Source organism: Sinohyriopsis cumingii, chromosome 10 (genome assembly GCF_028554795.1).
Source record: "Sinohyriopsis cumingii isolate HCF-2022 chromosome 10, ASM2855479v2, whole genome shotgun sequence".
NCBI lineage: Eukaryota > Metazoa > Mollusca > Bivalvia > Unionida > Unionidae > Sinohyriopsis > Sinohyriopsis cumingii.
Window position 1 is genome coordinate 45,837,611 of NC_142970.1, and position 60,948 is coordinate 45,898,558.

The 60,948-nt window shown below is 37.7% G+C and overlaps 1 long non-coding RNA gene across 1 annotated transcript; it reads left to right on the plus strand.

The window, feature by feature from the left end:
- The first annotated feature begins 44,444 nt into the window (after positions 1–44,444).
- Positions 44,445–59,889, plus strand: LOC149789971 (uncharacterized). The gene is made up of 2 exons (XR_016423780.1): positions 44,445–44,552; positions 57,172–59,889. It is a non-coding gene; the product is annotated as an uncharacterized LOC149789971 (long non-coding RNA).
- Positions 59,890–60,948: the final 1,059 nt, after the last annotated feature.

Genomic DNA, 60,948 nt, shown 5'->3' on the forward strand with positions numbered 1-60,948 from the left:
ATTAATACTGGCGGCCATGTATAGCCTATCGTGTGCTGAAAAATGGAGTTAAACAATACAACAACAACAAAATCAGGCCGTGCGCTTCCATTCCCTGAACTGATATTTTGCCATAACTCAACTTTTCACCGATTTTTTTTAGGGTCTGAACAGAACCATTAAAGTCGCAGGGGTGGGACGGTTTCATATTTCGGTCAAACTTAACAAATACCTGTTTGTGCATTCATACAATGCCCTAGTTATCAGTATGCATCATATAGAAAGGAAATGTTTCCAATGTCTTTTTGGCTGAAATTGAAAAGTAAAATATTTATTTCTTAGACTTTACGATTGGAACATAATTCGTAATTAGAATAAGGCAACATGTGAGCCGATTATCAAGTACTGAACAAATTCAGATCTGCGATGCAGTATTGCCTTATGGGTGTTTATCACGAGTCTGTAAATTTGCATAAATCTATAAACATCGTACACTAAAACTGGTCAGCAACTTGCATATACGGTAGTGTTTAGACGTAATCAGCCGCTGTTGGCAAAAGTGACAACCTACGATCGGCTCTGGTCGCATTACAACAATTACCGTATGTGCTGGCTTCTAAGACGAGTCCAAGTACAAACTGCACACACCCAGATCTGCCGTCGCATGATGCGTTGACAGATTTGGGTCTGTGCAGCTCTTTGGGATTGATCAGTAGAAGACACAGCATAGACCCTAATCTGGAGGCGCATTATGCTACGACAGATCAGGATCTTAGTTGTTTGCAATTTGACTTGTCTTATAAGCGAGTGCATACCGTAATTTGCTTGTATGCGTAATGTATCGCGTGACGAAACCGCAGTAGTTACTTGTGAGATTTTGTACGGTGGAGTAGTTGGATATATCAAATGAAAACATACGTTTATAGATGCAGCTGTATCAGTTTGAACCGGCAGCTGCCGCCGCTGACAAATAACTGGAAGAAAGTGTAATATCTGAGACGGAAAAATACGTATATACAAAAGTTGACGAAGGTGAATGGAGAGTAAAATATTTATACATTTGTGCCTTTTCCAATAACAAAGCAAAGATGTGTGTGTATGTGTGTGTGTGTGTGTGATTTAGATTTTTAACATAGATATATAATTTTCCAGTCATATCGCTACAATATCTTCAGAGTGGCAGTTTAATGAATAAGAATACATGCTTGGATTACTATTCATTTCGGTCGTTTTAAAAGATGACCGATGAGAGAGAGAGAGAGAGAGAGAGAGAGAGAGAGAATATGCAGATAATACAATCAATACATTCCTTGTTGTATTCTATATCACTCGCTTATTCCTGGCAAGTCAAAAACTGAAGAAGTTCCATAATTTAAAAAAAAATACGAGTATCATATATATATATATATATATATATATATATATATATATATATATATATATATATATATATATATATATATAGTCAAAACATTCATTTAAGTTGAGATTACGTCTCCATGTATGTTCTGCCTTTGGATATAAAATATTTTTATTCTTTAAAATGTTGATAAATACTTTCATAACCATTAGTTTAGTGAGTACTCTACTAAAAAATTATCACCTATAAAACGCACACATTGTAAAAAAAAAATGCATGTGGATAAATTGATAAAAAAAATAATTAAAACTAATAAAATGGTTTCTGCCTGTGAAATCCCCGTACATTTATTTCACAATTGTACATATTTGTATGAAAATGTTCTGATTTCCCATTTTAATGCGAGCATTGAACCACGCTTGCTCAGTTAGAAACGATTGCCATGATTTTTTTTATTTAAAAAAGTAGTTATAACTAACTAACTAAATCACTCTTCCAAAAATGCTCTTTAGGTCAACTTATCCAGGTTGCTACTTACGATATTTTAATGTTAATCATTTTCTGTCCGCCTGTAGAATATTTTTGAGTCTTTATTTTATCATTCGATTTTATTTTGAAGAAAATGCACCAAATCAAAGTAAAAAATAAACAACAAACAAACAACAAACAAAAAACAACAACAACAACAAAAAAACAAAAAAAAAAAAAACAACACAACAACCAATCAACAAAAGGAAAAACCAAAGTCAAACAAAAATTAAAAACAACAAATTAAAATCCCACAAACGACCATTCAAGGGATTTATCTTGGATACAGCTCTTTATATCAGTAATTGGTTTCACAAGGTGTCATAACTCTCTTAAACCACTGCGATTACGTACATGTGATTTTTCAATTTTGTCTTGATAATTTAATTCTATTCATTCTCTTAAATTTGTTCGGAATTTAATGCCGAGCAGTGTGATAAACATACGTTCCCCAGTCTAAGTTTTTATCTGTTACTTTAAAAAAAAAAAAAAACTGGCTTAAGCTTCCCCTCCCATCTTAATGTTAAGGCCGAAGTTTTAAAAAAAAAGCAACCCATCAATATATCTAATGTAGCATCTGAAATAATAGAGGCATCATCTGTATAATGGTATAAGACATTATAGATTATCAATTTGGATGCCACTGATTTAACCTAATCATATGTCCTGTAATCTTAGCATATATAATGAAAATATATGGCGATAAGGGATCACCTTGCCTGAAGCTTCGTTCAACATAAAACCACCGCGAAGCTTGACTGTCCACGGTGGCACATGATTTAATATCCTTGAAAACATTTCAATCCATTTTTGATGCCATAACCAAAATTTTAAAAATGAAGACTTTTATCTGTAAATATCCATCAAACCAAATAAAAATATTTTTTTTTAAAAAGCTGACAAGGGGACGAACACAAGGCTTCTACATACTGCATTGTATCATACATAGTTATTTCCATTTATATCGACCAGAAATTAATTTCGATTGATCTGGTTGCATCAGATTTAGTAAAATTGTATTCAATCGGTTGGCAATAGTTGCTGAGGCAAAGTTTATAAAACGTATTTAACAAAGACATAAGTGTCCAATTCTTTTGTAATGATATATCTTTGTTGCCTCTATTGGAATACAAGTTATAATTCCATCTTTTGAGGAAGTGATATTTGCCCTTACAAAAACAAGAATTGTGCATCTTAGAAATACCTAATTCCTTCCAAAATAGTTTTACAAATTATGCATTAAAGCTATTTAATCTTGTAGGTTGTTTAATGTTTTATTTAATAAGTAATTTCTCATTTTTTTTTCTCCATTAAAGTCTATTTAGGTAATTCAACTTGCGGGTTAATTTGATAGTTCGTGATCATTTAATAACGAAATAGTGAGTCAACACTTATTAACGAAATAGCTCATGATCGTTTTTTAAAGAATAATCTTCTTTCCTCATATGTGGTAGAAGTTTTGAAGAAGAAATCTTATTTCCTAACTTAGATTAGTATTATATTGACTCTACTAGCTCCTCTATTTAAATTGCTTTGGCTCTACATTTAGTCCTCTGAAATATTGTATTTCTAATTCCTTACACTAATTTCAACCCTATCTAACATTTCATCTCTAATCCCTTTACGTTTATATTTATATTAGTCTAATTGATTTGAGGTGCAACCATGGTCTTCCTCAAATTTATTTATTTCATCATTATTTTTTTCCCCTCTTCTTTTGGCTTCTTTTAGTCGGATGCATAAGAAGTTGTAATTCTTCGTTCCATCAAAATAACAGTAAGAAAGTTGGTCATCAGTTATTAAACGTTTTTTCTGATCTAGGTATGTTTCAAATTTTTGTCAGAAGATAATAGATCAAAAGTGTCCGTACATCCATCAGTATTAAAGTGTAATATCATGCTTAATTACTGACTTTGTTCACGTCACATATCAGTAAGTGATCAAAAATAAAGAACACACCTAATCTTGCCTGCTTAAGTGAATTAATGTGTCTCTGAGTAAACCCCTCCCCTATATTTAGTTATCTCTAGACATCGATTGATTCTTATCCAAGTGTCTTTCTTACATTAGCTCTCTAGCCTGATTATTAATTGTGTAACATAATTTATATATCTTTATGATGGTTCATAACTATGTTTAATTTGCCTCCCATAATTACATAAGCAATTGATTGATTTTTTAAATATACTTCTTTCATTTAACATTTGTATTCGCTATTATTACCGCGTAAATAAACATAATTCCATTTGCATCGTTTATCAGTTATAAAATGTTTATTTAAAAGTATTGTTGAATAAAATTACAATACCCATTGACTAACCAGTAAAGGAGTCAAGAAACTTTCGTATTTCCATATGGCAAAAAAATTTCTCTTCTTTTGTCTAGAAATGTGTATCCTTTAAAATGTATGTGGAATGCATTATTACCTTAAGAGACCGCTCCGATGTCCTAGGTGGTTAGAGCATCCACCTCGGATGCAGGATGCCGCGGATCGAACCCCGGCCGAGTCATTCCAAAGACTTATAAAAATGGTACTAACAGCTACCTCGCTTGGCGCTTAGCATTAAGAGGTTAGTGTTAGGACCTGTTCTATTTATTCTAGGATTACTTGGATTTAAATCACAATATCGTTCACTTTGTATTCTTGCGAAATAAATTAAATACGGAGACGATTTGGTAACATCAAAAAAATAAATTCTCGCCACAGGTTATGTCCCTTTTTCGACATTACACAAAGTATACTGGCCAAGTGACTTCAAACGAGCATAGTAGAAACCATACATAGCAATTAATCATAACTTTGAAAAAATATAGGAAACTCTTTATCCATTGAACATTTACCTCTGAAGTTTGAACAGAACTGATCACGGAGAAATGAATTGTTATGTTGAAACTAACATAGTTTTGGTGCCTGTGACCTTGACCATGTACTTTTTGACCTCCATATGACGTGATGTCTACCAAATAATATTGCTTGTGATCAAATAATGCAGCAAACTTAATTTATAATAGAGATACCACAGTAGATATTAGATATCAAGAGGAAAACATGCTTATTCATCTATCGATCTATAATAAAGAAGTTACCTTTTTGTGGCGAAGGGATACACGGAGAAAAACCAATTGCTCTTTCAGTGAAAACAACTTCCTTATAAACAACAATATAATCTCAGTTGATCAAATACTGCTCACATGATTGATATCAAACGATCCAATGAATCATCCCAGAAATTTTATGCCAAAGAAAATTAAAAGCAAACATAAAATACTAGATATAAATCGTACTATTTTTTCAAAATAGTTATATATATATATACAGAGAGAGAAAGAGAGAGAGAGAGAGAGAGAGAGAGAGGAGAAAGAAAGAGAGAGAGAGATAACTATAAATATACACCGGACAGTACGGAGAGTGCTATCACTGGATACTATTATACAGGTTAGACAATTTTAATGCGTACTCTCCGGAGATTCTCTAACCTGTATGATAGTATTCTTTGTATTAAAATATTAATTCTGCCTACTATTATCAAGCATTCACCTATATAATCCAGGAATAGCACTTTCCGTTCTGTGTGGTGTATATTTATAATTCTCTGTAATTAATCGTATATACCTTGATTTCATTCATAGGAATGCGGAATGACTGTGTAAAAAGATGAAAATTAATGACTAGGTCGTCACTCAAGCGTGTCTGCTACACACGAGTGCATATCGCACCGACTACGTTACATCATTTTTGGTGATGTGTGCTTAGACCAATTAAAGAAAGATGAAGAAAGGTAATGTTGTTGTTGTTGTTGTTGTGGGGTTTAACGCCATTTTTCAGCACGATAGGCTATACATGGCGGCCAGTATTAATGGTGGAGGAAGAACCCGGAAAACCCCGGAAAGAACCACCGACCCACGAGAAGCTACTGGCAAGCTTTCTCACATGCCCACATTGACTGAATCTTAGACTCGAACCAAGAAAGGTAATGAAAGAGGAGTTGATGAAGATGAAAAATAACTTATCAAAGAAGAGAAAGGACAAAGAAGACAGAAAGGACGAAGAAAAAAGGACTTTGAAAGACTGGATCAAACCTGGATTAACTTTCAGGAAAAGTTTAGATCAATAGGACATCCTGACTGGATGCCGGAGAAGGAAAAGAAGGGAATAAAAGAGAAAGTGAGAAAATGGTGGAAGAAGTGGATACAATAGAAGAAGAAGAACCCAAAGGCCCTTTTGAGGGCCACTCATATGCCTCGAAGAGATTTGCTTTCTTGCCTAAACACTTTTTTAGTCGGTTGTATAGTTTTTTGTGTGATAGATTAAAATTCATCCATCTATGTCTGTATGCTGTATGTGCACATGTGTACATTAAAACTTTTGGTCACTATTAGGTTAAAAGTGGTTTAAATGTTGAACGGTGGAGAAAAAGATCATATCAGAGCAATGGTTTTATCGAATTGGGATTCCAAGCTAAATTGGTATTCCTGGATATGAGGCATTTTGTGTCGTAGCCCTAAAATGGACTGTTTGAGGCAGCCGGTTAGAATGTATTTCGGCTTTTTTCCTGCTTAAATAACTCTTCAGCCTGACTGACTGTTTCAATTAACGTGATTTTCGTACTACTGTACATGTATCACGGTTTTATTTCTGCACTGCATGATATTTAATTACTCCTGGGGGAAAGAATTAGTGCCTCATTCCCCAGGCATTTGGTGCTCGTAGAACACTATTTGGATTAGCCTCAGGTCGTGTGAATAAATGTCCCCAACGAACTGAATGAAGGGCTGTCCATCAGTGGGAATGAACCTAACGGGCACTCATGTTAAGATAAACGAATTTCAGTCTGCCATCACTGAGATGGGTGTCAACCAAAGCAGTATGTGAAGCCAGTAGTGATTGGTCGCCACTATGACGTCACATCGAGACACCTATGCTCGAGACGGGTGGAAATAGTTCCACATTTCCGTCGTGGTACAATAGTTCGGAAGAGGCAAGGAAGGAAAGGTACCCGGAAACAGGCAAAACCGACACAGGGGCCTCAAATTTCAGCCCGTACTTAACCAAATCTGGTCCATTTATTCTAATGGACATAAAATACCAATAATGTGTAAGCTACCTACGTAATTAATCCAATAAACTAAGGCTGAAATTTTCAAAAATGATTCATAGTTAAAGTTGGAATTTGTGTACAAAGTGTACATCGTAACACTGAAATATATCAATCGGTTAAGTCAAAATGACTGCAATATATTTTGAATCACGCATAAGCAATAAAACAGTAATGACATTTTGATGGCGGTATCGAAATGATCAAAGTAGGTTCTAAGATAGAGATTTTATCTAAAGCAGTTTCCAGGCAAATGGAAACTGCTTGATTTTCTAAGGCAATTCTGGTAGGTTGCTCGACCTTTTCAGTATCGAGCATGCCCGCGGTCTTCAGAAGGCAACACTTTGTTCACGGTGAGCTATCGTCCAGTCCCACATTCATCGCTGGTCAAACTCTTGAAAAGGCATCACCTGAAGGTCCATATCGATGACCGGACCGCTAACTTCCCAGCTGGTATGTACTTGCTTGTGTACTGCAGAGTAAGGTTCATTTTGCTAACAATAGTATACTCCAATATTATTCAATAGTAGAGACCCGTTGTCATGTAGGTACTGACGGCAACTATCTTTCTTCTGCCACAATTCTGCGGGTACCTTGTCCACTCGTGCAGCATGCTTTCCATGCCCCCGTCATGCAACTTCGTCACAGTACCAGCTGTGGCTCTGTAATAACCACTCAATGGCGCCTTAGAAAACCATGGTTCAGCAAAGGCAGCTTTCCAGCGAAGTAATCATGCGCTACTCCTTGCTGTCCAGGGCAAACATTACAGTCCGTGTTTGGCTGGTGGCTCATCATTTCTTCGTTCTTCATGATTAATTCATAGCCGCCCGTGGACGCTCTGATGTAGTGCTCCACGATTTTTGCTGGTCAACGTCCTCTTGCTGAATGAACTCTTTAGTAATCAATCAATCAATCAATACAAATTATAGTCGCTTTCGCAAACTAAGTGCTTTTGCGACTTGTTAGTTCCTGAAGGTCAGGATTATTAATTGGTCGGGGTTATAGGAATAGTGCCGCTATAACCCCGCATTTATGTATGAATGTCACACTTTGTATTTATGCTGTCTGGAAGAGGCAAGGTGGAAAGGTACCCAGCAAAAGGCGCAAACTTTACCCAAAGATAATAAAAGCGTTATTTTTTCCCCCATAGAAATCACACAGTTCTCCCGAATATCCAGCTCTCAATCAGAATTAACCCCACAAAACCTTTTCAACTTCATTATAGAACGAACCAAAGAATTCAACTCCAAAACAAATTTGACCTTACATAACTGACACGAACAAGTTAGAAAACTACCAAAGAATTCAACTCCCAATCAGATTTGGCTTTACATAACTGACACAAACAAGCGTTTAACTTAAATCGACCAAAATATTCAACTACCAACAAGAACCAACCTTGTATAACTGGATTTTCACTACACGTAACAGCCCCAAAACGCCAGCTCGTACTTTTGAAATCAAATCAAGTCCATTTGTACTTATGGACAGTAAATATATCCAATATTGTGCATGCCACCTGTGCAATTTGTTCAAATCAAACGAGATATACAATTTTCCTATTTCATATCTGATCTAATAATTCTAGAACATAGTGTACCTTTAAAATGTCGTATAATTTTCTGTGAATGAAAATGTCTAAGCGACGTAGAAAAAAGATTTTCTTTTGGGTCACCATTAAGTATTTGGTGTTTAATTTTGAAGCGGTGGATGAAAGGATCAAGACAGTGCAGTGGTTGTGTCGAATCGGGATTGCAAGTCAAAATGTAATCCTTTACAATAAGAAAGCAATTGGGTGCCCTTAGAAGGGCTGTTTTGTTTATGGCCAGAAGGTGCCACGGCGGTCTTTGCAGTCTTACACTTGAATGCGCAGCGTCAGTCGTGTCCGGTGATATTGGGGAATGCATATCTATGACCTTCAGACAAATAATCAGCAGCTTGAACGAGTCGCCAGAACGGATATTAATTGTAGGCGTGTTGGTATAATGTAGAGAGAATTCTGACTCCATAATGCCTCTGTGATGGTCTAGGTTTGTGGGTCTCTAGGGATTGTCAGGCGAGGTATTTTACAGCGTTGATAAAGTGGCATGCTTTCTTTTTACATTATCCATCGCCGGTCCTAGTCCCATTTCCTTATACCTTTTGATCTTGAGGTCAATTTCCTCTTCCTCCACCTCCACTCATATTTCTTCTTCTTCACTTTCCTCGTCTTTTGTTTCGACTGTTTCTTGCTCTTTTTGACTTTCATTGGAAGACGTTGACATTTCCAAATCTCCTGCAACTGTTTTTGTGTGACTGCTATCCTTCTGCGTTGGCGAGATTGCCTTACTGACAGGAACGTGTGCCGCTACTCTCGCAAATGTTTCCTGCGTTATGTGTTGTTGAGTGGCAGTCACGACTTTAGGCCTGGCCCCATGTTGTTCTGCTAGACGTTGGGGTGGTGTAGTTTCTTTTATTGGTTCTGGCGTCTGTTGGTAGCTGTTTGTTTGTTGTAGACTTGTAACCGGTGGGCTCCTTACTAACTGCAAGGTATGTTCCCTCCGTTGTCGCACTTTTCCCCTTGTACGATGACTCTTGTGCCATTTTTCTGTTTCTTCTTTTCTCTCCCAAATTAAGAGCAGCGTAGTTCGGCTTTTTTAAGCTCCAGCCTTATGCAATTAGAAAACCTGTGGCCTTTTTTTGCATTCAGTGCTTGGGCGGGAATCAGTTGTTCCATCGCTAGATCCATTAGTGTGTGCTTGTTGTCTCTTCGCTGCGACTGAATGATGAACTCTTCAGCCTGATTAGATTTCTTAAATTATAGAGGCGTTCGTACATGGTGTATGTGCCTCTGGTTAATTGTTGCACAGCAGGATGTTAATTGTTCCTGGGGGAAGGAATCAGAGCCACATCCCCCATGATGTTTCATGCTATCTGAGTGATAGGCTATCGTAAGTGGGAAAGGACCCAGCACTCACGCATGTATTAGTCAGTCTGTACCAATCGCGTGGTTGAGTGGGAATGGAGCCAGCACTCACTCATGTTTTTGATGGAGAGGAATTTATTCGCGCACTGCACGCTGATAATAGTTGTGCGGCCGAGGCATGAGAGGAAGTGGGCGGGAGGGCAGGCACCCATCCACAGGAAGGCGTCCGTTGACGAATCCAGGGTGTTAGTCTACATATACCGTCCTGTACGATTTTGAATAAAAGATATTTAGATCTTTATTTAAGAAAGGTTCAAATAATTTGCTGAATTTGGGAGAGACTCTGTGCTATTTTATTGTTAGTGTGTAGTTAGCGTGAAAGTTATTTGAGAGTATTAGAAGTAGGGTAGATGAGAGAGAGAGAGAGAGAGAGAGAGAGAATTAAGGAGTTAAGAGATGCAGCGTGCTTCTCTCCGTTGGTGTGTCCGAGTTCGTGCACAGGCGATAACCATGTCCTAGTGGCATGCATCCATCGTCCCTCTCCAGTAGAGTCGCACTCTGCCCCCCACTTACAGGTTCTTCCGTGTTTTTTTTTAAAGGGGGTATAGTTATTGATACCTTGAGAAGACAGATCACATTTGCTGGCATATTCAGGTCCCGACTGACATATCAAAGGCGCCCGTCTTCTGGATCGAGACCTAGTTTAGGGCAGTTGGATTTAGTGGTGGTAACATATTTTTATTTTTATTGTCTATTTGAGGAGACGGGTCACCTTTGCTGTGTATTCAGGTTCCGATTGACATTTCACGGGCGCCCGTCTTCTGGATTGAGCCCTAGTTATGAAAAAAGGGTGTGTGTGCTAGGTTTAGTCGTTGTTTAGTTTGTGGTTTGAAATGCTAGATGCCTGACAGGAATGGATGAGGGGGGTATATTTTATCTTTGAGCCCTGTTGTTTCTAGGCAGGTTTGGATGTTACAGAAAATTAAATTTAAATTGGGATTGTTAGTGTCTAGAATTTCTGGGTAGGTATAAAGTGTTCCAATTGCTTTTTGAGCTTTTATAAATTTTGCTCTTGCTAGTTTATATTTAGTGCTATTATTGGATACGCGTTGCAGGTCTTCAGTAGCATGACAATGATAATAGTTTATGTTGAGTGGCTTGGGATCTAGGTATTGACCAAAACTGGCTGATAATTTGGGTTTACCTGTCATTATACAATTAATGAATGTTTGGTCACATTGTTACTTTGGGTGGTTTAATATACATGTTAAATGTTTTTAGGATGGATTGAAGTTTTCTACCTTTGGTAGTGGACTTTCAGTGTTCCTGTCATTTTTATAAATATAACATTTAGTGAAGATTTGTGCTTCTGTGATGCTATGCTTAAGTGGGGCAGGATTTGGGTCACCATACTTGCTTTTGGTGACTTTATCAGCTTGTATGTTATCAGGAATTCCTATATGCGATGGTACCCACATGAATACGACTATCTGATCCCTTGTGGATAATATTTTAAGCATATGGTAGGTCCTGGCAAGGAACAGATCTCTTGATTTAGTGTCATGAGTATTGATTGAATTTATCACACTAAGTGAGTCGCTGATTATTACGGCTTTTTGAATGTTATTTTCTTTACTCGATTGTAACGATTCAATAATTGCCCAGACCTTTGTAGTGAACATAGAGCAGTGGTCTGGTAGTTTTGTTCCCATTTGGATACTGTGTTCGGGGATAACTACTGCAGCTGCCGTTCTGGGTGACTCAGCTGTTTTTGACCCATCTGTGTATATTTTTACGAAACCAGGGTAGATGTCCTGTATTTCCTTTGCTATGATGGTTTTTAGTATAATCTCTTGTTCCAATTTGTTCCCATATTCGGTGGCTTTGGTGTTTATCCTTGGTTTGGATTAAATCTAAGGGGTCGGGTCAGGGGCTTTGGTGAATTCCTCCTGTTGTTCTAGGATTGACAGTGCTTTTTTTAGTTCTAGGATTTGTTTGCCACCTGGAACTAGTTTGCGGCGAAAAGTAGTGTTACATTTGCAAATGAGAAGTTTTGTGGGATGCTTATTGGGGCGTTTAGCTAATCGAACTGAGTATCAGAGGAGCATTTCTTGCCTTCTCAGTTTTAGCGGCAGCTATCCAGTGTGGATCTGGAGTTCGTCCAATGAGGTTGAGGAGAGGGTGCTGGTGTAGACTATTAAAGCTTTCCTTTGGATAGCATCTAGTTTGTTCAGGAATGGTTTATTCGCTGAGTTATAGACTTGGAAACCATAGTCTAGTTTCGATCTAATGAGTGCTCTATATATTGTGAGCATAGTTTGGATCCCCATGTGCTCCATTTGAGGTTTCTTAAGAGATTGATGTCTTTGCTACAAATTCGTAATAGGAGATCGATATGGTGTTTCCAGGACAGGTGGTTATCAAAATAAATTCCTAAGAACCTTACCACTTAAACATTTTTGATGATTTGATTTTGAATATAGAGATTAGGTAAAATTGGTTATTTTTGTTTCGTTTCGGGGCGAAAATAATTGCTACTGATGTTTCGTGAGAACTTTTACAATCCCATTTATATGCCCATCTCCGTATGTTATCTAAACTATGCTAACAAACAAGCATTTTTCAAATAACAAACTATTTGTTGACACGGTTGACAACGTTGTGAAGTGAAGTCAGACTTCAAATGATGGAAGTCATTGGGCCATTGATGTACACTACGTTTCCTAGCTAAAGACAAAATATAACCATAAAGGTCACAAAGCCATTGATCTACTTTCTCATCGTTTCTAGAAGAGTGACGATCAAAACAAGTCACTAAATGTTCTAAAGAATATCCAAAACTGTGTTGATGAAGCAAATACACACAATATTGTCCACGCACCATGGAATCTGTGCCTTGTAATATCACATTATTGAATCGTGTTGTCTGGGCATTTCTTCTCATAAAGTCGATGATGTTATCTTCCAAAGATGGTAATACATACGAATAAAAAAATCCATATGCATTCTTTAGGAAAAGATACGGCTACTCAGTGGGTTACTTGGAGATGGCTGTCGTCCGTGTTGATGACATAAGCTTGATGATCTTGAGGTTTGCGATGCGGTAGTTTATCGCTTGCACACACGACAGAATTCGAAGAAGCAGTGTACGAACTGTGGTTCAAAAGGTAATAAAGTTTCCAAGTATCCATTGTTTGTCTTGTTTTGGTTTTCTGATTTTTGTTTCTTCACAGGTAATGATAAGTCAATTCAATCCTAAGTTTTTGCTTGAAAATCTCTTATGAGTAACCGTTTATTCACTTCGTCTCCTCACTCTGAGCCAATAGAACTTCGATGTGATGGATCTCTAGAGCCATCAGTGGAGGATATATCTTGTAGGCATTTATACCACTGATTCAACACGGCTTCTTCCGAGATGAGACTCCAAACTTCGTCCAGATGCTCGTCCAATTTTTTTTATTAACTCAGCATCAGACATTTATCGTGTTGCATTTGTCTGGGGCGGTCGTTGTAACATCCATAGCAATCATTCTTGATCGATTCTGTCATTTTTTTTCTGCCAGGTGTTTTTAAAAGCAGAAGATTAAATTTTGTTCTTGTTCTGGCCATCTGGACTTCATCACTATTCTCTCGTCGTCTTCGTCTTGAGGTTCTCCTTCTATGGTATCCTCACGTACCATTTCCATAGATTCTCCACCATTCAAAGATGGATAAGTGACTTCTGTAGCTTCTTATAGTCTAGAATGACTTCTCTCAAACTGTTGATTTCTATGGTATTATCGAATTTGGCATACAAGATGACGTTTACTGTTTCGTCATGGTTTCGCTCTTTAAACTGAAGTCCCACACGAACCTGGCCAGAATGTATTGGGTGGAAATGTCCCTCGTCGCTGCCTTGGTCTGTAGTGAAATCAAAAGCCAACAAAGCATAACCTCCTGCATAATCTTCGTACGTAATTCAGTGGCTGATGTTGGTCCCTAACTGTCCGGTGGCTTCGTACAGGGATAACAGGTCATCCATTTAGTACGTACGCAAACATCTGGCAAAGCTTGACCCCTTCCCCCTGTACACATGCATACCTTTTTACACACACACCCGGCATAGTACGCTTTACGCACTACCCCAGTTGTATTTATTCCACGCAGAAACGATCAAGGATTAATAATATTAACGTGTTTAATAAAACAGATAGTCCAGCTTTGTAACTTTAAAAGTTTGTATAGTGTCCGCTAAAATTCAAACGCCGACTGAACCCGGTCGAACAGGCTACGTATTGGACAAATGATTATCGAGGTTTCACCCCCCCCTTTCCTATGCCTACGTATAATATCAGTAGACCCCCCCCCCCATATGCATGTGTATGCATTTGGGTTACCCCCTCCATGCGTACGTACCGAATGGATGGCCCCTAAGTACGACCTCAAGTAATTCTTTTCATTAAATTTAGGTTGGAAGGGTCTGGTACACAAGGTCTTGCCTACGCGACTGACTTCAATCTTGGACACGCCAAAGTGCTGAAAGTTGAAAGGATTGTTTTGGAGGCTCCGTTGACGGCTTCATTTTCGACGATACCAATGGTTAAACGTATGGGTAACTGTCTATGGAACAGACGATCTTCGAATATGGATCGCTGACACTTGGGAAAGGTGAACATTTTCACTTCCACGCGTCGTATCGGATACTTGGTGGTCATTCTGCTCAAAGTGTGACTGATGTCGTTTCCCACTTTAAGTAATACTTCCACGCGTTGTACGTAGAGGCGTGCTTCTTGGATACTGGTTTTGTATTTGGTAGCATCATAAGTTATCAAATGGACAGCGTCAGTGCTGAGATTCAGTCTCAGGCGACATCCACACCGTTCAGCAAATACTTTACTTGTAACAACATGTCCAAGTACAACAATCCATCAGTTCTAAACTGCTGTTAGCTGGTGTGATTTTGATTCGACGGGCGACGAATCCCTTATTTTGACCCTATGTATCGTCAAACTCCTTGGCTGAGCCAGGTTTCCATATCACGCTGACATCTGGATGGGTGTTCTTGGCTTCTTTTCCATACGTCAAGAGATTTTCTAGGTACGCTTGGTAAGGGTAAGTATTTATTCTGATACTGACCAGTTTGTTATTCAAGTACAAATCCACCCCGCTGAACAAGGAATGCATGAAATTGTTAAGGAGGATATTTTATCATCGTCCTCTGGATTAGTATTGTCTGTCATTTTGATCACAATGACTTTCAAATACAAGTAACTGCTAATTAGATCAATGTAATATTCGGACTGTCCTTTGATTTCAAACTGCATGGGAACTGAATCCGTCAAAGAGGAGACGGGGTGAAATTCGACGCATTGGGATTCTTGCAGTGTCATCATTGTGGGTGGCATGACAAACAGATCGAGTTCCGACTTGGAACAGACACAAGACTCTCGGTGCATCATTTTTTCTCTGTGTGCAATTTTTGATAATGAAAACGTCTAAGTCTCGGACGGGTCTTCTTTTCTTAGTCTTTCTAGCTTTATGATTGTGACGTCCTCTGTAGGGGTGTTTTCGTATTCTCTTTCTGCCATGTCCTTGCTGTGGCAGCAGGGAAGCAAGAATGCCTGACTCAGCACTGTCCAGGGCATTTATAGGAGTTTTTCATCGACCCAAAATATCTTTGCCCGCTTAAAGAAGTCATTTTTGCATGCTCTCAAGAAAGCTTCTTACGGGTTTTGTTTGTCAATGATGACATGTTGGATAAATTCTTTTGTCGTGCGTCAACGCAGCATCTTTCAAAGCGTGCAATTCTGGTGTCACCATCAGTTTCAAAACTGGAGCCACCAAACAAAATGCCGATTTCAACATATCTCCTAAACCATATCCTCGCTGTAAAGCGACGCCTCGGTACACAGGATACATGACTTTCGAGTCGTTAGAGAATCGTTTTCGAAAATACAGTTTCACCGTGACTTTCCCTTTGGTGAATGGAATATTTTGGCCCAGATCTTCTTTTATAGCAATGTTGACAGTGTCAAAATACGACTTGCTGACGGGTAAATAATGAGGATGTACATATGCGCGGTGAACGTGATAGGTGTTTCCACCTTCCTCGTCAGCTTTCGTGGTAGAATTCACATTGAAAGGAATGACACATAGTAACGGTACAGATGTGTGTCCCACCACGTTTTACTCCACCACATCGGAGTACACACCGATCAAACTGAGTCCTTGCTTCAGTTCTACCAGGAACGGAAATGTTTCACAAAACTTGAGTTTCCGTCAATGATTGGCATTTCTCTTATATTCTTCATACTCCTGATGAACTTGAGTTCCCCACCCAAAATGCCATACAGTTCAGGACAAAATCTAATATCGATCAGTTTTTCCTCAATTTCAAATTTCATCAGTAGGCGACGAGCCACATTATGGTACTCGGTGGTGACACATTTGTTCAGTTTGGTCAGGATGCTGCATTGAATCTGACAGCAATCGCGTCCACCAGACGTTGACCGCCAAAATAATAGCCTGTGTTAATGTTAAACTCATAGATGTACAATGTTGAAGTAGTGGCGGGTACTGCTCGATTCGCAGTGAATTTTTGATGATGTTTACTGGTAATCCTGGCTTGTTGCACTGCTTCGTCTGGAACGTTGACCTCAAAAGTGTTTTGATTTTCAAGGACTTGTGTAGGGTGAATCATATCCACCAAAGCTACTTCCCAATGGGCTTCGTGATCTATTTGTATTGTTGGTAAACATCTCCATGGAACTGTCACTCGGTAACGTTATGTAAAATTGGTTGTTTTTCATACTTCCAGAGTTCTGCTGCTGTCAGAAATGTCACTCGAAGTCAGAGAAGTTTCTAAAAGAGGATTACTGTTCTGGTTATTGCTGGAGTGGTGACTGTTGGAAGGGTGACTGGCGTTGGATACAAGACTTCCGTTGTTCCCGTTCGAGGAGTATTTTAGGGAACGATTGGGATGAAGGTAACCGATGCAACTGCTCAGTAAAATGGTCCACCATCTTTTGTCTCATTATTGCAAACTCATATTGGCAATAGCAGCACCAAAGACACAATACACCACAAAGATTTGGCAGAAAAAGACGATTTCTGTTTTAGGCACACGTTCTCCACACCACACCCACAAGGGTTGCTTTTGTAGATCTTGCAGAGAACTCGGTGCTGGAATGGTCTTGTTGTTAGCGGTAGCTGAGGCTGTGTGGAATAGCATGATGGTCACTTGTTTTTATAGTCGATGATTTGCAAAACTTCCATCCAAGAATCAAAACTGGGAGGATATCCTTTCCAATGTACATTTACTTCTTTGACACGTCGTTGTCCCACTTTATGGGGTCTTCGTTTGAGTCGTACACTTCGTCTTCTTTTTAGGTCACGTGTTGTAATGCGGGCAAGTATCCAGTTGGGTAAGTAACGTTTATTGAAAGTGCGTTTGCTTTTGTCAATGCGCACCCAATCTCCTGCTGGCAACACGCCATTTTCTTGGGGACAGCCACCACCAGGGACGTACTAAACAGGCGCTCAAAACGGTCATTTCGTTGTCGGGAGTCACCTATTTGGGGGCACGTCCTATGCTTCAATGGCAAGATTGGTTGTAGGCTTGAACCAAGTGCGATAAAGCGTCGATGTACTTGAGAGTGTAGTGATGCGTAAAATATTTCTATATGCGTTCTTTCAAGGTGCGTTGAAAATGTTCCACGATGATGGCTTTGGTTTCGGGATTCTCGGTGGTGAAAAAAATGAATGTCACCTTTCTTTAATTCCTTTCAGAAAACTTGCTTCAAAACTTCGGCGCCTTTGTCGATTTGTCATCGAAGAGGGTGACGGCCGCTTTGTTTCAACAAATTTTGAGGGCTCGCACTAATTCACTGCTCGATTTGGAAGTCAATGTCACGACTCAGACAAATGTAGAAAAGACGTAGATGACACAAAATAAATATTCGTAGCCACGATTGTATGTTGCCAAACGAGAAACATTGGCTAAATCGGCTTGTCATTGATGTTCGATGCTCTCAACTCGGGGGCTACTTCTAAAAAATTTTCGGCGAATGGGTTTGTGTAAAGTGTACGTGGCTTTCTCTTGCAACCATCGTTGCACTTGAGATAAACGGAGACTTTTTGTTCGAGTTATGACAGCACGAAACAATTTCTTAACTCCTCCGTAACCTGCAGGATGGGATGGATCGTAATACATTCTGGCTAACACCTCTATTTTTAATAAGTCACCCTCTCTTCGCTGATGATACTTTGGAGGGGATGAAATGGTGGTTTGGAAACGGCTTTACGTGTTTGATCTGTCACTGGCATAAAAGTCGAGGGTAGTTGTGGTGGTGGTGGGGGTAGTAATGTGGTGGCTTTGGTTTTCTTTCTTCTTTTCTGGTTTCCCTTCTTTCTATTTCACTTTTGTCGAAGAAGGAGTGGACATCATCTTTTTAATCCAAGCTTTAAGTTTCTTCTCGTTGGCGTGTGGGGGAAGGGTTAAACAAGGACGCTGCAATCTTACTAGGAATGGGAGCTGCTGACGGTATTTCAAAGACTTATCGTACCTCTTCTTCCTCAGTCACTTGTGACGCTGCGTCTGCCTTGGTCTCTGGAGGTGGTGGTGGTGGTAATGATGGTGATGAGCTTTTCATCGGGGTCTTAAAATCTTTCAGAGTGGGCAGAGCTGTTTCGTCTACAGATTTCTGATACAAGAGTTGCAGTTGTTGCAATAGTTACCGTACTTTTGCGATTTTTCTGTTCCGGACAAATCGTTGCGATCCATTAATTCTTGCTATAACTGGGATATCTCAGTCAAAGGAGGATTGGGACGCAAATTCAGGGTCCGTTGTTCTTTCCAAAGATGGTATTCCATCCGTCGTTTGTAAGGCACTAGAGCCAATTTTCGTCCTTCCATTCGATTTCTTTGACTCCAGAGGTCCTTTTTATTTTCTAGGTATTATTATATATTGCTTCCAAGAGTCCTCCCAGCATTGTTCCTAATACTCCTTTCAGCAAAGATCCTAAGAACATGGGCAAACTACCACCGCGTTGTACCAAACCTATTCTTCTTTTGATGGATGGGCATTTTCTTTTGGACCATTTGGCGAAGAAAGTGTCGATACATGGCTTAGAATTCTTTCTAATGTGGTTTATTCAGGTATCGTGCCTTTCCAAGACGTCCAGACAACATTCACACACGGTATCCACAACGACTTTGAAGGCTGTTTGAATGAGTTGTTTTCGCATGGGAGAAGGAGCTTTGGACAGGACAGACAACATGTCCCATTATTTTCTCAAATGAGGAGGATGTCCTTTCCTCTTCTTTCCTTTTTTAGCCAGAGAGTGGTGTGTACTTCTTTTAAGGAACATATTTGGGCGTTCAGGAGCACACAAATACTAATCACCATCCTTCTACGCAGGTCTTTTTGTACTAGAATGAGTCGTCACTGATTGTCTATACGTCGTATCAACTTGATGACAGGCATCACACGTCGTGGATGGGTTCGCAACGGACTAAATCGGGACAGTTCTTGCTTGGATAAATCGAGTAAACTCTGTAATATGCCCGATCTCTATTCGACTTTGATCTTGGGGGCAGGTGCTTTGTGAGCAGCTGCTACTGTAGCTATAGAGGAGGAGGGTGTCATCGCCAGAGGAGAAGTTTTTCGAGACGCTGGTTTCCGTTGTTTCATCAAATGAGGAAGAAAGGGTGTCAAATTGGGTTTGGCAGACATCATCAATAACGGAGAAGTGGACGAACATGAAAGTACTGGAGACGTGGTCACCGTAGCTGTAGGTCATGGTTTGCGAATGTAAGGTTGCTTCCTGGCCGAAGTGTCTCTTTTGAGAGTATAAGCTGTTTTCTGTGGGCTTTAATTTGTTGAGAAAAAAAATTGAGTGTTTAACTGACACTGGCTTTACGATGGTGCCCTTTGTTTGTAAACCACAGGTTTAATTTCTTCTTCATCATCTCCTAACATGTCGAAAATGACCAAATAGGTTTGACTTGGGTCAGACACGATCTCGTCATCTTCGCCAGGAATGCCTTCCACAAACATTATGGAATCGCCTTGACTTTCTCGCAAGAGGCTGTACGCCGATTGGAACTCTTTGTAGCCCCACACGGTCCGTTGAGGTGGACGATCGATCAAATGATGTTTATGTTCGATGTAACGTTTAACAAATTCGATTTTGCCTGAACCGCTCGGTCCGACAATTAACATGTTAATGGGATGGCGAAGATACCAGGCCTCCCAACTGACACGATCTAAGTGTTCGTCGATGACTTTGAAAGTGGAGGAAGAGGGTGCAGAGACAGCAGAGGTGGCCATAGTAGTGTAGGGAGGTCACTTTTGACACGAAGACAAATAAAGCAAGAGGTTTTATACTTTTTCAGGACACATTTATTGATTTATTTTTAATGGAACAACACGAGAGACAAAAATACATAAAAGCCACGTGGTTAAGTACAACGATAAAATACACATCAAAACGTGGAATATAAACAAGTCTCTGTACAACATAAGTTTGGTAACCAAGGTGTCCCAGGGACAGTATGTAATGTTTTTACAGTCTCAACAATGGGTATAGTCACACAGGTCTCCTCCCGGAATTTCGGGAATTACCATGACTGTCCTGTCCTGAAGGGAGTGGATGTCCTTGGTGTCGGGTTCTGTTTCGTCTGACACTGTCACTAACACAGGTTTAAAAGTTACTTTTTCATCGGCTGTTTGAATTGAGGATCACAACTCTTGGGCATAATTGGCCACTTCTTTGGTCCAGACCTCGAAACCCCAACTATTCCGGTCACGTGCATCTGTCAAGTGAGGGTGTAAGTCATCGTACACATTTTCAGTACCTAAAAGCTGACAAATCTTTTTTTTCCCGTACAGGTCGAGAATTATCCAGATTAAAACGCAAGGCGTTTCACAGAATGAGTCTCTCGTGGACATTTAAGGGGACCACTTTCATGTTTTATTTGGTAGTAGGTACTGTTGCTAAAGAGTCCACAAGGAATCGGCTGGTAAATGAAATCCCACAAACCAAGTCACGAAGACATACACCAAACGACGACCCAGATTCAATGGACACAGTTCATGGAATATGTATTCGTGATCATTCACCATTTGAATACTCTCATTGATTTCCTTCCAAGAAATCTGATGTATCATCACTGATAAAGGTCGTGGCATGGTAGGTCATTTTTATACCTCTTTTTGTCGAAGGCAATAAGTGTACTTTCTGCTCAGACATGATCGTACTCCAGTGGCGAATCTGAAAAGTTTAGTCACTAACTTGCACATCACAACACACTGTTCAGAAGTTTTTCTTGAACTAAGTTTACGTTGTGTTGGTAACCCTCTAACTCTTCCTGTGGAATTCGTTGCAGTCGGTTTACCTTGTAGTCACAACAAACCTATCCTTCTCGCCCACATCTGTTTGACCACTGGAACACTTTCATCTGAATCAGTCCTCTAATAGCATTCAGATAACAGTGGTTTAAACATCGGTGACGTGACGGATGCAATTGTTCTTTGTGTTTCACTTGTGTTTTCACCAGCTCTAGGTAAATGCTTTCTCTCAATTCCACAGGCAAATTACGAATGTTCCCTTGTACATTATCAATGATCATGTCAGTCAGTATATTTTTATTTAAAATATTCTCCTAGAGCGAAAGTAATGGAAATATCGAGTAATGTCTGACCACTGCCATTCAGGGTAACGGTCAATAATGTCAATAAACTCTTATAATGTAAACGGTCTCAAGCGGCATAATCAGATAAACGCAGACTTGATCCAAAACAATCCGACGAGTTTGTTGACTTTGTCACCTTCATCGTTTGAATTTCTCGACACAAAGGTCTTACAGTCAGCAACTGAGATTTTGTTCAGCAAGTCCCTGTCAAACATTCTTGTAGATCTTCCCTTGCAGTTCGTTTGGTGATCCTTGAATATTACTTTTCAAATAGGGTTTAAATACTTGTCTTGGTGTTGTCCTACGTTTGACTCTTAGCCAAGCTGGTTTCTTAAATAACATGGTATGCCATTTCAATGACTAAGTCCCACTAAAGGTAGGTAGTGACAATGCGGAGACCATCGAGCATGCTCTAGGTTAACCGAATCTTTCTGCTCCAACTGGTGAAGTGACACACCGCAACTGAAGCACCTGACCTTACCCCCTTCGCCCAAGTAGAAAACTCTGGCTCCGGCTAATTCTTCGGGGGTAAGTCCTCCCAGATATTTAGGCCATTTTCCACGGAACGTTTGGAGTCGACTTTCAAAGTTGCAGTATTCGGGCAACCGCGCAGGGAACGAATATTCGTCTTTCACGGGCTCATTTCGACAAGGGCACGGTGAAATCCGCAGGAGTTTAGTTAGAGTGACATCCGTAGGGTGTGAGCTTCATGGTTTCACGTGGAGGATGATATCCACTATGAAAACCAGTAAAGTGAAAGGGTGTTCTGTAACGAGTGGCATCGCTTTCGCATCCGTCAGGTTTTACACGCACATCATCGCATTTCATGGTAGGTGTAGTGGTAGTAATGGTAGTAGTCATAGTAAAGTTCCCATGATACTTTACTGCATCACTGAGGTCACAGCGTATGGCATCGCTCTCATCGCAAGGCACAGCATCGCACCCCACCTGAGAATCCCCGAACTTGAATGATGTCTGTTTAAAAGTATTCATCTTTCTCGCTTGGTCTTGGTAGTTACAATGTACTATCGGTCTTGGACGTTGTCCCTTTATATATGCTGACCAATATCCAACGTGTCCCTACGGTAAAGTGAAGTGGTTGGGAAGCCGCACTCGTATTTAGTACACGATTTGATACACTTTTTCCAAAGTTCGACTGACAATTTTGTGTGTAGGTAAATGTACAATCTTGTGCGGATCGTAGGTGGTCACTTTAAAGTTTCCATCCTGTCAAGACTGCAAGGCTTCTTGCAGCACACCAAAGTTCACCACTCGACTGGTGCGATAATTGATAGTCAATTATTTCACTTTACACTCAGTGTGCAATTCTCCTTGTTTGTCCCGGTATTCGTAGCCGTAATTTTTAGTACCGCCACTAACACAACTTAGAATCTTGTCCTCGGGGTGCTTGTTCGTCCAGACTCCTTCAATTTTAGGGTAACAGTGACCCGGGCGATTGATGTAGATGCAACTGTCCGTGTCAAGGTACAGGACGCGATCTTCTAACAGTTCTAAAACTACGTACAATTTTAAGCGAGCATGGACAGTCACGTAAGCCGTAATGATGACATTTTCAAATTTGTCGGCTTCTACGTAATTGACTAAGATCAAGTCCTCTTGAAGGACCTCCACGTGTTTCGTGTATTTGGTTATGTCGTGAAACATCTGGAAGTATCAGCAAGGTTCGGACAAATACTCCGTCTTGGGTAAACACGGTCGTTGTGCCATTTTACCCAACAAGCAATTCAACATAACTTAGACAAAGGATCGCCTTCCTTCGTATTTCTCCACGTGGTCTAAAGTGATGCTTTCCTGCTCCCAGTATTTCTCTTTCAATTTCATTTGTTCTTCTGGAATGTGGCACCAGGAAGGGTAGCTGCTGGCTTCTTCTTTCAGTTTTAAAAAGACATCCACTTAGTCTGCGAAAATGCCTTTCTGAGTCTCATTGCTCTCGTGTTATTTTTGTGTCTTTAGATAGTGGTAAGTTTCGTACACTTCTAACAATTGATATCCATGCTGACCCACGTTTCCGTCAATGCGAGTTCTTCCTGGGTAAGGTGACAAGGCTGGTTCTGGTTGCACGTTTATGCACAAGTATGGCATAAGGGAAACATCACTTTTCCTTGGCAATGGTGAAGTAAAACGGAATGGTACAAGTCGTGTGTGTGTGGGGGGGGGGGCAAGACTTTACATTTAATCAATCCTTCTTATATTTTAATGTTGTCCAGGTCGATGTGTTCCGTCATTAATTGCGGGTTCCTGCTTAAAAGTGACAATATCTGCACACGTAAGGATACAGCGAACACACGCACAAGTATCTGATTTCTTCTCCTTTCTGCTTGTCCGCTTGATACAGCAAACAGGTGGCATTCGTCCGTCCTCCGTGCAAACTGTTCATCAGGTTCAGTGGGTCCACAGGCTTGTAACTTTTCACGATGCGTTTAAATTCGGGATTGGTTTTCAAACGGTGATTGTACTTGTGTTCCCACATTTCCACCACTTGTTATCTTTGTTGTTCTAACTTCAACCACGCTAACAAGTGGCACCGAACAAGTCTTCCATGGTACGTTGTAAAAATTGATTTTTCGTGCCACGTTGAGGGTGGCAGAGGGGACACTTTGTGAAAAAGCATCCTTCAAATCGTACATGATCTTGGGGTTTTCTAAGTCCTAGCTATCTACCGAATACAGTCCATGGTATTTTCGCCTCCTCTGTTGCGGACATGCTACATCCATTTGTCTTTCTTGTTGCACAAGTAATGTAGCCAGCGTGGGGATTTGACCGAGTATTGACGATTGACAAAGTTCGTCGTTTGAGGGCTGATGACAGCCAGTGAGTTTTCGAGTATGAATCGTTGCCGGTACTATAAGGAACACGCTTTGGCAATGGTGCAGGCTTCTTTCAAAGGATCGATCCCTCTGTATTCTATGAACAGTTCTCAAAATTTTCCACAGCAACGCCGTATAAAGTCCACCTCAGAACGACAATACTTTAACATTTCTTCCTGAAAGTCGAAGGGGTCCGAACCATGGGTCTGGTACCAAGCATACAACATCTTCTCTTTGATCGGTGCGCATTTTGTCGTGGTCGTAATCGTGAACCTCTGGCAAATGGGGTAGAACGGCGTGTTGATTGGCTTCGGTATTGAAAGAGTGTGGAAAATAGCCTTTGGCCATTTCTGTCACTCTAAACATTTTAGGCATTCGACTTAAAGGCATGGCCAAGTAACTCATCGAATCTTTAAACTGCACTTGTTCCACTTGCATGGAAATTAGTTTGGCTCCGTTCAAAGTCACTTTAGGACGTTCGGTACTTTGTTCCATATAATATCTCAAAAGAAACTGTCCATCGTATCCCGAGAAATTGTGAACCATCACCGTGGCATGGCGATAACAATCTCCGTAACGCTCGATGTCCTCTTGGCTCCATGTCTCGTCGATGGGGTCTAAGATCCATTGGTTGAAATCGATTAACGTGTCCGGTCCCCAAAATATTTTTTCACGTCCTCAGGGAATCTTGCTGCAGTGAGGGCAATGACTATAGATAGGCTCTTGGATGCATTTCTTGCACTCTCGGTGAGTCACGCAGAAATTAGGAATGCCAGTCTTTTGCATGCATTCGAAACTGAAAAACATGAAGTTCTCTTTCTTCTGGACATCTTCCTCCTCTTGATGTATGGAATGGTATTTCCGAATGTAGCATTCTTGTTCTAAGTCCACGATTTGGTGACAAATGTGGCATCGTTTCTTTCCTGAATATACACGCACCTTCGCATTATTGGTATGTATGCCTTGTCCACAAGTAGGGCACAATTTCAGAAGATGGCAATTACCTTTCTGCTGTGAACCTTGCGTCTTCAGATGTTGATGGTAACATGTTGGACTGACAAAAGTGCGCTGACAAGCATGGCAATGCACTTGTTATTGTCAGTCGTCCAGACAGGGTTGAGAGACCAAACATCCCTCACATTTTAATCAACAATGCCTGTGTTGCTCTCGATTGTTAAAGCCTTAGTAATATTTCTCGGAATAATAACTGTATCCCAGGAATCCGGTAATACTGTAATGGTATTGAAATGTTCATCGTGATGACAGACGTGAATGTATGTTTCCATCTTTGAAATCTTTGCCTCGAAATAACAGAGGTCTATGCACTTCTTAAGAGTGTACTATCAAAGTGAAACGTGGAGCCAGGACATCTTGCAAATTTTGTATTTCAGGAGTGCCACAGGTTGTGTCTTTGGATAACCCCGCTTGCTGCAACAGGATTTCTGCTTGACTTCGTTGCTTGGCTCGGTTCGATCGTTGAATAGTTTTCCAAGCTCTGTTCCATTCTGTCGTTCTTATATGTTTGTCCCACCACAATGGCACAGGCTAAACACATCTTGTCTTGAGTGTTGTTAAATTGGACGATACTCTTTTTGGTGCTGCGAAGGTTGCCAAGCAAAAACACCTTTTTGCTTCCAGTCCCTTGGGGAAGATAAATGTGGGCCATGAACAGTGTTGTTTTTCCATCGGTGATGTGAAACTTGTCGTTGGATTGTAGAATGTGTTGAATCTTATTGATGACCTTGGAAGGTGTCAGTTCTGATGGGTTGCTAAACTTTAACAAATCGGGGGACTTCAAACTATCGTGATGAATGTCTCAAGTCTTGGCTTGACATTGCCGTTTCAGTGTGGTTAACAAAGAATCCCACACATCACTGATTATCTCCTCTACTTTCGTTACTTCAGAGTTCAAATCTTTAAACTTTACTGAGTAAGTGTAAGCCGTAGTTCTAAATTGTTTAGAGGAGCGCTTTTACGTCTCTCGAATGTGTCAGCCGTTTCAAGGGGTTAATAGTGGTGGACTTTGGATGGGTGTAGATTCTCTGGGTCTAGATTCTGGCTCACTCATGTCATCTTCAAAATTGCTGGCATGAATTTGAGCCAAGACTTCAGCTATTGTACCAGGTGATAAGTCATGTTTCTGCCTCTTACTTCCTTCTCCTTTCTCCACGAATGATATGATCGTTTCATCTTGAATGCAAAATTGTTAAATCACTGCATTTTAATCACCATGGGTCACTTTATTTCCATTTCAAACCAGGATCTTCCTAATATAAAGGGTCAGTGTCTTCCTTTCCAGTATTCATTTTACTCTCAAAGCGACCAGAAAGATGGAAAAATCAAGACAGATCGAACTTCTGATCAGAGTTTTGCAAGGTGTCATAAGAAAGTTTTCTTCAGGCAAGCCGACGGACTACTCCCACTCCTTTCCAGATAAAAGTCAAGATCCTTCCTATATCTGTAAGAACAAAGGGCATTGGGCTACATAGTTTCCAGACTGTCAAAAAAGCAAGACAGGAATCAGAAGAGACAAAAGTCACAATACCTGTTATCATTGTCATGAGAAAGGAAATTGGTCTTTAGAATGTCCTAAGAAATAATTGGAGCAAGAGGAAGAGAGGGGTGAGAACAAGAAGAAGAGGTACCTTCCAGAAAGGAAGAAATCAGACACATGCAGAAAGAGAAAAAAGAGAAGAAAAGAAGACGATGAGAAAGTGAGAAAGAAGAGGAGGAAAAACCCGTGAAAGTGAAGACATTCAAAAATAGAGAGAGTGAATACATGTACATCATGGGCAAAAAAGGGATTTTGAGTTTTAATTTATTTTGGCAAAATTAATACTATCTCTTTTCGAGGAAATGGGCAGCCCTGAAAAGGACCATTGGGTATTTGTTTTTAGAAATAAACAAATTCAAGAATGGGACGTAATCTGCTTTAACCGTCTTAAGCCTTTGCCATGGCTCCTGTCGATGATGATTTGGTAGAAATTACAATGCTAGGGATGGAATCGCAGGCGTTGTAATAGGGCTGGGTTGTTTGGCTCGGGATGGTCTTTTTCTCTTAGGTCATAATAAAGAAATCTGATACTTTTGTTTCAGACTCCTTAACTCAGCCAAAATGTCTATGCATGCCATTGCCGTTTGACTTTCACTGTCCTCCTTCTCTCCTAGACCTTGTTTCTTCTCTGATGCTTCTTCTTCCTGTCATTTCCTTCTTCTTGCCTATTCTTTTCGCTGTTGCTGTTGAAGGAGAAAGACTTGTCTTGCTTTTTTCTGCTGTTGTAAAAATTTCTCCAATTCTTCTTTCTGTCTCTGTTTAAAATCCTTAATGTGTGGTAAAGAAAAAGAAGGTCGCAAAGGTACTGGTACCAGAACAAATTCTTGCGAAGAAGAAAGAAAATCGAGTAAAACCCAATTAAAATTGACCTCTTCTGGAAGTAGGAGTGTGTTGACTTTGGTAGCCGCTGCTATCACTTCTCGTCCCCATGGCCGGTGAACCCCAATTCAGTGTCTTCTTAGTTTTGGTCATGTTTGAAAACTCTGTCACATTGATTACAGTGCATAGATGCTAGCGCACCTATATAAGGAATGTGACATCACATGTAGCTCTCTTTGGATTGGAAGTCATACTTCACACTGTGACTGAATTTTGTAACGCATAGGATTGGTGAAAAAAAAACTCAATCCTTTTCGATCCGTTCTTCCACTATAAATAACCCTGTTCACTTTATTCCCTTTACCTGTTCTCATCAGAAGATGTGGACAAACGTAGACTCATCTACCTTCATATCGTCGATGTTGTTCCATACGGACTTACCCATGTATATCATATCATCATGGACACTCATCCGGATCACCGATATGAGCGTTTGGAAAAGAAGAATTTATGTGGAGAGACAAGGTTGTCTGAAAGGTGTCCTCATCTACGGCCCAGAAGTCAGAAGAAGTTTGAGGAAGAGAAGGAGACCTATGCGATTCTCTCTGTGTTAATGAAATGATGTTGATATAAAACCAAAGGTTCTTTTCAGGGCCACTCATGTGCCTCGAAAAAATTGCTTTCTTGCCAAACAGTTTTTTAGTCGGTTGTATAGTTGTTTATGTTACAGATTAATGTTCAACCATCTATGTCTGTATATTTTATGTGCTATATATGTCTATGTCCCGCCAGTCCTGCTCCCGCAAAGCGTTCTAGGTTTTTTCCTGCTATTTGTCAAATTGAGGTCAGCCCCTTGCTACACTGTTACCAATCTTTAGTACTGTGAGGTCACCTCACATATTCCATTCCTATTGTCCCTATACATCAACCCCATTTTCCTTGTCGCTATACAGACACATTATTCCCCATGTCCAATTCCCCTTGTCGCTAAAAAGCCCCAGTGTGTGCTAAAATGTGTTGTTGCCAAACAGCGCCGGTAGGGGAGTTGTAATGTATTTTTCCATTGTTACTAAACAGCCCCACTATGCTACTCTTGGGGTTGTCCTTAACTGGTATCAAACCTGCTACCTCAGAGTTGGCCTTATCTGGTATCAAACCTGCTACCTTAGAGATGGCCTTATCTGGTATCAAACCTGCTACCTTAGAGTTGGCCTTATCTGGTATCAAACCTGCTACCTTAGAGTTGGCCTTATCTGGTATCAAACCTGCTACCTCAGAGTTGGCCTTATCTGGTATCAAACCTGCTACCTTTACGACTCCAATGTTCGACTAAAATTGGGCTAATGTTGCTCCTATTGATCTGTGTTTACTTTTTATAGTAAAACAACTGGACCAAAATTAATAAATGACTTAAAACCAATGATTTGAAAACCTTGGATGGAACTGAAGTTAAAAATAAAAAAAATTAAAAGGGGCAAAAATAACTAACTTTTTAAAAAGATCAAACAGATAAACATGGCATGAAAATATAAATATGCGTCAGTTAAATTGCGAAAAAATCATAGAGCTTATCACATTCTTTATCTTTTCATTAAGTGGTAAGCTTTCTGACAAATTGACAACAGTTGTCTTCAACACACTCTTTTCTCAAATATAAATGAAAATACAAAAATTATGTCTGATAAACTTTTATACTGGTTATGTTTTTGTTTGAGTGAAAAGAAATTATAATTGTGTATAATTGTAGCCAAAGGAAAACATACCCCCCCCCCCACAGGATGTGCAGATAGATATTTTAAATAAGACTTGTTAAAAAATCACTATGCAATTCTGATTGGTCCAAATATGTCCATGAAATTCTTGTGCTTCATTCTCTTTACTGATTGGTTGCGTTCAGTACGAAGTTTCCTTACTCCATCTTCTCGAACTTTTTGCTTTTACTATTGCTATCAACATTTTTTCTGCCATTTATTGAACTGATTGTCAAAAGGGAATTAGGGAAAAATGTTCACGTCCGTCTGAATATGGCCAAATTAACCCCACATGTGCACATTACACCATTTATAGCCTTTCATGTGCTTCAAAATGGATTTAAATTCTAAAACAAGAACAACAGGAAATAAAACTAAGGGAATTGATCAATTGATAGCTGGCATGGGGAGAGGGGTGCGCAGTATACCTATAACATGGAATTCATCCCATCTGCAAGAGTGGTTTAAATATTAACTTATAGGTGTAAATAGACACATCTCTGTTTACAGGAGAATGTGGAGATAAACTGGTCTTCCAACTGAGAGAATGTTATCCAACCACAACATGTTTACGCGGTAAAATAGCTCAAACAATTTAATGTTTCTGATTATGTAATGCAGTTCTTACTCTAAATAACATGTTTCAAAGTCTACTGTTCCAAATCGAATAATGCAAATTACATTACTGTAAATCTGGAATTTATGCATCCATTATCATCCTGTAACATGAACATCCAACAATTGGAATGATGGAGTATTGAAACTGATGCAATTTTGCTAATTCGCTAAAGGAACTCTAGTCAAACTATGGACATTGTACTGAACTTGCATAGAGATTCTGTGTTGAAAAAGTATGTTGTCTGAGGCAAAAATTCTATTTATTTGGAAGAACAGTTGCTCTTTGCATTATAATTGGTAAAAAGAAATCTAATACATTTTTCTGGTTGAAGAACTGTTCAAAACAATTCAACAAGAAGCAGGGGTTATTTTTTTTTACATGCAACAGATGAAAGATGCAATATTTGAGTCAGAACGAACCAAATTGTTTCTTCTTTTTCTGCTTTTTCCATTAAAATAAAAAATGTGATAAACAGAATGTCGTAAGGGTAATAATTTAATATTGAACTTATGAAACTTGTTGAATAATGTCCAGCTTGTGTTGCCAAGGGTCGCAAAAGGTTGTCATTGTTTAACTGGTGTTATTAATATTAAATCATTACCCATTTGAGCTCTTCTGTATATATCACCACTATTGTCGAACTTGCACATCCCAGTATATTGAACGATCTGGTACAATTTCACTCTTTCTTCATCAAGATAGTCAAATAGACATTTAAACCTCTTTCTTATTTTTTTTATTTTTATTTTTTACAATAAATTCACTCAACATTCTTGAAGCATCAAGGATTAAATTACCCTGATATCTTAAATTATACTGAAAAGAATATTGCCGCTATTTCTATGGAAACAAGGTTTTTGTCATATTTGAGTAACTTCTAAATGCATTCATTTATCTGAATAAAAGCATTCCAGATGTACCATTACGGACAAGCATGTTCCCTCCCCGGCTGATTCCACCTCTAAACAAAATTTTGGCCTACATGTGTAAAATTTAATGGCTTACCACTACATGTTTGCCCCTCCCCACCCCCCACATTTCTATGGGTGCACTAGAGTTGTACCAGTCATGTTTTTTTTTTCTCATATAGAGATTTAAACTGGAAGAGTGGTGAGCTGATGGATGGATGGATATACGGTGGGTGGCACATATTCTTTGATGTCTCTAAAAGCCCGAGGAAAATAACAGTAATGAAAACACCGATGCCTTGGAGGGATGAAGCAATACTAATTACATACGATCAGATGATAAAACAACTTCCAAGTTCATCTCCGGTTTATATTAAAGGGAGATAACTATAATAAGGTAAAAGTTTTCTGAATTTGAGTTGCCTCCATTGATATATAAATTGATCTGAAAGGAAAGTGTATCCATACTAAACTATAAATTTCATTAAGACCCTATCTGTTTTTATTATTACTAGTGATATAAACATTTTAAGTAAAATTGAAATCATTCGAAGCCAAAAACGAATAGATGGACTAGATAATTAGAATCCAGAAGAATATAAAGTATGAGCTTCACTTCTTTAAAAGTGTGTGTATGCATGAGAGAGAGAGAGAGAGAGAGAGAGAGAGAGCTGGAAACGTTTATATGCATCAAATTGACAGTAGACTTGTAAGGCAATAATGAACAAAATGGCAAGTAGTTTTATTTAGCATATATAGTTCAGTTTCGTCAATTCAAATAGTGTTGAAAATTTATTAAAAGTAATAAGGTAGTCAATAATTAGTCCCCAAGTCAACACTGCAAGATATCTTCCCAAACTTCTCTATAGCAAATAAAAATTTGAAACTGAATGGCATATGATAATTTCACTGATTTAATCTTTTACTTCACAGACTAGCGATTGTAGGCAGTACCCAATCGACTCAAGAAATTAAGGCAAATAAAGGAGATTTTACATCTAAATGTTTAGACTCATTTAGTACAAATTTAAACTTGGTATCTCTAGTAAAGTTTATTTGTGCTAATAAAATGTGATATGTTGGATAATACAGAAAGATGGATGAATAAGTGAAATTTTGTACGAATTTCAAATAAATTGTTGCATTCATGAGATAATTTGTTTGTATAAACATTTTTATATACCTGAAACAAAGGAGACTATTCTTCACACAGCAAACTAAAGGAAGTTGGATTGTACATCTGTATCCAAATAGTGCTGCACAGTGAATGCTTGTTTTTGACTATTTATTAGGTCCTATGTTCCCCAAATTTTGACTCTTGGCATGATATTTTGTCATGAAATAATCGAAACATACCGTTACAACATTTCTTCTGTAGATGACTCCATGTCCACGTTGGCACTAGCAGTGGACAAAGTCACTAAAGCTGATTAAATAATATGTAATAATGTAATAATATGTCATTGCTCAATGAATATCCATTTAAAAACAATGTATCTGACCATGAAAATATTTAAAGTGTGTGGTAGTCGGCCAGTTGCAATATAAAGTCCATGTCCACCACTAGTGTAGCCTATTTTCAAGGTTAAAAACACAACAGTGGCAAGGAAAATTTAATTTATGCTGACGCCGCACTAATGATGAAAAAGGCAAATACACAATTTACCATGTAATTAATGATTTATTAATTTGAAAGGAAAAGCACTTAATGAAACATGGGTATTTATTACATAATAAATGATGGTTGATAATTAGTCAACGCTCAAGTTAAATGTGAGCAAGATCTGGAATGGAGGAGGATTCATTGGTGGACATCTTACCAGGTTAATAAGATACTCAGATGTGCTGATGTTTTCACATGGTACTTGATCACATGACAAAAACATTTAGCTGCAGTAATGTTGCTGTTGTTTGGGGTTCGACAGCATTTTTTTTTAGCACATTATAGGCTATACATGGCGGCCAGTATATTTGTTGGAAGAAAAACAAGGGAAAGCCTGGCCACAGGAAGTTACTGACAAGCTTTCTCACATACTCATATCGGACAAGCCTGAGACTCAAACCTACACAAACATAGGTGAGATGGCAGTGATCGGTGATGGCAATAATGAAAGGGTCTCCAAGGAAAATATGACAAAGTTAAGGTGGCAAATCTGTCAAAGCAATTTTAGTACTTGATGTACTATAAGTTTCCTTCGTTCATTTAAAATGTTTGTCCCCCAAATCTGGAAATTGAATTTCTAAATTAATTTAAAAAGTTCTGCTCATTAGACAAGCAAGCTTAGCCCTTGGGATGAAAACAAATAGCCTGAAACCATGCACAACACAAATTTTGATTTTTGAAAAAAAATCAAAACCTTCACTGATCAAGAAGGGACGTCTTCCATATAACAAAGGCACAAAGGCTTGCAAAGACTAAGACTCTAAAACAAATCATGATGAGGTACATTACCATCCCACCAACTTCATGGAAGTATTCGGACAAGACATCCAAAACCGGACAGCAGTCTGATAACAGCCAATCCTGATCCAAATAATCTGACACAGAGGTGATTAGCGAAACATCTATATGTAACTGCTTGTATGTTATTTCCTCTGTACAATGTTTAAAGCTGATATTACATATTTTATTTCTCATTTTACAGGCAATTTCAGTATAAAAACAACACAAAAGCAGTTTAAATGATCAGTCAGATCAGAAAATTATATAACAAGGCATCTATGGGTTGTCCACTAACGGGGTATACTTACACCAAGAAATTAAGTTGGATTTGGTCTGGCTGGTGATCTTAAAATGTGTAAACTGTGGCTTCAATTTGCCTAAATTCAAAATGTACAAAAGGGTTCCATGCGACAAACCAAGGCTGTAGTCTGCTGCAGTTAACATGGAATTCCAGATGGGACTTCAAGAGTCCAAGAGACGGGACTCCAATTGGAAATAAATGGGCCATACTCTTACTTGCAACTATACATGTAGATATTCCTCCTCCAACTTTAAGTGGCATGTAAATAACCAACTTTAAGTGGCATGTAAATAACTGCATATAATGTAGCAAAACTTATAACCAAACTAAATAAGGACATGTCCGAAAAAACTTAAACCATGTGGCACGTGGAACATTAGGCATTATAAATTGTTCTCAACACTGGGTCGCAATAGTGTTTTGAGTGGGTCGCTGAGATCAACCATAATAATGAGCGATTTCCTATAACTCAAGTGATTTTTCAGCATTTGATGGATCATGAGGCTAACACCACAAACCTAATCATCACACAATAAAGGTTACAAATCACTGGTTTAGCAGATCTGACTCATTTGGGAAGAAAACTTTGGCAAGATGCTGAGGTCCACTGCTTCTTAGTATTGAAAAAGATAACTGAAGAAAATGTAGGTAATTTACAGAAAATCAAGTTGTTCTTGCCTAACGTTCTAGATGCAACACACTGCATTGCAAGGACAATGACTGTTCCCTTATGCTGGAGATGCAACACACTGCATTGCAATGACAATGTCTGTTTCCTGTGCTCTAGATGCAACGCACTGTATTGCAATGACAATGGCTGTTCCCTATGCTCTAGATGCAACACACTGTATTGCAATGACAGTGACTGTTCCCTATGCTGGAGATGCAACACACTGCATGGTAATGACAATGACTGCTCCCTATGCTCTAGATGCAACACGCTGCATTGTAATGACAATGACTGTTCCCTGTGCTCTAGATGCAACACACTGCATTGTAATGACAATGACTGTGCCTATGCTCTAGATGCAACACTGCATTGTAATGACAATGACTGCTCCCTATGCTCTAGATGCAACACGCTGCATTGCAATGACAATGACTGATCAATATGCTCTAGATGCAACACACTGTATTGCAATGACAGTGACTGTTCCCTATGCTGGAGATGCAACGCACTGCATTGCAATGACAATGACTGTTCCCTATGCTCTAGATGCAACACACTGCATTGCAATGACAGTGACTGTTCCCTATGCTCTAGATGCAACACACTGCATTGCAATGACAGTGACTGTTCCCTATGCTCTAGATGCAACACACTGTATTGCAATGGCAGTGACTGTTCCCTATGCTCTAGATGCGACGCACTGCATTGCAATGACAATGGCTGTTCCCTATGCTCTAGATGAAACACACTGCATTGCAATGACAGTGACTGTTCCCTATGCTCTAGATGCAACACACTGCATTGCAGTGACAACGATTGTTCCCTATGCTCTAGATGCAACGCACTGTACTGCAATGACAATGACTGTTCCCTATGCTCTAGATGCAACACACTGTATTGCAATGACAGTGACTGTTCCCTATGCTGGAGATGCAACGCACTGCATTGCAATGACAATGACTGTTCCCTATGCTCTAGATGCAACACACTGCATTGCAATGACAGTGACTGTTCCCTATGCTCTAGATGCAACACACTGCATTGCAATGACAGTGACTGTTCCCTATGCTCTAGATGCAACACACTGTATTGCAATGACAATGACTGTTCCCTATGCTCTAGATGCGACGCACTGCATTGCAATGACAATGGCTGTTCCCTATGCTCTAGATGCAACACACTGCATTGCAATGACAGTGACTGTTCCCTATGCTCTAGATGCAACACACTGCATTGCAGTGACAACGATTGTTCCCTATGCTCTAGATGCAACGCACTGTACTGCAATGACAATGACTGTTCCCTATGCTCTAGATGCAACACACTGTATTGCAATGACAGTGACTGTTCCCTATGCTGGAGATGCAACGCACTGCATTGCAATGACAATGACTGTTCCCTATGCTCTAGATGCAACACACTGTATTGCAATGACAATGACTGTTCCCTATGCTCTAGATGCAACACACTGCATTGCAATGACAGTGACTGTTCCCTATGCTCTAGATGCAACACACTGTATTGCAATGACAGTGACTGTTCCCTATGATCTAGATGCAACACACTGCATTGCAATGACAGTGACTGTTCCCTATGCTCTAGATGCAACACACTGTATTGCAATGACAGTGACTGTTCCCTATGCTCTAGATGCAACACACTGTATTGCAATGACAGTGACTGTTCCCTATGCTCTAGATGCAACGCACTGCATTGCAATGACAATGGCTGTTCCCTATGCTCTAGATGCAACATAGTGTATTGCAATGACAGTGACCGTTCCCTATGCTCTAGATGCAACACACTGCATTGCAGTGACAATGATTGTTCCCTATGCTCTAGATGCAACGCACTGTACTGCAATGACAATGACTGTTCCCTATGCTCTAGATGCAACACACTGTATTGCAATGACAGTGACTGTTCCCTATGCTGGAGATGCAACGCACTGCATTGCAATGACAATGACTGTTCCCTATGCTCTAGATGCAACACACTGTATTGCAATGACAATGACTGTTCCCTATGCTCTAGATGCAACACACTGCATTGCAATGACAGTGACTGTTCCCTATGCTCTAGATGCAACACACTGTATTGCAATGACAGTGACTGTTCCCTATGCTCTAGATGCAACACACTGCATTGCAATGACAGTGACTGTTCCCTATGCTCTAGATGCAACACACTGCATTGCAATGACAGTGACTGTTCCCTATGCTCTAGATGCAACACACTGTATTGCAATGACAGTGACTGTTCCCTATGCTCTAGATGCAACGCACTGCATTGCAATGACAATGGCTGTTCCCTATGCTCTAGATGCAACATAGTGTATTGCAATGACAGTGACCGTTCCCTATGCTCTAGATGCAACACACTGCATTGCAGTGACAATGATTGTTCCCTATGCTCTAGATGAAACACACTGTATTGTAATGACAATGAATGTTCCCTATGCTGGAGATGCAAAACACTGCATTGCAATGACAATGACTGATCCCTATGCTCTAGATGCAACACACTGTATTGCAATGACAATGACTGTTCCCTATGCTCTAGATGCAACGCACTGTATTGCAATGACAATGACTGTTCCCTATGCTCTAGATGCAACACACTGTATTGCAATGACAATGACTGTGCCTTTATGCTCTAGATGAAACACACTGTATTGAAATGACAATGACTGCTCCCTATGCTGGAGATGCAACACACTGCATTGCAATGACAATGACTGTTCCTTATGCTCTAGATGCAACACACTGCATTGCAATGTCAGTGACTGTTCCCTATGGTGGAGATACTCTATGGTTTGTGGTGGCAGTCATAAAATAATGTGTAAGCTCAATTCCTTATTTCTCACCACTCTGCAAATGGACGAGAACGATGAGAATGACAAACAATTATTATAAGAAATCCTGAAAATGAAGTTAAGTGCTTTACTGACAGTGAGACTTTATGCAAACACAAAAGCGTGAGGCTTAGGAACAGATCTCTGAATGTATTTCAACATAAAAATGTCAGCGACTCCAGGAACTTTGAAAGGAGATGTTCAGCAACTTATTTTTAGAATTAACAACAAATTGGGCAAATATACGGTAAAAATATTTTAGTGCCAGCCTCGCTAAACAAACTTTAAGGTCCTTGGACCAAACTGAAAACAAACTTGAAAATCACAAGCAATAATGTGACAGACCTGAAATAAAGCGCCACACTCTGAAGAGATGGGATGATAATAAATAACATATCATAACAAGCATGAATTTGATAAGGCATAAACAACAGAAAAACCTATTTTTTGGCATATGCTACTGTTTAATTCTTGGAACATAATATAACATTTGAATACCTAAAATTATCTTTATTGTGTCTACAAATATCTTTATTGTGTCTAAAACTGCAAATCATTTAAACATAGTTGGAGCAAATTTGTTCAGAATTCAGAATTTTAAAGTCTCTAAAGCCATCGACCCAAATCTACACACTTTCAGGTTGTCATTTTTGCCACAAGAATTTCTGATAACAGCTGGTGCACCAATCTCATAGCGTTCTCTTTCATAAATACCACTATAATTTGCAAGAATATACTGCAATCAAATCTGACGAGAAGAAAAAAAAAACAACATTATTTTGATTTGGGAACAGTGGGAACCATTATTGCTCCCAATAACTAAGAAAAATGTGTTATAATCAAAATGCACTTTGTATGGCATGATGTGCATTATTGTGTATAATGTGTTTGTATTACATGTCACTTCATGTCTGATGAACTAATATGATCTGAGAAAAAAAATTCTTTCATCTTACAGTGACAAAATAGTATTGACTAGAACTATATATTGCATAGATATGTATTTCAAGTATGCATCATCTAATGTCAATAAAAGCTTAAATAAAATTATTATTATTATTATTTCTGATAAACTATTGCATTGGGGGTGAGTGGCCGAGTGGTTTAAAACGCTTACCGTTCGGGATCACTGCCATCTCACCTCTGTCTGCGTGTGTTTGAGTCCAAGGCTCGGCTAGTTTGGGTACGTGGGAAAGCCTGCCAGTAGCTTCTCGTGGGTCGGTGGTTCTTCTCTGGGTTTTCCAGGGTTCTTCCTGCACCAGTTATACCGGCCGCCATGTATAGCCTATCTCGTGCTGAAAAATGGCGTTAAACACTAGAGCAACGACAACAACAAGAACAACTAATGCATTGAGCCATTTTTACATAATATGAAATCCTTGGCTTAGGTATAGTCTGTATTACTTTCTATTTTTCATGATATAGCTTTACCTTTATATAATGTGGAGATTGGTGTCATTTAACCACAGCCATGGTAATTTGATTTTGACATTTCAAAAGACTATTTGCATTCAATGCACTTGTATTGCAGGTGCTTGTTACAAAGAGGGTGGAAAAAGGATTAGTGGGAAGGTAACATAAATTCACCACAAGATGGTGTATGTTTTAATTAATTATTTAGTTTGCAATTACATACCATCTGCCATTTTAACTTCATTCCCATCCGTGATTCATGCTTCATGTTTCTTGCGACTTCACATACGTGCTTTGAGATCATAATGCCATCAACTGGGTCACTAGCATGTGTTGACAGTTACAGCAAGTGCTGATTAAGAAATATTTGACAAAATGAAATTTAAATATGAACAACAATTGGAAACCATGTCAATAAATAATTGACTTGAATGTATGATTGAAAACCTAAAAAGGTTTCAGATTTAATGGGGAAAATAATGGAGGTGACCAGACTTCAAATGAATGACGTTAAGAGATGTCTTTTAGAAATAAGAAATTATATGTTGTGCAACCATATAAGAAAACATAAAATCAAAACAGGAGTTTGGAAAATAAAAACAAGAATATGTTTTGTAATTTTATACAAGTTATAAACAAGCTTTTAAAACAAAGCGAAAACAATAAAAAGAAATGGCAATCAAACCATTTAAGGCAAAGACCCGAGGAACAAAAATAACTAGAAAGCAATTACTCAATGTTTCACAACAAACAGTTTACATTCTGTTCAGAAAATCTGTTAGTTTATTCAGCTTTCCCATTGATAAATGTCTGTATCTTTAATGCAATTTCTGTTTTGAAAAAATCATTTTTTATGATTCTTCTAGATTTGATTCACAAACACAATATCTGTACATACAAGATAGACATTTGTTATATTTTTTGAATACCCGAAGACATGGCATCTTCTATTTATTTTGTAGTATTTTGTTCAATAAAGCATACACAAATACATCTTGTGGTATCAAGTGGTATCTTGTGGTGAATTGATTGTACCCTGGGACGACCCAAACAGCATGAATATCATGGTAGTAGACATCTTATAGTGTAGGACTAATAATAAAAACAACACAAGGGGGATTGTTACATATGAAATTAAAAGTATCATTAAGTTCAAACTGGACAGGGGTGGGTGGGTCACAACTGTAACCCCCCCCCCAAAAAAAAAAAAAAAAAACATAACAAAACAACCCCCCAATCAAAACCCACAAGGGAAGACACGATTTCTTACTCCTTTGTATTTCCAACCTGCTAGCTTGTGCTGCTTTTATCAGTGAATGTAAGACTTTTACACCAGTTGTAATCCATAATGGACAAAATTTCAAAACATTCCGGGAGACCGCGTTTGGTTTATGACATATTGGAGTAATTCTTGTTGGCAATTCAATCATCATGACACAATAGATGAAAGATGGTCCAACTATAGTCCTACAGGAAAAAAATCTAACTCCTAACACAGGCCATGCAAGAGACATGACACATTTTAAAACAAAATTAAATACAAAATTCACACAGAAATACGATATTTATGTATGAAAAATTTACGAGAACTTAATGAAATATGTGGGTTTCCTGGTATTCTCTCCCTCTCTTGGATGGTAGATAAATAACACAAGATAAAATCTAGAAAATTGAAACTGAAATTTTTTAAGCAAACAATTTTCATATGACAAAGGGCAGTACAATCAATACATTAGAATCATCGATCATTACATTAATATTTATGAAAGTCTTTAAAAGCTGTTTCATATATATATATATATATATATATATATATATATATATATATATATATATATATATATATATATATATATATATGTGTGTGTGTGTGTGTGTGTGTGTGTGTGGAATAAATACTAGGTAATCTGCTTAAAAAAATATTTCTTGGATTTTTAATTTAACATTTTTGGGTATTTAAGATTAAATTAAATGATTTATGTTAAACCGAGAAAATAATTTCAACTGTAAACCATAATTTGAGATATTTTTGGGTAGTTTCAAATCTTGGCGTGATTAGTCCCTCTCGATGAAAGCAAACTTCACAAAGTTCCGGCGTATTCAGTGGCTATGGTGCCGAGAGCGACGCAAGCTAAGTTAGGCTTGGACTTCAAGGTCTCTCTAAACGCCCCAAGACACCACAAGACTCTCCAAGAACACCCCAATATTACATATACTGGCACCAAAGCTCTCATAAAACGTACTAAAAAACGAAAAGAAAAGCAAACACACATACGTATATTGTTACCATCAGTGATTAATAGTATTGGTTGATGTCCCCATTTCCAATAACCTACGGAAACTAACTCTTATGCATTAAATATATTTAATTTTATAATATTATTAAACAATTTACTTATTTAATGGCTAAGCACCATACTTCTCTCATTTATTTTGTTATAAACTGTTTATGTACAAATATTCATTTTAAATCGTGTATCAACATGTTTGGCAGAGACGTTCAGAATACATGACCAAATAGTGTTACAAGCTCCACGCGAGTGATTTCCCTTGATTTCAAGTAACCGTGAAGGAAAGTCGCTCTGTAATTACTTTCGATTTTACATCAATGTCATGCTGGACATATCATGTAATTTTATCTAAGTTGTCTGATTATACAGGCCATTTAATGATTGGTACAGTCACATAGACAATTAATTATCAACAATAACTCAAAAACCACCAAGTCGTTGAATTCTCTGAATGAATTACTCTGTCTCAATAGCGAATCCAGAGGACATGCCAATAATATTACCCAAATTACAGACTGATTAAAAGAAGAAAAACGATGAAACATACATAACTGGTTTGTTTTAGAAGTTATTAATGTTTTCGCAAGCACAGTAATATAATATAAAAGGTAGATTTTCATCGTTTTAAATTTATTTAATATAGCAAGTTTCTAGCTGAAATCAGAAATAAAAGATATGAGCTATCTCATTTACATTTATTTTTTACCAAAATAACTTCACAATGTTTCCATAAAGAAAATATAAAATTAACTTTTAGCAAATCAGGTCATTATCAACACTATCAAACAACAATGCATATTTATTGATTATTGTGTTCTCTAGCAAATCGTGCTTTCTTCGAATTATATTCACAAAACAAATTGCATAAAGAGTTATTGACGAGTAAAACGATAGTACAACGCATCAAAGAGTTATTGGTGAGTGAAACGATAGTATAGCGTATCAAAGAACAAACGAACATCCGATATGTATTGATCATGTCCTTCAGTACACATACGCCTCTTGCAGAACTTACAAGAGCTTTCTGGAACATATTGCTACAGAGCTAGATAGAGGTGCTCAGTCCGTGGAAGTTAGAGTGCCTGAAATGATGGAATGTGGAAGTGATGATGAGAAGAGTAAAACTACGCCAATAGAGCCGCGTTCCACTCGGCTACACGCTATCTGTGCATGAAACATCGGAAGGATAATGTCAGGCACTTCCTTCAAAATAAAATATGGTGTTAAAGGGTGAACGTGATATAATAATGACCCAAATATTTGATACCGGTGTCATCACAGACGCAAATACTGCAATAGATTTTGAAAGTCGATCGGAACTTTTGGAAACAATCATTAATGAACATCATCCGACATTTGCACCATACTTTATAAATAACTTGAAACCAAGACTACATCAATATTTTTTCAAAACGATAGCTGCAAAATGCTGAACGCGTGAATTTGACTAATGACAATTCAGAGCCCATCAATAACATTCTACAACTTTCCGTTGACTGGAAACCACAGCACGCGCAAGATCTAATACATAAACTTTTCAGCGTGACACAGCTCCATTTCATGGTTGATAGAAGCTCTCTTTACGGCAGCGGGAATTATCAGTGAACGAAAAAAGAACACATTTGACACATACATGACAGCGTCTGGAGGTACAAATCCGAAAAGCAAAAGACAGAGATTTTCACAAACGTCCTCAAGGACATTAAACATATACAGAAATCAAAGTACATGAAATCACAAAATGGAAAATACACCGTAATTAATAAAGCTATTATTATTATAAACTACAAATTATAAAATATATATTGTGTTTTAGAAAGCTAAATATTATTAAGATATTACATGTATCTGTAATCGTAGTATTGATTTATTGTATAGAAGACTTCGCTACTAACTTCATGCTCGGTACAAGTTAATTTAGAAATAAAATACCTTTAAAACTACAGAACATGATATATTGGTATTTAAAGTCAAACATCTAATACTTCGTAATTACTGCAAACAATATTGGTGTCAGCCTGAAATTTTGAAATTAGTAAGATGGTTTTGCTGATCGTTAATTGATTCAATATTTAATTATTTACATTATGTTCTTAAAATAAAGAAATTCTATAACGGTATGTAGTTGGTAAGCTTGAAGGAAAAAATAATTATATATATATATATATATATATATATATATATATATATATATATATATATATATATATATATATATATATATATATACTTTAATATCTAAAATGTATGAATATACAAGCATTATCTATGCTACTTGGTATATTCAATTCAGAAATAAATTGATAAATAAATATAAATATTTAAGAGAGGAAGACTGACAGAATAAAAAAGGATAATGAATCATTACATGAACCTGTATCGCAAATGCGATGCTGTCATTTCCCGCATCTATTACAAGACAAAGCAATCTGGCGAGGCCTGACATGCTTATGATATTGTTTACAAGGATAAAACGTCATTGTCACAATTAATACAGCTCAGTTCATATTGTACCACAATATAGCCGATCGAAATGTCACAATATAAACTGTAATTACTATAAATTAATTCAAAATTTACACACAAGTATGCCAAACACCTTTATTAAAGCTAAGGATAAAAACTAGTTTCTAATGAAAATGTTTGCCTCTTTTGTACAAATTTAAAGCGTGTGGTGCGTTTAATGTTCAAACCTTTTTCTTTTCATTCAAATTAGCGTGCATTGATTAACTTTATAAAAGTGACTTTAGTTATAATTGACTGTTTACATATTTATTTTTTTAAATTGCAGACATCAACGAATAACCGTGTGATTAGTGGGAATGATCAATAGCAGTGTGTTAATTATTGTCTCTAAAGCAAAATCGGACTTTTTATGCAAATTTCTAGTGCGCAGTAAATGTGATTTCTTTTAATTCAGATTAGCGTGCATTCATTAAATAAATAAACGTGACTTTAATTATAATTAACTGTTGACATTTTTTTTCGGCGACTTAGAGATGTGTTGGTATTTTTAATTGAAGACGTCAGTCGTCAATGAATAATGGCATTATTAGTGGAAATTAATATTAGTGCTAATTATTATTATAAATATGCATGAATTGGGGGCGAATTGTCCCTTGACTTGAGTTAAAGTGTCTTGGGGTCGAAATGTCTTGGGAATTTTCTTGGTGTCGAAATGTCTTGCTCCCTTGTGGTATTGCTACTCTTTATAAATGTTGATAAATATAAACGTTACTTCACCCGATCACTCTTCGTCTAAGTGGGAGTTATTTCCCTTGGCAAATCTTAGACCTTGCTACTTTTTCCGTTAAATAAACAATCGCTAAATCTTCACACTTTTTGTTTCTATGTTTGTTTGTGTTGTTATTGAAATTTAAAGTAGGTAATTATTGAGTCTTGATGTATTCTTTGAGAGTCTTGGGGTGTCCTGGGTGTCTTGGGGTGTTTAGTGAGACCCCGGATTTCGCCCTTGACGGAAAGATGCATTCGGAATAACATCAAACAGAAGAAGACACTGTTGATATAAAGAAGAAATGGATGATTTTATTGTGTCATGGTAAAATAGCATACTAGTGTAAATGACATATTGGTCCAAATGTTTTCTATATGTTCAGAATTTAAGGAATATTTGTATTACATTAGGCCTGCTGGCAAAGGACCAGTTACCGCCAGCATCATATTTTACGTGTTCACATGCGGTTACCGCCAACATCATATTTTACGTGTTCACATGCGGTTTTTTTTTTTTTTTTTTTTTTTTTTTTTTACTTCGACTCTTTTTAGATAATCTTTCAAGGCCAAGTTTTCTTGAAGCCAGTGAAGAAAAATAATTTTCATCAACAAAGGTTAGAAAATATTGAAACCCCCCGGTGGCTATCAATTTCATGCAGGGAGCCTTTATTTTTTTTTTTGATTTTTTTTTAATTTTTTGGAGTCGTAATTGCAAGATGTCTACTCCGGTATTTAAGGGGCGCTCTGCAAATGGTATGATCTTCTTATAGAGTGAAAGGTGTCAGGTGAAGTTGATAGCATTTGCAGCATGTACATTGGAGAGAATGTTGGCATACCCCTTTGTTACTTTTATGATCTGTCGCAGAAATTTCATTGGATATCGTACGTATGGATCTAAGCACAGGGGCTCGTTACAAAGAAAATCAAGGGATGGGGGTTCTAGCCTGTAATAATATAATATTATTACAGGTTAGAACCCCCATCCCTTGATTTTCTTTGTAACGAACCCCTGTGGATCTAAGCAGATAGCTGACCAAAATGACTGCTCCCATGTGCTCACAAATGCAGCAGTTATTAAAATATGGAAAATGAATTTTGCCAGACTAAACAATATTAGTTTCTGAAAGTGCAGTGAATGAATTACCAAATAGGTAAAATGCGAAAAAAAAAAAAAGGTTATTTGCTCTTGGTTTTTAAAATTAACCTCTGAAATCCAGAAAGTGAAAATGACCAAGAGGAGCTAGCAAGGCCAAGCTGTATACTCTATAACCCAAAATACACCCATCAATCAAACATGAAAATAAAGGGGAATTAAAGTTCTTTTAACAATACCTCAGATATTCAAGGTCATATTTAAATAGAATAACCAGTGAGGAAAATTCTTTTTCTCTAAAAATTTAGCTCCATGAAAATACGAAACTGTAGAGCGCCATCTTATGTTGTTTGGATCAATTCAAACATAAATATCAGGGTTGACGTCTTACATTGTAGGAATTAACCTTTTTCCATAAATGTAGCTAACTGATGTATGTAATCCTATGTAACCAAAAATTGGATATGAGGCCTCAGATCCACAGGGGCTCAAATTGTTACTTACAATTTATCTGTCAGTCATACATGTAGTATAAAAAAACTACATACTGATTGGTAAATTGTAAGCAATGAAACAAGCCCCTGTGCTGAGATCCAAGCAGACGACATTGATCATAAAACCTTGCATATGCTTTTTTTATACCAATAAATGTGCCCACAAAGAAAAATGTGTCGACTAGACCACCACTGTGTGTAATAGGCACAAGAAGGTCTCTCTTGATGGTACAGTAATATGCCAACACAAACAAATAGTGCATTCCCATACAAGCGTAACTCCTGTCATGAATTTTTCCTATTAGATGGGGCATTCAAGAGCATTTTGACTGAAAAGGGATATGACCTGTACCCATCCAAAAACAAGCGCATTGTTCTCATTTTTAAACACACACACACACACACACACACACACACACTTTAAATATATGGACAATCCAACTTCATATTGATATTTGATGAGACTGAAGAAGAAATAGGATGAAGTCTTTACTTTTTATTTGAAACATGTCTCAACTTTCAAGCAACTTTAATAAATAACAGTAGGTTATTAGCTTTATACATACATACATACATACATACATACATACATATGTACATACATATATACATACATACATACATACATATGTACAAACATATACACATACAAACATGTACATACATACATATGTACATGCACATACATATATACAGACACATACACACACATACATTCATATGTATATACATGCATACATACATATGTATATACATACACATACAAACAGGTACATACATACATACATCATACATACATACATACATACATACATACATACATACACATACATACAAATACATACATACATTTGTATATACATACATATGTATATATACATACATACATACATATGTATATACATACACATACAAACATATGTACATACATATAAACATACATACATTCATATGTATATACATACATACATACATACATACATACATACATATGTATATACATACACATACAAACATATGTACATACATACATACGTACATCAGGGCTCGAAATTAGCGGTAGTCCGCAAGCCCGATGCTAGCAGATTTTCTGTCAGACTAGTAACTTTCATAATGTTAGTAGTCCGATGGGCTAGTAAGTTTGGTTATCGATAGTCAGCGTTTGTTTACGCCATTCCCAAATAAAGACTTGACTTTGCAGATGTTCTGTAGAATCAAAGCAGTGGCCATTGTAAACACAGTCATAAAATATTAGTATGAGAAGATGAAGTCAATTTCTGCCTCGGACAAGAATGCATCCGATTTTCTGCATTTCACATAACAGCACAAATTATGGTCCTGTCATTAACAACGGAAGTTTGGTAATTGATAATTAATCTGATAATGAATTAAATGAAAAAATGACGTGCTATCACACTTTGTTCACTCGACCACAGTAACAAACTACAAAGCAGTATACCATACAAAATAACACGGCAAAAACTCTTCAAAGAATTTTGTTTGCATATTTTTTTTTGTTTAAGGTTCTTTTTTTTTTTTTGTTGTTTGCTACCTAAACACTCCAACAGTTACAAACAGGAAACTACATAGTTTACATTTCCATCAAAATAATTATAAAAATTAGATAAATTTATTGCAATTGTATTATTGACACATCCTTTCCATATAAGAATGAACAAATAATTGAATGCATGTGGAGATATCCAAGCAGAATGCCGTACATTTGTTGGGAATTAAAATGTCTGAGTATGGGCATCTAAGATTTGAAAAATTTCCACCTTATTATTAATTTCAACAATACACAATACATTGAGGTTAGATTAATTAGGAACAATTACCAAACTTACGACTTATGATACTGTAATTGGAGCTGTTAAATACAATGCGCTGAGTGTCAGATGGCTTCGTTTGATGGGAACACACCTTTTCCAAGCTGAAACTAACACTATTTTCTGATGCTAATATTTTATAACAGTGTTTACAGTAGCCACTGCTTTGATCATGCAGAACATCCTCTGAAGTTAAGTCTTTGTTAGGGAGAGGCCATTTAATTGTGGGAGGGGGCAAAGACGTGTTTTGAAACATGTTTCTTGCTCTGACTTTCATATATTAAGGACACTGTGCCATTCCTTTTCTTGCTTTAAATAATTCGAGTCAGCTATACTATAACATCTTGTATTTCAAAACAAGGCACAATTCCCACCTTATAAGACAGGCAAAATGTGGCATTTTATAGAAGGTGTTAAGCCACCGGAAAAAAAGCAAAAGTTGAATGAGAATGATGAGGAATAATTCTTATGATAGGGGAAAGAGTAATGGAAAATTTCAGAAGAAATGGACAAAAGACAGGAAATGGCTGAATTATGACGAGGAAAGGAACATTAACAAAACAAACACACAGAAAACATCCAGTTTTGTTGCGGGTTGTTCGAAGTATAAAATTAAATCAGTAAACATACGTGAAAGCTGTGTGACATTGTTTTTTGAACAGGACTAGTAAAGATTTGGTAGGACTAATAAATTTCTCAATATACTAGTCCTTCTGGCTACAAAGAAATTTGTGTTAAATTTGAGCCCTGTACATACATACATACATACATGCATACATACATATATACATACATACACATACATACAAATACATGCACATGCACACAAACATACATGCATACACACACATACACATGCATACATACATACATGCATACATACATACATACATACATACATACATACATACATACATGGAACATAATAAAATTTATAAACAGCTAAGCAAATCATCTTTAATATTAAATAGATTTTGAAAGTAATACATTTTTAACTGTTGGTCAAAGGACAAAGCACATGCAGTACAGCCAGGAAGGTCTCTTTTGTGCTGTCTCATGTGTCAAAAATCCCACCTCACCTGCACTCAAGCCTCCTGGGATTTTGCTAGGTTGTTATTTATATGTGTCCCAGGACCAAGCAGAATGCAGGAAGTAGAGGCTTAAATTAATTACATAAAGTATATGCTTCAGCAGAGGTTCCTAATGACAAGGGCTAATGCTAGAGGGTGCATTTGTTCTATTATGAAGAAACATGGATAATCATTACATTCATTTAAAAGTAAATGTAAAATGAAATGAAGCAACAAAAGAAAATGCAAATGTATATAACACCCATATGCAAACAGCATTGACAAATGAAGGAACCACTTAAGTAAACTGATCTAATTTATGAAAAGAACCCAGCGGGCACCCCTGCATTGTCAGGGCAACATTTATTGAGCCAAGATTGCTTTGACTAGGGTAATATCACTTTCAATCCCATTGACTGTATCAAGATTGTTTTGACTAGGGTAATATCACTGAATATCCCACTGACTCCATCAAAATTGCTTTGACTATAGTAATATCACTGACTATGCCATTGACTGCATCAAGATTGCTTTGACTAGGGTAACATCACTGACTATCCCATTGACTGTATCAAGATTGTTTTGACTTGGGTAACATCACTGAATATCCCATTGACTCCATCAAGATTGCTTTGACTATAGTAATATCACTGACTATCCCATTGACTGCATCAAGATTGTTTTGACTAGGGTAACATCACTGACTATCCCTTGGACTGTATCAAGATTGCTTTGACTAGGGTAATATCACTGACTAACAACCGCTCTGGTGGCCTAGTGGTTAGAGCGTCAGCCTAGGATGCGGGAGATCATGGGTTCGATCCCCGGCCGAGTCATACCAGAGACTTACAAAAATGGTACTAACAGCTGCCTCGCTTGGCGTTCAGCATTAAGAGGTTAGTGTTAGGACTGGTCGGTCTGGTGTCAGGATAATGTGACTGGGTGGGACATCATGCTACATGTCTGCGGCATGATGCCCCAGTGCTAGATATCACTATAAGCTGCCATATTGCAGACATCGTAGCAATATGACTGAAAAATTGTTAAAGCTACGTTAAAAATTAAAATCACATCACATCACATCACTGACTATCCTGTTGAGTCCATGAAGATTGTTTTGACTAGGGTAACATCACTGACTATCCCATTGACTGTATCAAGATTGCTTTGACTAGGGTAACATTACTGACTATCCCATTGACTGCATTTAGATTGCTTTGACTAGGGTAACATCACTGACTATCCTGTTGACTCCATGAAGATTGCTTTGGCTAGGGTAACATCACTGACGATCCCATTGACTGTATCAAGATTGCTTTGACAAGGGTAATATCTCTGTTATGTATATTTGATTTAATTATATCTGATTTAATATATATTTATTTCAGTTTAATTGTTTGTCAGTTTTATATTTTTTTTATTTTTCATTACATGATATTGTAATGTAAACTTATTCACTAGAGATCATTCCTTTTTTAGAAAACAGTTTGCTTCGTAAACAAATTGTATTTTATTTTAAAATGATTGGTTATTTCCAAGGTCATGAAGGGACCTTGTCTTTAAGATATAAACATTTTTTTTTATTTCTCAGAATAAAAATGATTTGTTTTCGTCAGGGTCACACTGGGTAAACGTGATCTGTAACAAGTATTTGCTTCTATAAACTTCCAGAAGATGATTACGTGACCCTTATTTACATTTTAGAAAGCCCATATAACCCATGTTTTGAAGAATTAATCTCAGTAGAAGCTGGGCTGTTAAACTGTTGTATGTTGTGCTGTTTGGAGTTATTTCAAATTACTTGGTTTGGAGTTATTTCAAATTACTTGGATTCAAAAGGATTAATTCTGTGTTTTTTTCTGGGAAATATGTGTGCTCATTTAATATTGCGGAACAAGGACAGTTTTTTATAAAAATTTATTCAGCTATCAGAAAATGGAGTGATAATTCATATTTCTACAAGGAACTGTAGACTTCAACACTACAGATTGTAGCATACGTCATTGTCTTTCATCTTGGATTCTTCATCGGGATTCGAATGTGAAATCAGTAGAACATTTTGTTATTAGGACTACTAAAATTGTATTCTCATTATATTTGGATTAGTTTTGGATTTGATTCTATAAAACCATAAGTTCATATTTTTCTTTTCATTTTTACAGAGTTTTTCCAGGGAAATAAATTATTGTAGTTTTAAAAGCTTGTTGTTTTCAGTCTTTCTTCTGTTACTGTTTATTTGAGCCTAAATAACTATCACATTGACTGTATCAAGATTGCTCTGACTAGAGCATTATCACTAACTACCCCACTGACTGCATCAAAATTGCTTTGACAAGGGTAACATCACTGAATATCCCTTGGACTGTATCAAGATTGCTTTGACTAGGGTAACATCACTGACTATCCCTTTGACTGCATCAAGATTGCTTCGACAAGGGTAACATCACTGACTATCCCTTTGACTGCATCAAGATTGCTTCGACAAGGGTAACATCACTGACTATCCCTTTGACTGCATCAAGATTGCTGCGACAAGGGTAACATTACTGACTATCCCTTTGACTGCATCAAGATTGCTTTGACTAGGGTAACATTACTGACTATCCCATTGACTGTATCAAGATTGTTTTGACTAGGGTAACATCACTGACTATCCCATTGACTGTATCAAGATTGTTTTGACTAGGGTAACATCACTGACTATCCCATTGACTGCATCAAGATTGCTTCGACAAGGGTAACATTACTGACTATCCCATTGACTGCATCAAGATTGCTTTGACTAGGGTAACATTACTGACTATCCCATTGACTGTATCAAGATTGTTTTGACTAGGGTAACATCACTGACTATCCCATTGACTGCATCAAGATTGCTTTGACAAGGGTAACATCACTGACTTCGGTTACCACAAACAAAATCAGCAGTGAACACAGACAGTTATTTTGAAGAGTTTTCATTGTAAGTAGGCTTAATTGGTTGTGAAATGTTTATTTTCCTTTTTTTAATAAATTTGGTTCAATTCATTAGAATCTCATAAAGCTACAGAAAGTTGGTCGACGGACTGAAAGTATTTTTAGGTATGGTTTCATTATATCCTCAACCTCATTTGAGAGAGAGAGATTGTGTAACATGTGCAGGGGTCCTGATCATATGTTTCAAGTCACGTGCCGAGAAAATCCACACGTTTTTAGGACATTTGTTTTTTCCATATTTCCAAAATCATCCTCCAGATAAGATCATATAGCGAAATGCCACAAAGTTCACACTCATCATCAGAAATGAAAATGCCGGTTTGCTGAATGGCTTGGCTGGGATGTGGAGTCGGATAGTTTTTGTCACTCATCTATTCATTTAATGTAATAAATTGTTAAACAAATAAGTTAATGAATAGCCGTTAATCCATCAGAACATGCATTCTGGAAACTTGTATCTGTTGGGTGATGATGGAGATGTTGGGGAAATGTTTGTTTTGGTGGCATTACATTAGAAAATAAATGAAACTACAAAAAATATGTTGATAGAACATGTAGAAGAATGGGATCCCTTTGTTCTGTAGAGGCTTAATTATAATAGGCCTTACTGAGGTCCTTTGTTCTGTAGAGGCTTAATAGGCCTGACTGGAGTCCCTTTGTTCTGTAGAGCTTTAATAGGCCTGACTGGGTTCCTTTGGTCTGTAGAGCTTTAATAACCCTGACTGGGGTTCCTTTTTTCTTTAGAGTTTTAATAGGCCTAACTGGGGTTCTTTTGTTCTGTAGAGGCTTAATAGGCCTGACTGGAGTCCCTTTGTTCTTTAGAGGTTTAATAGGTCTGACTGGGTTCCCTTTGTTCTGTAGAGTTTTAATAACCCTGATTGGGGTTCCTTTTTTCTTTAGAGTATTAATAGGCCTAACTGGGGTACTTTTGTTCTGTAGAGGTTTGTTCTGTATAGTTTGAATAGGCCTGACGGGTCCCTTTGTGATGTAGAGTTTTAATAGACCTGACTGGGTTCCTTTCTTATGTAGAGTTTTAGAAGGCCTGAATGGGGTCATTTTGTTCTGTTGATTTTATATTAGGCCTAATGGGGTCATTTTGTTCAATGGAGATTTAATAGGCCTAAATGGAGTCCTTTGATCTGTAGTATTTTAATAGGCCCTTTGTTCTTAGTTTTAATTGGCATGAATGGAATCCTTTGTTCTGTAGAATTCTATTAGGTCTGAATGGAGTCATTTGTTCTGTAGAATTCTAACAGGCCTAAATTGAGTCCTTTGTTCTGTAGAATTCTAATAGGTCTGAATGGAGTCCATTGTTCTCTAGAATTCTAATGGGCCTGAATTGAGTCCTTTGTTCTGTAGAATTTTAGTAGGTCTGAATGGAGTCCATTGTTCTGTAGGATTCTAATAGGCCTGAATGGAATCCTTTGTACTGTAGAGTTTTAAATGGCCTGAATGTAGAGATATAATAGGTCTGAATAGGATTCTTTTGTTCTATAGTTTTAATAGGCCTGAGTGGAGTCCTTGGTTCTGTAGTTTAAATAGGCCTGAATAGGGTCCCTTTGTTTTGTAATTTTAATTTGCCTGAATGGAGTCCTTTATTCTGTTGAGTTTGTATAGGCCTGAATGGAGTCCTTTTGTTCATTAGAGTTTGAATAGATCTGAATTTGATCCTTTTTATTCTATTATGGCCTTAATATAGTACTTTGTTCTATAGAGGTTTTAAAGGCCTGAATGGGGTCCTTTTAATTTTTTGATTTGTAATTGGTCTGAAAGTGTCGTCCCTTTGATCTGTAGAGTTTTAATAGGCCTGAATGGAGTCATTTCTTGCTTTGATGCATCAAAGTATTTGTGGACAGTCTGGTTGCTGGTTTGAGTTGCTGTGGTGATCTACGATGGCTTTGTCATCAGGGCCCAAGTTATACCATTGGATTTTATGGAGTTTCAGGTGCCCACATTGGCACTTTTCTGAGGAATTTCCCATTGCCCAAGTTTGCCTGATGTTGTGTTCTTCCAAATTGGGAAGAATGATATCAGATTAGTAATCCTGAGATTATTATACAATATATAATTGACCTTTTGTATGAGAGTTTTGTCTACTGTAGTTTCCATTGTTTGTGTGGGATCTATTCTCCCTTGTTCCAGTACTCGGTATGCTTCCTTGTTCCAGTACTCGGTATGCTTCCTTGTTCCAGTACTCAGTATGCTTCCTTGTTCCAGTACTTGGTATGCTCCCTTGTTCCAGTACTCGGTATGCTCCCTTGTTCCAGTACTCAGTATGCTCCCTTGTTTCAGTACTCAGTATGTAAGTCAGCATCAATACGCCTAATTGGCTGCTGAAACAGTTATCATCCAGCCTGTCAAGTATTCCATACATGGAGATTTGCCCCCATGCTGATTTATAGCAGCTGTATTTGGGCCCTGATGGTGTACATTTTTCTTCCTTGAAAATACTGATGGCTCCATAACAGAATTCTGTCTTCCATTGGGTGCTTCATCATGGAGTCCTTGGTTCTTTATTGTGTTATTAGGCCTGAATGGAGTCCTTTGAAGTCAATAATGCAGTTGTATTGCCATCTCTTTTAACTACCAACCATTTAGGATAGAAATATATCAGTGAAAAATTACAGTAGAGAAGTCAGAGTGTTTCGTACATATGAGAAGTGCTTGTTTAAAGGACTCTGACAACCATTAGGGGCTAAAGGTATCGCTCAAATTTGCATACTGAAAAAGCCTGCGAGAGTGTGAGGTATATTATGTGCATATATGTATAACTGAAGGGAAATAACTCCCAAGAAATACTGTACAAAATGGAATTATTTTGTATAACTGTATTTAAATATTGCAGAATAGCTGTCTGAATTTCTAGCACATGCAGTGAAATAAAATTAGACTATTGCAATCTGCCCAGAAATTTTTTAGTCTGGTAAAAACATAGGCAGATATGGAAAATTGGAGAAGTCGATGGAGAATTAGTCCCAAGTCCATCCAATCAGCACAAGAGTTTAGCCTTATCATAACCTTGTCTTTATCATTGAAAGTTCTAATAGGTTTCATAACATAATAAAAATAAGATAAATTAGAAATGTAACATCTCATGATTCTGACTTTTTTAGCGTACTGCTCTTTGTCATATAAAAACATTTAATATATTCCGTAATGTATTGAATATAATTATAGTCCACTTTGGTTGTGACTTATTGAGTTTACCACTGATTGTCATATTAAAGATTATAAAACAGCTTTTAAAGAGCTTCAGAAATATTAATATAGTGCTCCTGATTCTGAGTCGTTAAGTGTAACGCTTTTTGTAATCTGAATGTTTTTACTTATAAATTTTTAATTTTCTAGAAAATTTGCATCTAACATCAAAGAGAGAGAGAGTATAGTGAATTTCAAATATTGCATTAAGTCATTATAAATTTCTGATTTTTTTTGTTCACAGAATTATTTACTTACATTTCTCTTGTCTCTTGCTTGACCTGTATTAAGATCAGTAGATTTCTTTTCTTGGCGATTATCGACTATCAGTTATCAACAAGGGAAAAACTCTATGGATCTTACTCTATAATTGAACATCGTCAGAATTTAAATAATTTTGTCAAACAGAAATAAATCAAAATATGTTTTTAAAAAAAATATATATTTTCTTGGTGATTATCGACTATCGATTATCGACAAGGGAAAAACTATGGATCTTACTCTATAATTGAACAATTTAAATAATTTTGTCAGAAAGAAATAAAAAAATTATGTTTATTTTATTTATTTGGTTTTTATTTAATTATACACTGTATACATGTATTCATGGGTGGCTAAGTGTGTTTTGACATCCTCTGGGTCTTTAGATGGACCAACTGCAAACTACAGTTATGCGGGTTGTTTCTACTGTTATGCGCTCTTGATTTAATACCTGAAAGGTGATGCCTGAATAATCTGACTCCTCATAATCATTGGGCTGATAATGTTGCAGTTTTCAATACAATATTGGGGGCCCTGAGTGGCCGAGTGGTCTAAAGCGCTCACCGTTACGGATCACTGCCATCTCTCCTCTGTCTGCACGAGTTCAGGTCTCAAGCTCGGCTAACGTTGGTACGTGGGAAAGCCTGCCAGTAGCTTCTCGTGGGTCGGTGGTTCTTCCCTGGGTTTTCCAGGGTTCTTCCTCCACCAGTTATACTGGCCACCATGTATAGCCTATTTTGTGCTGAAAAATGGCGTTAAACCTTATAACAACAATAACAACAACAATACAATATTGTCAGCCATCAACAATGGATAATGAGAAAAGAAAATTACATGTAAGCTTACAATTCAAATTCTTGGCACATTATGTTTCTTGCACGTCAAATTATACAACTGTCTTCATGTAGCACACTTTAAATGAGACGTGTCAATGTAAGTATGACATTAGTTTGAAACTAAAGTGACCGTTATAGATCTGTACCATTCTTAGAAATATGGGGGATTTGTCGTGTCCCAGGTGTTGATCTATATGTCCACCTATTGTACCAGATTTCCTCTTACACTGATGAAGATAACAAATTGAGTGTGTGTGTGTATTTTTAACGTAGCTTTAAAAAAATGTCAGTCATATTACTACGATATATGCGGTGTGGCAGTTCATAGTGATGTCTAGCAATGGGGCATCATGTTGCAGACATGTAGCATGATGTCCCGCCCAGTCATATCATCCTGACACGGGGGCGACCATTCCTAACATTAACCTCTTACTGCTGAGCACCAAGCGAGGCAGCTGCTGGTACCTTTTTCATAAATCTTTGGCATGACTTGGCGGGCGTTTGAACCCATGACATCCCACATCAGAGGCAGAACCTCTAACCACTTGGGCTACTCGAGCAGTTTATAACAACTTGATACTCTGAAGTATAACTGTAGTTAGTATAGTAGGTACAACCTTGATCCAGCCCATAGTGGTGGGAGTTGCAAGGCCAGATCAAGTCAAGTTTGGTTTTTTCCCCAAAATTTAAAAAAAGCAAAGGTCAGTGTGTCTGTTTGCTCAGAGTGGGTATAATGCCCCCAAAAACTTGCAGTAACAAAATGATGGTCAAATTTTATGTGACAAGTGACTATGTTTGTTTATACATTTTGTGTTTAGCTTGGGGGTTGGACACCCTGGACCAGAGCTCCTGTAATGTGTACGTGTCTTGATTTCCTCAAGGGCTTTCAATTGTTTTAAGGTTTTGTTGATGTTGTTGTTCTAGGGTTTAACGCCATTTTTCAGCACAAGATAGGCTATACATGGCGGCCAGTATAACTGGTGGAAAAAGAAACCTGGAAAACCCAGGGAAGAACCACCAACCCACGAGAAGTTACTGGCAGGCTTTCCCATGTACCTTAAGGTTTTGTGAATTGGACTCATGAGTCATACATTGATCATTGGGTATGGTGGACAGCATAATGGATTATTGAGATATTTATTTTACAAACATGGTCTGCTTCTATTTTTGTTCATTGATTTTTTCAGGTTGTTTTCAAATGTTGTGAAGGACAGTGAAGGGAAGATCATTGTAAAGGACCTATATGCCTACTATCAACAAGAATGTAAATCCAGGGATATTCCATGCATGTCAAAAATTACTTTTTTCAAACTGTTAGTTCGGCTGTTCCCTACATGCAGACAAACAAGAGTTTATGTAAGCAAAAAACAAACAAGTGCTTACGCTGGGATTTCATACATAGCTTCACGGTTCAAATCTGAAACTGGCAGCGTGGATTTATCAAATATTCAAAATTATCTGGACCCTTCATTGATTTTGATTTCAAAGACTGAAAGTTGTGCTGTGATTTATTTGATGACAAGTGTTATAGCCAACGGTAATTCTGTCGTGAAAGAAGTAATCTTTAATTTTTGTACTAACATTTGGCAACTAAAGGTACGTGGACATCCAATCAACCTGAACACTTTGGGTTTGTCAAATTATTTTGACAAAACAGTTTCAAACTTTAGGAATATTCTTTATATTGTTGATCAAGTAAAAATATGCACTGGTCTTGAAGTTTTAGATAAGAAATTAATACCAGTTCATATCATACTAGAAATTATAGGCAATGCGTGTGACACAAATCCAACCACTTCAAGAAGAATGCGATGTTCAGCCTGCAAGGATGTTCTAAACTGGTTTGGTACTGGGGATGCATGTAGAAACTGTGTAAAAAAATTAAATTACTTTAAGAAATACAGTTAGGATAATTGAATGAATTTAGATTTTACTGATGAGAAAGGCTTGACCAACATTTTAGATAGTGTATTTGCAAGAGCCACAATTGAAATGAAAATATTTTTGAAAAGTCAGCATGATACAGTGAGCGTACAAAATGTAAGAAACCTACCTAAGGGACAATATTAAGTCATACTTTTGATACCAAAACCCACAGTCATTTCAAGACTTAATACTAGATTCTAACATTTTCACTATGCTGTCTGGCAGCTACGACAGAGATTTATAAAAACATTTTCCTACAAAATGCAGGCACCAGTCTAGACAAGTTCATGTGGATGTACAATACAGCCAAAAAGCTAAATCTCTTTTGACATAGTATTTTGGTGGTTTCATATATGATAAATTCTATTCATCAAAATTTGGTAGTGACAATGAAAGGCAACAAAAACAAACTACTTGGATTCTGGAGAGGAAGCGGAAATGACAAGTCTAACAGAGCAGGAACTGAAACAAGCACTTGCATCAAAATGTTAAAGGTGTCATTTAAGAAGATACACTATTTCCAGTTTCGCATGACTCATTACCCTACTGGAGGTGAGGTGTAAAAACTTCCGAACTTTGCATCATGATCTGGAACATTATATCCAATTTGCAATCTTGGGGTTTCAATGTTAGCCAGTTTCTCCAAGATGGAGGTGACATCTGTAGGGACAACTACTGTGTCGACATGTACAGGATGGATATCACTTTATGAAAGATTCCCTTATATATGTCTGTGTCTGATTCACTTGTCTTCTTACACAATTGTTTGCAGCTATCTTTCAAATACTATTTCAGAATCATTATGTTTCATCACCAGTTTGTAGAAATTGACGATATCTTAATTATCACTATGCTATTTTAAGAAAATGTGATTTTTGCTACCATTCATTTCAAACTATGCATTTCTGTACATACACAATCTCATGCAACTAAATCTTCAGTACTAAGGACCATAGAAATATGAAAGGTTGAAATTAGTTGGTTGTGCGGTTATGCACAATATTTCCAAATATGATCCATCTGCGGAGGTGAGAGCTAGGAGAGGGGAGGGGGCATTCATTTAGGCATAATAGTACATGTAATATATGGCGATTAATGCATTGGGTAATGTTGCAGATCTCATTCATCCAGTAGTTATCACAATGGAGATTTGAAACCTTCAAATTTGTTTGGTTGGTTTGTAGCTGTGCACGTCTTTTTTTTATAGAATTTATTTTCTTCTGCAATTGTAAGGAGTGAGGGATGCTACTCATACGGTTAATAGAATTCATGAGTTCTGAGTCTAATACATCTGAGACTTAATATGTGGTCATTGACTGAAGTGTCAACGCTTGTCATGTGTTTAGAATAAGCCCTCTGAGTTATGTTCCAAGGAGTATTCAGGTGCAGCCAGAGTCCTTGACCTGGCAACTACTGGGATTACCAACCCATGTCTATATATTTTGCTTACTGTGTATAAAGAACAAATACAGATATGCAAACAGAATTGGCCCCAAGGCCTTCCTTTTTCCTCTTGGTACTAACACCTTGGATCTGAACTTGAATACCATTGAAAGCTTTGCCAGATATGGGCATGAAAAGACAAATTAAGATATGCAGCCAGCATTATCACATTGGGCACATATTTATTTATCGGTATGCTAAGACAGGTTAACATGGAAATATATATATATAAGTAAAAGAGCTCTATTACCATTATGTTGTAATTTCTAATTCTGTATGATCAACAAATATTATTTCTTTATCAGAGAAATAGTCCAGAATATATGAATATATTATAATATATATTGTTATTCAAAAACGGTACAGTGATTATACAGTTGAACCCGGTAATGTCGCCGGCCTAGGGGTTTGCCAAAAAGCGTCGAGATAACCAATGATCGAGATAAACGAAAACCAATATGGCGGCAATATATTAACATGTGCTTGAAATTTCTTTATGTACATGATGTGCGTTAATAAATGAGAATGTATATGCACGTGTTTTTGGAGGTTTTTTTTACACAACAGCGTTGCCGCGATTTGTTTGATGAAGCGATCGGCATGCTATAAAAATGTACATACATGTTTGCTAACAACAAAAGGCATATGTGCACCAACTAACAGCAGAGATTTACCAGTATACAATACAAACCACCGTCGATTCTCGATACAAACCTTTATTATATTCTCCAACATTGCAAACACAAAGATCGCTCACAAAATCACAAAAAACGTGCTGGGTGTAGTTCGCAATTGCAATTTGCGACATTGGCGAAGCCCAGGACGATCCCAGGCCATGCATTGGATTGGTACACGTGGTAATTACTGAACACTTACCCAATTGTTTTTACAACTAGGAATGAAAATCGTGAAACGTGAATATCGACCGCAATAATCGTCCTTCAATATCACACACTGTACCGTTCGTTCGTGTTAAAAAAATACTTAGATAAGACGCCCACTAATATAAGACGCACCCTGGGTGAGGGGTACGTAAAACTTTGTATAAGACGCGTCTTATATACGCGAAAACACGGTAGTGAGATGGTGAAGTGGCATCGATAACTAACATTTTCAAAAGCCGGCGATTGGTCATGGGGATCGAGATAACCGACGTTAAGTGGCAAATTTGGCCTTCTTTTGTGCTCGAGATATTAGGGTTCGGCGACATAAAAGAATCGACATAACCGATGAGAAGATGCTAAGACAAAGAGAGAATTTGGCGGTTCCACTTCAAAAACGTCGACTTAATAGGGTTGGCGAGTTAACCGAGGTCGAGATAAGTGGGTTCGACTGTAGTTCTGATTACTTGCAGTTTCATATTGAAGGAAGTATGATTTTATGTGTTGATTATACATTCCACGCATTCTGCTTATTTTATTAATGCAGAGTAAACAACAATACATGGCTTTTGTATTGAGAAGAAGAAATATTCATCAGCGGAATAGTCATAAAACCCATTTTCAGGTGATGAAAATGTATAGTGGTATGCATAAAATGTGCATGTCAGATAAGAAAGAGACCTCCAGACTAAGTAACATGTGCATGGTAATATC